General features: G+C 41.0%; 5 protein-coding genes across 15 annotated transcripts in view; all 5 read right to left on the bottom strand.

Moving 5' to 3' along the window:
* neff1 (neuronal intermediate filament family member 1) overlaps positions 1-5,832 on the bottom strand; it is a 5,925-nt gene extending 93 nt beyond the window's left edge. Inside the window, exons 1-4 of the mRNA XM_020093863.2 lie at positions 4,981-5,832; positions 2,996-3,313; positions 2,612-2,736; positions 1-1,923 (exon numbers count right to left, since the gene is read on the bottom strand). The exon at positions 1-1,923 is cut by the window's left edge and continues 93 nt beyond it. Of these exons, the coding sequence (XP_019949422.2) occupies positions 1,560-1,923; positions 2,612-2,736; positions 2,996-3,313; positions 4,981-5,733 (1,560 nt within the window). The 5' untranslated portion in view covers positions 5,734-5,832 and the 3' untranslated portion in view covers positions 1-1,559. The remainder of the gene's footprint in view (positions 1,924-2,611; positions 2,737-2,995; positions 3,314-4,980) is intronic.
* Positions 5,833-15,123: 9,291 nt separating this feature from the next.
* Positions 15,124-33,976, bottom strand: mxd1 (MAX dimerization protein 1). The gene is made up of 6 exons (XM_020093866.2): positions 32,953-33,976; positions 32,196-32,295; positions 24,022-24,051; positions 19,296-19,410; positions 18,994-19,153; positions 15,124-18,139 (listed from the first exon to the last, which is right to left on the bottom strand). Exons 1-6 carry the CDS (start codon positions 33,017-33,019, stop codon positions 17,943-17,945), a joined length of 669 nt encoding a protein of 222 aa, XP_019949425.1. The 5' UTR covers positions 33,020-33,976; the 3' UTR covers positions 15,124-17,942.
* Positions 33,977-34,575: 599 nt separating this feature from the next.
* snrnp27 (small nuclear ribonucleoprotein 27 (U4/U6.U5)) lies at positions 34,576-38,607 on the bottom strand. The gene is made up of 6 exons (XM_020093987.2): positions 38,379-38,607; positions 36,562-36,694; positions 36,126-36,223; positions 35,918-35,997; positions 35,239-35,303; positions 34,576-34,882 (listed from the first exon to the last, which is right to left on the bottom strand). The coding sequence occupies exons 1-6, from the start codon at positions 38,413-38,415 to the stop codon at positions 34,828-34,830; spliced, it is 468 nt and encodes a 155-aa protein (XP_019949546.1). The 5' UTR covers positions 38,416-38,607; the 3' UTR covers positions 34,576-34,827.
* Positions 38,608-39,970: 1,363 nt separating this feature from the next.
* On the bottom strand, positions 39,971-57,929 carry add2 (adducin 2 (beta)). Of its 11 annotated transcripts, none has more exons than XM_069524251.1 (16): positions 57,790-57,929; positions 51,411-51,608; positions 50,746-50,887; positions 49,746-49,963; positions 49,328-49,408; positions 48,378-48,527; positions 47,927-48,070; positions 47,599-47,697; positions 47,003-47,179; positions 45,394-45,642; positions 43,886-44,002; positions 43,707-43,793; positions 43,489-43,615; positions 41,739-41,822; positions 40,770-40,803; positions 39,971-40,603 (listed from the first exon to the last, which is right to left on the bottom strand). In XM_069524251.1, coding segments are annotated over exons 2-16 (1,857 nt in total). In that variant the 5' UTR covers positions 51,558-51,608; positions 57,790-57,929; the 3' UTR covers positions 39,971-40,602. The 11 variants fall into 11 exon arrangements, with proteins under 11 accessions (XP_069380352.1, XP_069380353.1, XP_069380354.1 ...); XM_069524252.1 differs by lacking the exon at positions 57,790-57,929 and adding an exon at positions 53,530-53,672 and having other exon boundaries at positions 49,746-49,897; XM_069524253.1 differs by lacking the exon at positions 41,739-41,822.
* Positions 57,930-58,879: 950 nt separating this feature from the next.
* Positions 58,880-66,566, bottom strand: figla (folliculogenesis specific bHLH transcription factor). The gene is made up of 6 exons (XM_020093986.2): positions 66,237-66,566; positions 64,525-64,671; positions 64,324-64,413; positions 62,003-62,155; positions 60,776-60,840; positions 58,880-59,021 (listed from the first exon to the last, which is right to left on the bottom strand). Exons 1-5 carry the CDS (start codon positions 66,435-66,437, stop codon positions 60,823-60,825), a joined length of 609 nt encoding a protein of 202 aa, XP_019949545.1. The 5' UTR covers positions 66,438-66,566; the 3' UTR covers positions 58,880-59,021; positions 60,776-60,822.
* Between the last annotated feature and the right edge of the window lie 4,484 nt (positions 66,567-71,050).

Below are 71,050 nucleotides of genomic sequence, written 5' to 3'. Positions count from 1 at the left end.
GTGTCAGCACTCATCAGAAACAAGTGAGATGCAAGTGAAAACATGTTTTTATTTTATCTTTCAGTCATGGTTAAGGCAAGTTTTTTAATTTTTCTAAATTGAACACACAACAAGCAAAAATCTATCCCATCCAGAAAAAGTTCAAGCTTCAAGAGTCAGGCCATGCATTTATGCCTGTTGGTTGATTCATTTGTCAAAAAAGAAGGGCAGGGCAGTTCAGGGGGAAGTGGGGGAAGAATATTAGGGTGAAAATAGCCCTTATATGCGACTCTACCATATAACCATGTACCCAGCAGCATCTGGCCCACCTGCCACTTGCAGTCTGTGCTGAGGACTGTCAGTGTCACCTTCAGCTGCCTGACACCAACAGCCACGCTCATTTTCACTTTGCTTCCTATTTCCAACTTAAATACCAACATGTTTGAGTGAGGAGAAATAAAAAATAGTTGTTTTTCTCTGAAAATTAAGGGAACGAATATAAGCAATTGGGCTTAATTATCAATTTTGCACTCTGACAGGTGATGTGGCTGATAAATCATTGACAAATGAATCAATCAAAAGGGGGATAAATCATATTCCCAAAAATATATATATATATATTCAGCAGCAATTTAAACTCTATACTTTTCATTCTCATAGATGCACTTTCTCGTGGAGAAGCTGCAGCTCTCCTCCTCCAACACACTTACTGTATATACAGTTTTACTGAGCTCCGGGTTGCCATTATTGCAGGGCTGTGATGCTGCAGTAAATTAAAGACAATGGAAGAAAGGGCTTGAATGGTTCAATGGTACATTTCATCTTGTCGTGGTGGGATGAGGTGTGGAATTAAGTGGGGATTGATGGAGTGGAAGGAAAGAGGGGAGTGAGAAGCAATCACCTGCTGTGTAGCATGTGGGGGTTGAGCTGCAGTTTAAATAGAAGCGTTTTCATTCCCTCAGACTGCAAAATTCAGGAATGAGCTGGTAGAGTTCACCTACAGTTGCTCCCCAACTTTTATACGTAAAAATCAAATAGCACCGTAAAAGTTGGACTGGCTGTTTCACATGCTCCGAGTTTCTGTGCATTTATCTTTAATGTCTGTGTGCTGTGACAACATTGTTACACTCTAGGTATTGATTGCTCTTACTGTGAATATTCTTCATTAATGGCACATTTACTGTTGCTCACGTGAGAAAAAATTTAATCATTCCTTATTTCAAACTAATGAGACTTTGATGTATGATCGCCTCCTGTGCATCTCTCTGTGACGTAAAATGGTGGTGACCTGTGAGGATGATTTCAACTCTTCTGCCCATCTCACACATCTGTTTCCTTCTACAGCTCCTTCTCTGTCTAATAACAGCTGAACTAATCACTTCTGAGTTACAGAGAAAACAGACAACGACACAGAAGGTGTGAGTGTGTGTGCGTGTGTGTGTGTGTGTGTGTGTGTGTGTGTGTGTGTGTGTGTGTGTGTGTGTGTAAGCGATGATGTGAACAGTAACCAGATCCATATAAGTGATTGGTGGGATGTGGGATGTCTCATTGAAGATGATGAAGATGGTGAAACAAGCAGTTTAGCTCTTGCTGTTCTTTCCGTTGGAGCTCTTCTTCTCCTTCTCCTTCTCCTCCTTCCCCTTTGGCTTCTCCTCCTCTTCTTCCTCCTCCTCCTCTTCCCCTTCCTCACCTTCCTCCTGGTCATCACCCTCCTCTCCCTCTTCTCCCTCATCCTCACCCTCTTCCTCTCCATCATCTCCCTCCTCCTCCTCCTTCTCCTCTTCCGCCTCTTCTTCCTCCTCCTCCTCAGGCTTGGCACCGAACCTCCTGTAGGCTCCCAGGGTGTAGGTTCTGGCAGACATGTAGGAGAAGCCAGGGTAGCCCGACTGGACCATGGCACCACCGACGGAGCTGAGGCGGCATTCTTCACCTTCCAGCAACTTCCTGTATGGACAGAGAGAGAGAGAGAAGGGGATGAAGGGAGAGAGAGCAGGAGGAGAAAAGAGATGACGACCTTCTAGTCTGGTTTTGTTACAATTATTCTCTGAGTGTATCTCTCCTGAGGGATCTAATGTCACTGGAGTATCAGTGGCAGCACCTCTGTGGTCTGATTGTGTTTATTTGCCCTGAACATCATCACTGTTGCTGAGTGAGACTGTGGTAAGGTTTCACGCTGTGTCTGTAGTCTTCTGAGTGTTCTCTTTAAAATGCTTGAAATAAAAGTTGGGGTTAAAGTGCGGCTCATTTTAATGTAGAATTAATTTTTCAAGACATACATGAATAAAATTGAATCAAATATAAATACTAATTTTACCTGTAATTTATCTTTCAAAAACGATAGAAAGGTTGATTACTTGTGGGGAATTTTGCCTATTTTGTAAGCGTATCACTGAATTTCATAAATATGAACAAAACAAAAACATACAAAAATAATACTAAATCTTATTTCATTGTTCCTTTCTAGACACCCATTAGGACACCTCACATCTATATCATAAATAAACACATCTTTAAATACATCATATCAATAATAAGCAAAGGATTATGAGTTGCACAGCTTAACACATGCACCTAAAGTCAGGTTCATTCAGTCCATACTGTTCACTGTTGTATTGATTGTACTGTGGCCAACCTGTAGGCAGCGATCTCAATGTCCAGCGCCATCTTGACGTTCAGCAGATCCTGGTACTCTCGCAGGTGACGGGACATTTCTCCTTTGGTGCTGCGCAGAGCGTTCTCCAGCTGCTGAATGGTGTCCTACACACACACACACACATGCACAGAGAGGGAGAGAGAGAGAGAGAGAGAGAGAGAATCACACTGTGAAATAGCATTGTTTTGTCATATAGACTGAAAATGACAAACATTTTAGAAAATATTTCAATTATTGTGCTGAAGTAAGTTTAGTATAAAAGTGATTTAGGCCGTCCTATAGTTCATATCTCAGGCTGTGTGGCCTGATTAGGTCTCTCTTTTTAGAATTAAGAAAATAAATGACGCCTTGTTATTCTCATACCTGCATCTCTCCAATTTCATTGTTATGGCGATCATCCATCTCCGCAATCTGCCTCTCCAGGGCTTCATTGTGGCCCCTGAGGGCCTCAATCTCCAGGGTGCGGGCCTGCACCTGCCTGCGGTACTCGCTCAGCTCCTCCTTTGAGTGCTTGATGGCGTCCTGGTTGCGGGCGGCCGCCTCGGTCACGGTGGTAAACTTGGACTGGTACCACTCCTCTGCCTGGACCTGGTTCCTGGCAGACAGGTTCTCGTACTGAGCCCGGATGTCCTTCAGGGCGGCAGCCAGGTCTGGCTTACTCATGTCCATCTCCACTGACACCTGGGCGTATAGGAGGACAGAGGACAGTTTTTACGTTTATATCAGATATCATCATATCAGTGGAAAATAAACATGATTTGGGGGTTGTCTTTTGTATTTAGTTTGAATCATTTGTCATGACATTACCCCAGATGAAAAAGGTTTTATTTCATCATTAAACAATCCAACTTGATGCTGATGTGCAGGATTGATCAGAGAAGAAGACAATTTGATGACCAGTGTCATATGAATTATTGTTCACAAACACACCTTTCTTGTTGCACTGGAAAAATGCACAATATGTGTAAATATGTCTATCTTCTGAACAGTATTTAGGGCTACTGTAACACATTGGTTTACATAAATTAACTAACCAGTATTTCAACAACAGTACAGATACTACTTGCCTACAGTTTCTCTGAAGCACTACATACTTCTGGTGACATACAGTATACATATACATATATACAAGGTGAGAGGGGTGTTGATAAGCTGAGGTGCAGTCTAGCGAGGTGGACTGCCGCAGCACTGATTCATCGACTGCTGAGTCAGGCCTCTCTCTGCTGGAGAGAGCTGTGGTGTAATAGCTTAGATGGCAACTCTATTCTCTGCAGCGGGGGAACCCTGGAGAAATCTACACAGCAACCATCACTCAAATGCATGAACTCCTGCACATTCAGTGAATTGACTTCTACACAGAGTTGCAGCATCCCCCACCTTCACAGTCATGGTTTTTGTTTGCTCCATCTGTAAATCAACTCCAGGAGCTTTAATATTTGAACACAAGCCAGTGTTGTTGATGGTTTTGTTAATGAAACCAACTCCATGTGCAATTGTGGCAAAAAAAAGTTTTTGGGTCAAACTTTGACCATATTTGCTCTTTTGACTACTGTTTACCTTGAAGTGCACATTAAAACAAACTGCTGGGTGTGTGGTGCCTCTCAGATTATGTCCCGCTAGCTGCCCCCCTGGGGACAACCACACCCTTTGATTATGCGCTATGTATCTGCATCCCCCCTCCCTCCCTGCTCTGCCCCCTCCCCCCCTCACCAAACCCTCTGCGTTTATAATGACTTTGCTACAGTGTGTGGACGCTCTTCTGTGCCGTGATGCATACACCCCCCACACAGTTTTACCACATATTCAGTGCAGAAAAAAGGGGCTGAGACAAACTCCATGTTAAAGTTTGCAGGGGGGAGGAGGGAGGGACAGCGCGTGGAGCTGAAACGGAACTGCAGTGCCATCACTTATAATTAGTGCGCAGTGGAGGACGCAGCGTGGGCTGCAGAGCAACTCTGTCATTACATTATCACTGGATTCCTGCAGCACCTATGCAGTCTACATAAACTGCCATTTATGCACCTGTATTATTATTATCGCCAGTTTATGAGGTCTCTTCAAAGCAATCAGGCATTTGATCATTCTCTTTGCAATCTATTGGACTCATTAGGAAACATAGGGAAAACCTCCAGTCACTGTCAGTCCACCAGCCTCAGTCCCTGCAGCAACATGTGTTGTGCTGGTTTATTGAGAATCATGTCTGGATATATGAGGATTAAAGACCATGTGAGTAGTCTAGTGTAAGTGTGAAAACTACAGGTGAATGATAAATCTGACATGTGGACCATGATCAACCACCTGTCAGACTGCGGAGCTCCAGGCCGTGTGGACCCGGGTTGGGGGTGTACCTGTGTGGCCTGCAGAGACGTCTGCAGCTCCTGCAGCTCCTCCTCGTGAACTTTCCTGAGGAAGGCGATCTCGTCCAGCAGCGACTCCACTTTCTTCTCCAGCTCCAGACGCACCAGCGTGGCGTCGTCCACGTCCTTCCGGTAGCCCTTCAGGGCGCCCTCCGCCTCCTCGCGCAGCCGGCTCTCCTCCTCCAGCTTCTCCCGCACGCGCTCCAGCGTCTCGTTCATCTGCACGCAGTCCAGGTGCATCTGGCTCTTCTCGTGCGTCAGCTCCTCCACGCGCGCCCGCAGCTCGCGGATCTCCTGCTCGTACAGCTCGTGCAGGCGAGACGGCTCATTGTGGCGCTGTCGCAGCAGCGTCACCTCTGCCTCCAGAACCTTGTTCTGCTGCTCCAGGTTGTGCACCTTCTCGATGAAGGACACGAAGCGGTCGTTGAGTCCCTGCAGCTGCTCCTTCTCGTTGGTGCGGATGATTTTCAGCTCGTTGGTGACAGCAGTGGACTGTGTCAGGTCCATTCCGGAGTCCGGCATGGAGGAGAAGACGCGGCCGGACGCCGCCGACCTGCGGTAGGTGGCGGAGGACATCACGGGGGGGGATCCATAGGTGCGGTGGCTGCTGCGGTAACCAGCGGAATGCAGACGGGACGGGCTGCTGCTGCTGCCGCCTCCGAGACCAACGCGACCGGAGCGGGGGGCATCTCCGAAGATCTTCCGATAGGAGCTGCTGCTGTAGATGTCACTGGAGTAACTCATGTTTCCTTTAGCTCGGTGGTGTCCTGTACGGGAGAGTGTGTGTGGAGTTCTGAAGTGCGTGAGGGTGAGAGAAAGTGAGATGCGAGTGATGTCTGAGCAGGACAGGTGCTTTTATAGCAAAGGAGCCGGCGCATCATCTGACGCAGAGACAACAGAAGATGAGGGGAAACCTGCAATCTTTAGCAGAAAGCCTCCACCCTCTGGGGAGACACGGACTCACTCACGCAGCCCCTCTGCTCAGGCTGGGGGGTCACGCGTCAACACAACAACTCTATAACACGATTTTCTTTATTGAAGCCTCTATGGCCCATTAAACTATTTTAATTTTTTGTTTTCTGTTCATGATCAAAGGCACGCAAATAATATCAAATCCTAATAAGTTATCTCATTCTGCCAGTGCATGTATGATCCACCTGGACTGTCTCAGGTTACTGTCAGTCCACTCTGCCCCTGCAGCTTTTCTTTGCTGTCCCAGCAGAAAGGCGGATGGGATCGATGAGTGGAGCTGTGCGCTATAGTGTTTTGGTGCTGCAGTCTGCATCCAGCCGCCCTCATCCCCTCGACCTCCGCAGTATCAGAACACGGGATGAGTCTCGTTCAAGTTGCGTTATTCCTCCTCTCACTTCACCACAAACATCAGCGCTGCAGCAGTATGGTGTAAACTGTGAGGCGGCGAAGTGTGACCTCCTGTGGGTCATCATCAAAAAAACGTGTGTAACATAGGAGACTTCTATGCAGCTATGAAGGCTGCTGTTGTTACAATGAAGTATCACACGTGTGTTTATGCTTTTAACTCTGTAAATAAGTTTTATCACAACCACCGGTAGTCATCTCACTCGTGTAAAGCTATATCTGGGCTCGGGTGTGGAGGTATGGAGCTGATAGGGTGCAGAGAAAAACAAGTGTCTGGCCCGCGTGAGGAGCAGAGCTGCGCAGAGGTGTCGCTGGCCTTGGTGCTGATCCAGGCTGGAGCGGCACCACGCCCCTGCGAAGGAGAGAGCCCCACCCACAGGACTGCAGCCTCACCACCACCACCACACGACACAACACGAGCCGCCTCTGGTTCCTCCCGTCAGGAAAATAAATGAGCATCAGAGCCCATGCCAAGCCATCTTAAATCAACTTGGACCAGTTCCACCCATCACCACCTGTTATGGTCGCCTTCAGTCAACACATAGTGTCTAGAATTCTCGTTTTTAAGCATTTAATTTTAGAACATTCCTGTCTGCAGGTCAGTTTCTGGATTTCACTTGTCTCACTTTGTATGATGAGTCACTTTAAGGCCTCTCTCTCTCTCTCTCTCTCTCTCTCTTTATATATATATATATTGGTATTTCATTCACTTTCCATACATTTACATTTCGAAAAAAATATCTGAAAACTGGAGTAACACAATTTCTCCATATTTAGTTGCAGGGCAAAATATAAAAGCAATGTAGATATTACTGTAAAATTTATATTTTAGTTTTACTATTGCATGATAGATAGATAGATAGATAGATAGATAGATAGATAGATAGATAGATAGATAGATAGATAGATAGATAGATAGATAGATAGATAGATAGATAGATAGATAGATAGATAGATAGATAGATATACTTACACATGTTAACCAGTGGAGGGCGGTAAACCCTCAGTGACACTTTGCATGTGCTGCAGACCTGAACAGATGCTTTGCACATGCCAGCTTCACACTGATGAATAACAGGCACACAATGAGATTACACATGAGTTAATTATGAGAAAAACATCAGTGAATATACACACTCATGCAGACAGGATGATTGGGGAAAAAGACTCCTGACACTTGGGTGTGTTTCGCTCAGAGTGAGTGTGTGAGTGTGTGAGGAGAGGGAGAGGGAGAGACTCAAACACTCTAGATGACAAAAGGGCCCATAGAGGAGGGTGGATGCCTGTGACTCAGCAGGAAACGACAGGTAGCCAGAAATGTGTCTCGCTCAGCCTCCACATCCCCCTTCATAGTAACAAGAAAAATTCAGTAACAAGACAGACAGCACCTTTATCTCATCTATTCTACTGAAAACATCATATCCTACAGTAAAGTCATACGTGTCATCACCAGATGCCCTTTCACTCAGTTGAGGAAGTATCCCATCAGCTGCAATACAAAACTATTGATTTTGAAATATATTGCAATATCACTACCTGACTTCCATTTTAGTGCACTGGTGCAATGGGCAGTGTTTTTGTCTGAATAAACAGATACACTGTTCATTCTGATGCAACAGTATAACGACTGTAAACAAAGAAGACTGCACTTGACAGTCTTGAGCTGTCCCTGCTTCGCCTTCATATTTGGATTTCACAGGAAATATGCGGTGGTATTTTGCAACAAATAATAGATAGAGGGCGCTGTTCTCCTATAAAAGAGGAGGCTTTCAGGGTTTGTGGAAATGGCAAATGGTGGAACAAGTGAAAGGTTGATGGAAAAATGTCCTCTAACATATACATCATGTTGGGTATGGAAAAGGTTAAGCATATGGACTGATGCCAAATAATAGATACTTATAACAGTAGACATTTTGACAGGCCATGATGGGAAATACTTTGCTAATGCTGGCTGTGTGCCTTTTCATTTCAGTATATATGCAAGGCTTTTTAACATTTGTGTTCACTCTCATGGCTTACTGCAGGTATTGGAACCATGAACCCATTAATGTTATTAGTTACACGGTTCTCTGTGTCTGCCATGAAAAACAGACGTAGTCAGGTTTCTGAGCAGTGTCACTCTAAGTGGTTGCATGAGCTGTATGTGACTGAGAGCTTAGTGGGAAATCAATATGTGAAGTTGATTTTGTGCTCTCAGCTGCACAAATTGCAATAGTAATGAGTGGACAATGATCATTGTCCTAAAAAGGAAACTTCAACCTCAATCTCATGCTGCATATTAGCTGTTAGCATGCAACAAGCAAGTCAGAGGCCTAATTTGAACATGGCGGTGGTATAGTTTTGTGATTTGTGGAGGCCTACTTCAGAAAAGCTGAGAATTTTTTTTAATTGTTAGTATTTTTAGACTTTTTTAAAGACTACTGACAGGACGGGGACACTCCTGGGGTCAATCAGATTTCAGCCAGGCCAGTAAAGGAGATACAGTTGAGCTGTTTAGACCTGACAGTTTGAGCGAAAAGACAAACAGTATCCCTCAGTCTACATGCTGTAATACAATGACACAAGGTCACGGCTGAGAGAGCAGCAGAATATTATCCAGGTAGGACGGCAGCATTAACATGAAGACACTTCTCTCACCAGCCTGCTACTTTAACCTTTCTCTCCCTGACGTCCCAACCACTGCTGCTGCCTGCGCAGCCACACTATCCTCACTGTGGTTTCACCTTATAGACTCATAAATACTGTAAACACTGCCCCTTGTATCCCAGCCGGTCGACTGCACCAACACAAGCACCTCTGTTCCTAAAGTTTGACCGAATACAAACAGGATTTATTACATTCAGCGCTGAAATGGAAAGATTGTGTGCAAAACACTATTGCGGAGTGATTGCTGATGGTATCAAGACTGAATGACTGAACCACACTGTGTGTACTCTCATGTCTAAACACTGAGTGGTATTATTTGCTCATATAACAGCATCTAAAATTTCCTTGGAGGACGCAGCCTCTCTAGCCGCCCTTCTGCTTTGAAACTCATATTCCTTTGGTGCTTTGATTTGCCAGGTGTTATTCACCAGCGCTAAGCTAGGCCTTCTGTGAAGAGCTTTACTACGTGTCACGTACAGGCCACTCAGCTCCCTCGCCTTTGTTCTATCTTCGATGCACTCATCTTGTCTGATGCGCGCTCTTCACTCCGGTCCCCCCGGGATCCCTCTTTCCCATACACAGACCATCTCCTCCATCTGTTTGCACACGCCTCTTGCAAAACAAAAATACACACTTGCTCGGTTCTCTTTCCATTGATCTAAGCTGTCATCTGTGATGGAGGAGGATCATGTATGGCTGTTGCCATTCAGCCACTTCCAGCTCTGAGATGATCAGACATGGTGTGTGTGTGTGTGTGTGTGTGTGTGTGTGTGTGTGCTCTTGTACTTATACCTTTGTGGGGAATATTTTAGGCCCGACAGAGTGAGGGCATTTTCGGAAAGTAAGGACACGTTGGCCAGTTCCCACTTTTTTAAAGGGCTGTTTGAGGGTTAAGACTTGGTTTTGGGGTTAGGGTAAGGGAATGCATTAAGTCAATGAGTGTCCTCCCTAAGATAGAAGTATAAAGGCTACTGTAGGATTGTTTTATTCAGGTGCTGAAATCCAGAGATGCTCAGGTGGAAACTTGCGATAGATAGACGACATGATCAGGGATGTTACTATCAAGACTGGAGGAGACCAGAAACACAACATGAAACAACGGAGAGAATGGCTCGCACCCCAACAATGGTGTGATCTTCTTCTGATGTCAAGGGGGTCATACTGCAGCCTGAGGAGCATAACACAGCATAACAGACTTCCTAGCATGGATCTTAATACTGTACACAGGACCACCGTTTTCAGATGATAATTATGTTCCAATTTGTTCCCTCCTTTGACTCTTTACCTAGTTTATCTCACTTCTGTTGTACTACGTCTTTTTAGTCTTATTTATACTTTCATTTTTTTCAGATTCTACATTAACAGTGCATTCTGGATGTTTTTTAAATTTGCACATTTTTAAACATACATACATAAAATATTTTCTGCACTTGTCATTCGCATCTCACAGTCAGATCACAGAAATTTGCATTTAGCCACCATCTGCTTTTCTCTACACATAGGATGTCTAGTGTTGTGCACAACATAATGTGATTTCATTTGATTTGAGATGGACACATTTTTGATAGGGACAAAAAAACTGGTGATCCTCATTAGGACAACACATCAGTCAGATATAAGATATGAAGAAATGTATGAAATATGTTGTGCTTACTTTTGGTGTCAATAAATCAGTGAAGGTTTTTTCTTTTGTCTGTAAAATGTAAAGTGAGATTTTACAAGAAACATCCGGTTCATATTCTCAATAACTTTACAACTAATATATGTTATTATGTCCAATGACTCAGTTCCATTGAGTGTTATAGTTATATTCATACCAATGAGCCACCATGAAAGATATCAAAACCTTTATCAAACAAAAAACTTTTAAGTATATTGAGCTAAGAAGCTCAGGTGACCATGAGGTAAATAATGAACAATAATAAGTATTTTTCAAAGTATTTCTACGAAAAGAGTGCATTCAGTCATTATTGTATATATTCATTACCATCCCATTTCAGACTACACTTCATGATAGTCATACAACCGTCATGACTGAGTCATGGAGGTGGAGTCATGACTGGTCATATGGTAGCTATGAAGTGATTGAATGGTGGGTTCCCTGATGACTGTGTGGCTTAAATCCATTGTTTGCAAGTGTGTGTCTGTTTGTGGGTGTGTATGTGCACGGCTGGTCAGGGAAGTCCTGGGCGGCGAAGGTCAAAGTAAGCTGGGTGTGTGCAGGGCCTGGATAAGCTGCTGGATTTGACTAATCTGAAATGTGAGGATGTGGAGAGGTGGGTCAGTAGGCCTGTGACCCTGACACACACACACACACACTAACATACTTATTTGCACAACTCTGTCAATAACACACACAGCAGCAGCAGGTAGGTTGTGTCAATACACTCAGCTGGAGCATGTTATGCTTGGCTCAGGATACACTGCATTGCAAAGTCGGTCTCCAGTTTCATGTGCAGATTAAATGTAAGGTGTGTCTTTTTATGCACACTGTCATGCAAAGTGCTTTACAATAGGACTTGAATGAAAGATTATCTTACACCAACACAATAGATAGATAGATAGACAGACGGACAGACGGACCGACAGACGGATAGACAGATGGACGGACAGACAGACAGACAGACAGACAGACAGACAGACAGACAGATAGATAGATAGATAGACAGACAGACAGTTAGATAGATAGATAGATAGATACACTGTCCTGGCCACTTCATTGTGCTGAAGCTCCCTCAAGCCTTTCCTTGACAGCAATGACCCCGCTGCACCTCCCCCACCACACACTGTAGTCATTCTCATGACCTCAACAGCATTAGCACCAGGACACACAGCCGTCAACAAAGATTAACATCTTCACCATGATCATTCGGCGATATCACTCAACTGCTACAAGGTCTATCTTTGTACTGATTTGTGTCTTAATGGGATATTGAGAGTGAAAATAAATGTGTGTTTCATTATATTACCCTTATCTCATATGCTAACTTAATGTCAGTTAATGTATGTTTACTATGTCAATATGTACTAAGTTAACGTGAGCAATGTTATTGTGTTCTAAGTTAAGTTAGGGGGGTCGTGGCTCAGCGGTAGAGAAGGTCGTCCAATAACCGGAAGGTTGGCGGTTCGCTCCCGCTGTTTGAGAAAAATTGATGAACTGACAGCCAGTGGGGTGGCAGCTCATCTCCTCGCCATGACCAGGGTGCCCTTGAGCAAGGCACCACCCCCCTCAAGGCCCCCCTCCCCCCAACATCTGCTCCCTGGGTGCTGACAACGGCAGCCCACTGCTCCAGTATATGTGTGTACATGGCATCTGTCTATGTGTGTTTCTATGCATGTGCGTGTTTCGACAGGTGCCAACTGGATGGGTTAAATGCAGAGAACAATTTCATGTATGCATGTAAAAAGTGTAAAACATGACAATAAAAGTAAATCTTAATCTTAACAGGTGGATTTCCCCAAAACATCATTGAACAACAAATTGATGCAGAGACTATCATTTCAAACACTCTCTGTCCATGGTTACCAGATGTTCATGAAGTTAATACATCTAACATGGCACTGAAATGCTGGTTTGTGATTAGAAATGTAGAAATTCAATTATATTATACAAAAATAACACAATTCACCCAAGTGTCTCGTTTGCATCAATTCCAGAGCCAATTAAAACCGGTGCTGCCTGCAGAGCCATTTGATACAGGACAGGAGTGAATGTTGATTGTGTCCATTCCCATTGCAGACAAAAGCAGGATGTTAGCAGGTGTTAATTGGTTTTTGAACAGTGGAAAAGTGGCTTTACATGGCCTGCTACACAAATGTAGGCTATTATCAGCAAATACTGCCCTCTGTGAATTTTCCTAATAGAAATAATTGATTCCAAAGACCTCACTGGTTAAAACACAACAAAAGTTGTAATTGTTTAACCCCATTTAGTTAAACACCTGTAATATCATAAAGTTGCTATAAGCCAGGCAGGAGGCAGTAATATTGTCCAGTAACTTTTTCATTTTTTATGTTACCAATAATCATTCTATGATATCAAAGTGGAAAACTCAGTTTGGGTTGCCCTGGCTGATATACTGTATTTTTTTTTTTTAAACCTATGTTTATTGCACATTTTGTTAGTTTACAAACAGTGAACAACATAGAACAAGAAGGCACATACAAGAAACAACAATAATAATAGCAATAATAATAATGATGAAAATGTAATTAATAATAAATAAATAACTAAAAAATGCCCTGGCTGATATTTGATTGGTCAGTCCTTTGATTTACTTGCAGACTTCAGGATGGACCAGTCGATTATAAATGTCAGGTCTGCTGCATTTGGTGCAAATGGTGGAGAAGACCTCCCCTACACCCTGAATGAACTATAGGTACATGTGAGCATTTCTATGTTTCACCTCCAGGAGCTCAGGGTCCAAGCAAGGCAACCATATAATATATGAATCGAAACCATTCTACAGCTGACAAGGAGTTGCAGAGCTCTCCATGGCAGAAGCAAACAATTTTTTTCTTGCACCCTTCCCCCTCAACAGTCAGACAGCTCCAGAAGGGATGTGGGATGCTTTTCAAGGTGCCCATCCCCCTTATTTGTCTCTTTCTCTGGCTTTGTGTGTGTTGGTTATTGAGCTGTAATCAGATGGCTGTGATCATAAAATCCTGGGATTTGGCCAGCAGACTAAACTGGATGGTTGGCGAGAATCAGACCCTCATAGAGGCTTTCTTTCATCTGCGCCACAAAGCTCCTCATTACTGTCTATTTAACCTCCACTTAAACACCAAGATTATTCATTGTATGAGAAACCAGTTGGCTGGCTTCCTTTGTAAAAGCCTTCATTTGCTCTCCGAGTATAATTACAGCACAGGCGAGTTTGTCCTGAAAGACAAATAAAGACAATGACAAGAAGGTAGGTAGGTAAACAAGGGTTTCAAATGTTTTATTCCTTTAATATCACTGGCAAATATAAATTGCTGCTCCACAGTTGGTTTTCAAAGGGTTTTTCTCCCCCACATTTAAAGTGAGTGTCCAAATTCTCCAATTCTTAAAAAGTAAGTGCACAAAACGTCCACTGTTAAGTAATTGTTCAACAAACAGACACTTGGCCTTTCCGGGGAGAAAGGTGGCAGGCGACGACAACGATGTTCATGGAGCTATGACGATGTGTTGTCTTGTGTGTTTGTGCGTGTAGTTGTGTAATGCATGAGAGCACCACGCCTGAGACCATCACAATGAAAAGGAATGACCTTTGTGATACACGTCGATATATCATATACACTCATACATATCGTGTACCTCTGTTGGGTCGTACATTTGTGTCTGTTTTAAGGCATTATCAGCCACTTTGTATGTAGGGACAAAAAATTAGCAAAAACCAAAAATACACATGAGCGTGATTTTCCCCTGATGCTGAAACCTGTAGCTTAAACAACTGGTCTGACTGTAGTCTTGTTCTTTGAGAGAGATTCAACACCTGCTTCTTAAAAGGCAGATGCTGGGAGCACCAGGGCTTCTGTACAGGGCATCACGCATGCACACACGCACACAAACAACCACACACACACACACACACATACACACACACACACATTCACCTGTACCATGGAGGCCAACACAGCATGTGGAGGAGGGAGTCATGCTCACAGGAAATGCTCACACACACATTCGCACGTGTAGATTGGCGGAAGACAGGCAACATGCCATGGATGGAAAAAGAGAAAACATGAGATGACCAAAGACAGAGATTAATGCTCAGGTTAATACATGAAGTCTTTGTCAAGGGGACTTTTTTTGCATTTTACTAGTAAACAAATGAACAGAAAAACCAGAAAAGAAACATAGGCTTAAATGTTTCAAACCACCCACCCACTACCACCCCGCAATATTTCTCTCTGAAGACAGTGACGAAATAAACACACATATGCACAATCACACACACTGTATACACATACACACACTGACAGATGGCGTATCGGCAAACACATCTGCCCACTCACACCTACTATATCGATACATTTCCCCTCATTGCGCGGCTACACGTTTCCGATTCAAAAGAAAAAGCAGCATTCCACACTCAAAAAGACAATCATATATATGTATTTTTCTAATTTTCTTTTTTAATTTTTTTGGGTGTACCATCGTCATGCTTTAACTGAGGTTGACAAGTGGCAGGTGCAGGAGCAGAGGAGGTTCCTTTGGCACCGTGCTGCAGGGGTTGAGGACGTCTACAAAGAGAAAATTTGCAATCCTCTTCCCGCCTGCGATGATTCTGAACCAACCAAGGGACTAAAACCTCTCAGGGAGAGAAGCCATTTTGTTTGAGGCTCCTAGGTGTGGAAATGGATGAAACGGCCAGAGGAGTTGTCACCGCCCTCAGCCTGACCACTAGCTCCTTTGCTTTACTTTTTTTAATTCACAATTTTAGAAATTATACATTTTTTTTTGTCCTATTATCCCTCTGTTAAAAGGGCAAGATGGCTTTGAAAACAGCTAAAGATTTGAATCAACACATTTCATTTTTCAAAGAGCACTGTGCCGAAATCTGAACAGACACAAAAGCCTTGAGGCACAAGAGACATCTCTAAATATTCTATAGATTGACTAGGCTGTGCAAAAAAACTACACAAAGGAAACTCTCAGTAAACCTCACAAGAAGAACATAGGCTATGACTAAATATATTTATATATATTAATCTATATATTTAGTTTATCTAATAAATACATTTGTTGATAGACATAGAGATCTTTCTGTAAACTATTTACATTAAAATGTGTACTTTTTTTGCAGAAACAATAAATAGCTATCAAGGCAAGGCGGAGGAAATAAAATCTGTAGTTTTTACATTTTGGTGCTCGTCCGACGTGAACAATAAGAAAGAGGTAAACTCTCTCAGGCAACATCCATATTACTACGTTTATGTTTAAAACGATTTCTGTCAACACAAGTGTGTTCACACACACGCCTGAGAACGCATATAACATGAACACTAGGCAAGCGCATGACGGTGTAAACAGGAAGGCATGTGTGTCCCGCTGGATGCAGTAATTGCCGCAGTTCGCTTAAATAACGGCTGGTTTCCTCGCATGTAAACAGTTGTACCATTGTAAAATGCAGACTTTAACTGCACAACAGCTGTTAGCAAAGACTACAGGGTCAGCAACACTTGTAATTGATTATACATGTTGCGTTCTACACTGTTAATGCTGGTTGCATTCTTATGGAAGGGGTTCATGTGAAAGGAGCCTAACGAGTCAGTGAGCAGCTACCTCTTGACTGAAAGAACCAATCAACAACTGGTTGTGAGTGTCTACGTGATGATTTCCATTTTTTTCTGTTTCTGCCCTTCCAGACTAAAACGCTGTGCTGGAGTTTTCAAACTAAAACTGGGCCACCAGTTCTTCTTTAAACACCAGAGTAGTGTGGATGCCAAGTGTATTTGTAGCAAAGTTGGTGCATTTTCAAACAAAAACGTAGTAGTGCAGATGTGGCCTCAGCATGTTCCCATTGAAGAGTCATAGCCGGTTTCGTTGGGTGACTTGCACTGTCTCAAACCTAACTCCACCCATCATAAGAAATTGGCAAGAAGATTCGCTAATGAAAAATAATACTCTCAGTCTCCCCTGCCTGTCCTTTCTACATAGTGGAATGTGCTCCAGTCTCTCGACTGCTCTCAGTAGGTGGGTTCTTCCCTTCTTTAGGTGAACAGGGCAGTGAAGAAGAAGAACTGTTCATACATATACCAGAACTTGCCAAAAACATCCCAGCATTCCACCTGGTGGTGGCTGGTGTTTTTTTTTAGTTTCCTAAATCTGTCAGTGACCCCTGTCATCGAAAGGCTCAAACGTGACAAACACACACGATAAAAGGATGCTGTAAAAACGCCACCATCATCAGAGAGAGGCAGAGAACATTGAAACCCACCCCCTAATCCCTCCCACATACCCCAGCCCTTCACAATCTCATGCTGCACACGTTTTTTTTGTTTGTTTTTGTGTTACTTTCCCTTCTGAAATACAGGCATGGACATAAAATTACAGGATAGTTACCCAAATGCCAGCAAAAACCTGGGTACAAAGGGATGTATTGCTGTCGGCCCCGACAATTTAATTTAGTGTCCACTAGGTCTGCTGCACCACACAGCAAGGGCAGACAACTGACATGTTTCAAACACTCACTTATGATAACAGCTGCAGTGGGGGCCTTTAAGTTTTTAAGAGACAGTGTTTGAAAAAGATGACACAGTTTTACAAAAAACTATTTTAAGTGCAAATCACCATGCACAGATGGTGGACTGGTGAGCAGGGTGTTGATAAAAAGCCCCATCTCATGTCAGTGTCACACCTTTGGGGGGACTCTCAATGGACAACTAGGAGCAATGGAGGGGTGCATTTTTGTGTATGTGTGTGTTCAAGTATGCACGTGTGTGTGTGTGTGTGTGTGTGTGTGTGTGTGTGTGTTTGTGAAGTTAGGGTGAAATCTCATTAAGTTCTTCCTATGGCTCTTGGGACATAGAAAAAGAGGCAGTGGGATATTGTGTGGTAACATTCTCTGGCTGAAAGTTGTGGTTCTGACAAATGGGGGGGGGGGCGGATGGGGGTGGAGTGTCTTTAAAATCCCACTCATTTGATTGGTGCAGAGCAGAGTGAGTGACCCTAAAGACTGACCGCTGATGATGGACTAGATATAGGCGGGTGTCTCAGGGAGGAGTTGCAGACTGAATGGAAGCCTCCATGGGGACAGGAAGTCTGCAGAGGCCTGAGTGGAGGAGAAGCCTCAGACGTGGGTCAGTCCTGGTGGAGAGGGAGGCAGGGAGGAAAGAAAGGAAGGAGGGGTGAGGTCTGAGCAGGATAAGGAAGTAGTGAGAGCATGTTGGGACAGGATTGGCTAAGGGAAGGAGGTGGGTGCTGGATCAGTGACCAGTGCTGTTTATAGACTGCAGCCCAGCTGCTTGGCCATCTCCTGAGTGTCCTGCAGGAGTAGCAGGCTGGCGCTGGAGTAGCCTTCATCACTACAGCTGCTGCGCAGGCTGCCTCGCTCGTCTCCCGAGTCACTCACGCTGCTGGTGCTCCACTCCAGGTCACCCAGCAGGTAGTCTGTCCCCTCCACATCCACGTCCAGGTCCTCTGTTGAGGTACAAGTGTGCAACAACAATGTGGTCAGAATGAGAGGAGACAACGCTGTTTTTGTTTTCACCCCTGTCTGTTGGTTGGTTTGTTTGTTTGTAAGCAAGATTATGTAAAACTACTTGACAGATCACGAAACTTGGTGGAAGGATGAAATATGGATCAGAGAAGAAGCCATTAAAGTTTGGTGTGGATGCAGATCAGGGGGCACGCTGTTGGGCCTTGGAGGAGGTATACACTCCACTTCTAGTTTTACACTTGCTGAAGTAAATGCTTCTTAATGTTACTTAATGTCAAGATAACTTTGAAGAATAATTACACGTTGCTGTATCTTGTGCTGCCACTATCTAAAATCTCATTTTAAAATTCTTCAAATCTTTTGACTATTATTTTCTTGATTGATCATTTATGTAATAAAAATATTTGAAAATTGCCCCTACAGTGTAAGATAACGTCTCCATTATATTTTATTTCCTCACATTGGACAAGCTGCAACTAGGTGATGTATTTGCTTAAGGATAATCAATTATTAAATAATACTATTATCTGATTGAACTAGCAATTAAGTAACTAATCATTTATACCGCAGTTAACTACAAGATAAAGGGCTCCAGGCAAACTCCTTAGAGTTTCTCACCACACTAGAATATCACGCACAATCTGTGAGTAATTACATCAATAAAAACCTTTCATATATTACCAATCCACTACAAAAACACAAATGACCACAGTAACATGTTATTCTTTACAAGCTGTGGAGTAGAAAAGTTTTGGTTTATGAATACGCCTGCTCCGTCAACTATTTTATGGAGAGACATGAGTATATTAAGTCTGTGTGTCTGTGTTAGGCTCACCTTGGTCAGTGTCTGACTTGTCGGAGGACACAGTGGAGCCGGTGCTGTCCATCCGGGTCCTCTCCACCCCCAGCTGTTCCAGGCGCCTCCTCAGGTGTCTCTGCTCCCGCTGTAGCTGCTCTACAGTGTGCTGAGCTTTCCTGTCGCTCTCCTCCAACCTCTGCAGGGAGCGAGGCGGGAAATAAAACACTTTAGGAGAAGCTGTCATTTCAGACACCCCAACACACCATACCAATGCATTTAACACATTGCCCTGATTATGAGTTGAGTACACACACACGCGCACACAAGCATACAGGCACCTTGATGTGATCTTTGGCCTTCATCAGCAGGCTGAGGGTAGTGTGCCTGTTAGCATCTGGTCCCAAGGGAACAAGGGACTTCAGTCGCTCTAGACACAGCCGTAGATTTGCCCGTCTGGAAAGGGAGGAGGGAAAGGAGAGAAACATATGTAGTAATTTCCTTGTCAAAGATACATCTGAAAACAAGCATGTGTGAAAGTTTATTCTTTAAAATTGTAAGTTCAATTAAAAACGCATGCACACACACACACACACATTAAGATATGTGCAGATATGCATTTCCAGGCGTGTTAGTATGAACAGGGATTAAAACTGAAATGGAAATGCTCGAGAGGACAGAGATTGTTTTCGTTGTTTTCAAATGGAAACATACCAGTATGGATGCAGTCTTAGTATCAGATTTCGCAAAACATTACCCAGAGTTCCCCTTTAGCGCAACTTAGGGATCAAGAGGTATACAAAAATATAGAACTGTCACCAAACAATGAAAAACTGAGACAGAGATATTTGTATTTTGTGTGTACAAGTGTTTCTTTATACTGAAGTTAATCATCAATATGTAAGGTTATTTATCTGCGACTGTAGTTTTTTTCCCAGGATGCTGGCATTGTAACACTATTACATCATGTTGCTACATAGGATGTTTCGAGCAGCAATGTACAAATCTCCCCTTCACAGGAAGAAACTCAGAGACGTGGTGAAAGATCATCTGTGACATAAGTCCACATCTGAACTGGACGTTACTCTCACACACACGCATGCACGCATACGCACACACACACACACACACATTAAGATATGTGCAGATATGCGTTTCCAGGCATGTTAGTATGAACTTATTTGAATTTCTCAGCTCTACTCCATTTCCTCCTGTATCACTCTCAGTCTGCAGCCTTGGCAGCTGGTAAGTTGGTCTGGTGGGTGTTTCTGACCACTTGACCCCGCTGTTACACAACACACACCTCCAGCCTCGGCAGAGTGTATACGTGTCTGTATGCCTGTGTGTGCGTGGCTGAGCGAGTGGGCGTGTGTACGTCAGCCTCTTCCTGAGAGTAAATGTAAAAATGTTATATCGGCAGCCGAGGGCTGCCTGGATGAGCTGTTCATTTAGTATCTGCTGCTGTTACAGGTAATCCTGATATGAGCGTCACTGCCAGAGAGAGTTTATTCAAAATTGGACACACCAAGAGAGGAGACTGATTTGAATGTGGCCACAGGACACACACAAATATATTCTTAGCCCATGGCCTTTTAAAAAACACAATGCAGTGTTCAGCAGCTGAAACCAAATACCTGTTTCTCAGCTGACTCAGTGCAAAGGGCACACCGACTGTTGTTACATAACTTGGAAATACTCTGGCTTGTGTTGTTCTGACATAATAAAGGATCAACAGGGCTAGATAATGTTTGTTCAACAACATTGAAGAGCAGCGGACTCATGAAACAGATCGGGTCACATGGCGTCTGAGTGAGAGGAATTGCTGCGGGTCTGGCAGAAACACACTGCTATTTCAGGTTATTCTAGTTCACTGTGACTTCAGTGCAGTATGTCAATGGGTGAATATGTATGTGAAGCTGCAGGTTTGTGTGCTTATCAGCCTAAGGCCATGGCCTATATTTCTCTGATCTAATTTCACACTTGTGTCCTGTTTAAGTGCGTCAGACTGGTCTCAGTGCACCTGTTTGCTCTAAAATAATGAAGGTGCAAATGTGACTTTGTTTTGCAGAAAACAGTAGCAGCTGAGTCTTTTACGCACATTCTCCAGAGGATGTGTATGTGTGGACGCAAATGTCCAAGTGAAAGCCTCACAACTTTTTGAAGACTTTCTCTGCCTGGCCCCCTCACCTTGAGCGAGCGGGGGGGTTTATGATGTTGCTAACACACGATAGATACAAAAATGAAAAAAACAAATCTAAAAAAAAATATCTCTGCATGAAAACGCGGAGCCATTGATGTAAAAGACTGATGAAGAGCCGACGCCGTTGTAGATGAGCTGTTAACAAAATCACGTGAACCCCGCAGTGGAAATAATTATTTACATCTTGCCTCTGCCTGCTGCCCCACCCCTCACCTGAACCCGGCGGAGGATTTGATGCTTTTGTGAACGCGTTTGAGCAGAGAATCTCTTGTGCATGTGTCAAAGGGAAAACAGCTCAAGAAGATGCACACAAAGATGTGAACTTAAAGGAGGACAGCATTTATGAGTGTTTAATAATAAGGGTTAATGTCATTGTCTATTGCTAGGTGACTCTACCGATTTCTGCTGAATTTATGTCCTGACTAAACACTCTAGGCACCCTCATCCTCCTCCTGAATTTTCCAGAGACTTTCCTGTTGTTGTGAATACCTCTGAGCAGAGAATCCCCTGCTGCATTCTTCATATGTGAAAGGAAAACTCCAGTCCAGACATTTTCTGGTGTTCACATCTGAAAACAGCTACAAAGAGTCATAATGTTTTTATGCTTTTATAACGTCTGGAAATTTAGGTTCAGAAATTGTGTCTGAAAAGGGCTCGACTCAAAACAACAACCAGGCCAGCAAGATACCTGTTGTATCTGACCAGCAGGAACTCAGCCAGATGTCCTCGCTCTTGTTCTTTGACACTCAGCAGTAACTGCCCATGAGTAGTTTGGAGGAACTTAAGTAGGTAGAAAAGGTTGTGGTAGTGGCTGGAGTCGTTCTTTGTGTGCACAAATATGTACCACACATACCAGAGTCTTGGTTTTATAACATGACCTCTACAATAAATGACAAAATAAGGTAGGATGGAGGTGCTGTGTCCTGCACTCCTCTGGCTTGGTCTGAAATGAGGTAAATGTGCGAGTCTAACTTTTTGCATAAGTGATTTGTCTTACAGTAACCCGTCACCTCCTAAAAACTAGAAGGTCAGCATGATGCACTTTGACCTAACAGCAGTAAATCACCCTGTCACCAGCACTCTCAACCTCAAACCTCTGGCAATAACTACTGATGACTAGGAACTTTTGTGTATATAAAAAAGAAAAGAGGCATGATAGTGGCAGGTCATGTTATGTGGACATTAAGATTCACACACGCACACCCACACTGTGGTTTTTTGATCAGCCAGAGCGGATTGGAGTTTTACAAAACAGGATAAAAATATGGAGGGGTGGGGTGTTGCAGACCTCTGGCTTGGCTCGCACTGGATCACAATGAGTCATTTCATATCTGCCTGTGATGGGTTTCTATCATCAAGTGAGAAACTGGCTAAAGGCAATGAATATTCTCAAGTATAATACATCAAGCATTGGGCATAATTTACAACTCATGCACGCACAAGCTTGCAAAGGGCTAAATCCCTGGCAAAGGCCCAGTGCCATATATTATTCACCACTAAGCTGACCACTAAGCTGCTGCCCTGGATCAACTAGCAGTGGCAGGATGGAGCAGAGAGCGATACAGGCTCACACAAAATAAGGTTTCAAAATTCAAATGTCGGCCTGTGGAAATGCTGAGAAACAGCAGCAGCATTTCATTGCAAACAAATGATTTCTGACTGACAAATTCACTGTCTGAGTAGAGCATATGTTTAACCATCTATGTAAAATGTTGTATACACAGCCCAGTTGTAAGATATTCAAACATGATCAGCTGTTTTTAGTTGCTAGAGGACACACTGAGCCACCTGATATAACCACAATACCATTAGACTCATCAGTCTTAGTAGAGGGTGAGAAATCAGTGGTTTTGCTAGTGTAGAACCCTCTACTTTACTGAGTATTTTGTTCCATTTTATGATATTCATACATTGCACACTCGGAAGCCGTCACTTTGATAAGATTTCTGGGTCATTTAGATATCGTCTGACACATGTAAACATCTTATCCCATTTACTCTTACTTTACTGGTTTTTCTACATCTGCAAAGGCACATGATAGTTATAAAACAGATCACTGCATGAAACTTATTTTCACTGTTAATTCATGATTCAGCACTCTCACAAAAATGTGATTCAGGTCTTTGTAAAGACTTTCTTTGGACTAACTCTTACTGCATACTTTTATCTACAGAAATCATTCAATTAGAATGTCTTTGTGCTGTTAGACCTGAATGTTTTTTCACAAATTAAAAAAGCGTGTATTGTTAAGAATGTTAAGCTTCAGTGTGCGCATCACTCTGAGCTTCAGCTGTTCCTCTTTACACCGAAATCTCACCCTCTAACCCATAAATTGTACATCAAATTAGAAATGTGTGTTCCTTCAGACAATGTGACGATCAAAGCACAGTGATTTACAGAATTTGAAACAAAAGAGTGACGCAAGAGTATCATTTCTTCATCCACTTATGGCGGTGATTAATTTGTACACTATTTGCACACAGTCTGATTGTATCTCATTGATTTCCCTTTTCAATAACACATTTTAACCAGAGCTTTCATTTAACTATTTAAATATAAGCATTTGCATTAAAGCTTTTTTTGTTAACTTTTTTCTTTTAATCATTTTACTAATCCTGAATATGAAAAACAAAAATGTATATAAGTTTTTTTCCCACAATGAACTTTTTTCTTTTGATTCTGGTGATGTACTTACAATTGATACTGAACAATCTGTTATGATGAGATACTTTTCCACTGACAATCCATGATTTAGACACTTCCATGGCAACAGTGGGGGAGGGCTTTTGTGGTGTGTTACGAACTGAGGAACAGCACCAACACACAATTACACACACAAACACACAAACGAAGACATTTTAACATACCTGTTCTTTTCCATTTCGTTGTGTGTAGACCTGTGGAGATAAATCAAAACATAGATGAGAAAATTATGGCACACATAATTACATGGTGACTGAGGAGGGTAAGATTTCCCCCCTCTCTCTGTGTGTGTGTGTGTGATCATGCAGTCCAAGGCCTTACTGCAGGGGAGTGAGAGAGCAAGAAAAAAGGCTGTGTGGGAGTTCATGAGCATTCAGAACAGTTGCTGATGCCCGAGGCTTGTTCTACAGAGGAAACTTTTTTTAAGGACCACACTACCAGATGCGTGATGAGGAGACCATGAGTAAACACTCACAGTAACCAGAAACAATAGACAGGAGCCGAAGTGCTTAGGACTATGCCCCTTTATGGTGATCTTAAATGTAACACTGAGTAGGGGTTGGGGAAGACACAGTGCTGAAGGTAAACACACACAGACACACACACAGAGAGAGAGAGAGATAGGATGAAGAGATGGGGTCAAGTGTAGTATTTGGAAGGAATGCGCTGGTCTGACCTGTGTGAAAAAGGGCGGTGGTAGGTGGGTGGCGTGGTGGTGGTGGTGGAAGGGGTTTGTGTGTGTGGGTGTGTGTGGGTGTGTGTGGGTGTGTGTGGGTGTGTGTGGGTGTGTGTGGGTGTGTGTGAGGTGTGTGTGAGGTGGATGTGTGGGTGTGTGGGTGGGTGGTTGGTTGGTTGGGGGGGAGACGAGCAGAGGGGCAGAAAGCAGAGAGGATCTCCTCTGCATTCCTGAGATCTGAAAATCCTAAAATAGACTATGCACTTTCAGCTCTGCAAGACCCTAGGCTGTCACCACGCCATGGCCAAGATCCTCACAGGACTCTCTCACTCACACAAAGACACACACACACACACACACACACACATGTACTTGTGTCTTTGTTATCACTGAACATAAAATATTCCGTCGCCTATTGCTCATCCGAACTAAACGTCTAACCCTAACTCTAAGATTAGGAATAGTGTTCTAATCTAAACCCCAAGACCAGGTCTTAACCCTCAAACAAACCCTTGAAGATGTGAGGACTGGACAGTATGACCTCCCTCGAGGTAGAAGAACACACACAGATGTACAACTTCATTCACATTCATGATCGGGGACTAACTTTCCAGACTAAGCTCCACTATCCACAGTCAACCTATGACAGCAACCTCTGTGTGTGTGTGTGTGTGTGTGTGTGTGTGTGTGTGTGTGTGTGTGTGTGTGTGTGTGTGTGTGTGTGTGTGTGTGTGTGTGTGTGTGTGTGTGTTTGTGTGTGTGTGTGTGTGTGTCGGGCACTGTGGGGGTATCATCTTGTTGCAGCTTGTCTCTTTGGCTGCGCTCTATCTCATTTGGCTCACTGCAGCCAGTGTACATTCCAGTGCAGGCCAGACGGCCGCTGGTGACATAACAGCACTAGAAGGGAAATGATCCAACTTATTCAGGCTAGATTTCAGGCTATAGGACACCTCCCACCTCCTACCCTCCACCTCTTCTGACACCCCTCTTCTACCCAACACGCCCACAATGCACCAATATATACTGATATTTACTATTAATGAATAGTGATAAGATTATTCATTGTAAGTAAAGTGGAATAATGTATGGGTTTCTCTAGTCCCATATCAGTGCATTACATTAGAATCCTGGTCTATCAATTAGACAGGAGGATAATTACATTACACTAATTCACCATATTATTATAATATCACATTTGCTAGGGGTTTTTTCTCCACAGTTGCCAAGTGTTTGCTCATTGTGGGAACTGTTGGGTTTTTCTATAATATTGATCTCACCTTACTATGTAAAGTGCCATTAAGTAATGCATGTTGTAATTTGGCATTATACAAATACATTTTAATTTAATTAATTAAAGCTCTATCTAATAATCTTCCACAGAAAAAGGAAATAAAGACATTTAACATACACAGGTCAACATAACTTAAATTTCAACATCTGTTTTCCACTATGATTAATTTAATTCTTTATGAAAAACAAATTCTAGCTTAAAAAGTCTATATTAATGAAATATAGGCCTAGAGTAATATGTTCTATAACTTACAGTTCTCTCTGGTGGACTATTTAATAGTGAAACTGTTTCTAAATTACCTCAAATATGGTTTGAACTTACTGGACCAAAATTTTGTATTTCTCTTTAGCCAACAATATATTCTAATACCAAGATATTAGCACTGAGCTACAATCAATCTTAGTTATTCAGCCTGACTGATCAGCCTGCCGGTATGTTGGCCAGATTATATGTGCAGTGCGGGTCTAAGCCATTTTGTTAGGAGGTGAAACTGAAAGACAGAAATGTTGCTAAGAATTCACAGTAAAACTGTGTACACAGTCTGCATACATAACAACAGAAAGTACAGGAGAACAAAGTTGAACTGCGTACTTGTTCTAAAAGTTCCAATGATTCTACAATTCACTCATTTCTGTTCTTAATTAAGCTGATCAGACACAGACATGAACATTAAAATGTCAGACACAATTTTCCAAGTTTATCTTTCTCATATGAAGAAAGCAGCAGGAGATTGTCCGGGTAAAATGCGTTCACAGCAACAGTAAAATATCTGTAACATTCAGGAGAGAGGTGGTGTCTGAGTAGATAAGGCAGGAGGCAATATTATTCTTTGGAAATCACGTGGTTTTGTTTACAGCACATCAGCACACTTATCGTCAAATGGTCTTGAATCTCGTTGGCTTTCCATGTTGACATCTTCTTGCTTGTATGGCATCTTTTTCAAATTTGTATTCAGTTTTGCGTGTGACACGTTAGAAATTTCATCAACACAACCACTTTTCCGCTGTGAATTTTCTGGACATTTTCCTGCTGTATCCTCACATGGGCTCACTCTGACATTTTTCTTTGGGGTTGGCAGGAAAAGTTCAGGAAAATGTCAGGTGCAACTGACATTTGCGTTCTCAAATTCAGGCCCTCCAGAAAATTGTAGAAACATTTCTTAAGTGAAGGTTTTAAAGCCCATATGTTTAAAGACTAAACTAAAGTTTACATGCATGCACTGCAACTCAAAACTTACCTAGACATCATCAGGAGGAGGCAAATGTCTGAATTAGTTGGGTTGGACATTAACCACACAGCAGCTCTCTCGAACACCGTGTAATGTCCGACTGAGCCCATGTGTGACACGGTCATTGTGCAGAGAATTCACAGTGAGAGAGTAGGCGTGGTGATGATGTTTCTATCACGAAACCAAAAGATTACAGATATTACAATTCAAAATATTACTATTTGTGCCTTGATTTGCATTCTGCTCGCTCTACTCAGACGCCACCCATCATCTAGACCAAACTAAGCATATGCATTATGCTTTCTGTTGTGTGCTACATGTGTGAAAGGGCAACTGCAGACAATGTCAAGACCTGACTCTCCCGACTCTGCCCAGATTTCACTCATAAAAATGGCTGAAGATTTTCCAGTGCACCTTTCTACAGGCTTGGTATCCAGCTCAGATTCTACACTCAAATGATTCCACTATTAACCTGTTCTTCCCACTTTGGAAGCCTTGCTTTAGCTTTACCAAGACCACCACACTAGCCTGATGGAAAGATGCCACTTGCCTGGGGTTGAGGGGTGTGTGTGTGTGTGTGTGTGTGTGTGTGTGTGTGTGTGTGTGTGTGTGTGTGTGTGTGTGTGTGTGTGTGTGTGTGTGTGTGTGTGTGTGTGAGTCTCTATGTATGTAATGGAGGAGCTGGTGCTCTCCACTGACTGCCAAAAGCAGGACAGATACATAGGGGGGAGGAGGTGAGGAGAGAGCAAAAGCAAGGAGAGTGAGAGATGAGGGGGAGGGGGGAGTCACTACAACTGATTCATTACACATACACACCAGCAGAAGCATGGTGACTACCCTCCCCCACAACTCACACATCCATAGCACGAGGAAACAGCATAAACTGGAGGGGCTTGTATATACTGGGTCGAATGACCTCAGATATCCAGAAGGCTATCTGCCCTACATTTCAGTTTTCAACAGCAACAACCAAAAAAACTGTTGTTTATTTGCTCTTCGGGGGGGGGCTAACTCTCCCACACTATGAAAACCCCTGATCTAGACCCAACATCATCTAAGACAACATCAAATCATCAAGACTCAACCTTAAGCACTGTTAAGTAATGGCTGATAAAATCTTCACAGCTGATGGGGGGAGTTAACCTAACCTTGTAGTTAAACAACAATAAATGATTTATTAAACATTGTCAAGCTTAACGGTTTTCAAGCTGCAAACAAGGACGAACCTGCAGCAGCTCGACTTGAAATAGAAAGCGAGGCCCACATTTTTTTCCAACGAGCATGTTTAAAAATGTAGCGCCAACTAAGCATGTGAAGCTGGAGGTAGGTATGTTCCTCCAGCACTGGTGCGCCACTCGGTGTATGTTGAGGATGGGAGAACATTACAAATGTGTCACACTATAGTCAAGCCACCAGCCTCTTTCCTGACCAAACCAAATATTGAAAGCCGTTTTCATCCACAACACAGCGAGAGGTTCTCTGCACAGACACATTCACAACAGCAACAAATCCTCTGCATTATTTAGGCAAGAGGTGGCGCAGCCGGGTGCAGCAGACACAGGCAGGAAGTGACGTATTAACTCCGCTGCGGGGATCACGTGATTTTGTTTACAGCACCCTGACACCGTCGTCAGCTCTTATCAACACAAACTCCCTTCATATCTTCATCGATGTCCTATATGTGTGTGACACGTCTTTTTCACAGAGAGATATTTGTTTTCTTTTTGTCTTTCATTTTTGCATCTGTCGCGTGTTAGAAGTATCATCAACCCCTCCAATAATTTGCTGTAAATCCAGAGGATCCCCTGCTGTGTCGTCACATCAGATTCTGCTGGATTTCTACTGACATTATACTAGGAGGGCGGAGAAAGTCTGTAGAAACTGCGGAGCGTCTCACTTGGGAAATCTGTGCTGCACCTCCTTCAGAGAAAATACAGAGGAACTTCGTAGTCCAGTGCATGTCTGAAAGCAGCTTTAGTAACACTACCTTCCCCTAAAGGTGCTGAATTTCCTAAATTTATATGTAAATATTAAGGCTGCAAATATTTTTTTGTATTCAGTCTGTAAAATGTCAGGTAAATTTTGCAAAAAGTGTCCATTAGAATGTCTGAGCTGGTATCTTTAAATGTCTTTTTTTGACAAACAGTCCAAATTACAAGAAAATGAACAATGATGTAGCACAGAAACAGAAGTCATTTTAGTTGAGAAAACTGAAAATGGCTATTTTCTGTCATTTTTGCTTGAAAATGACTTGAACAATTAGTCGATTTTTGGAAACTTTAGCCAGTTTTTTTTAGCAAAAGCAACAGACTTTATTCACTGTGCTCTGAAAAACTATGCTGGCCAAAGATTAACTGAAGAAAATAATTATGCAAATGTAGATAACTGTAAAACGCAGTTTGCAAGTGATTGTATAAAATAGAAATGTCTGTGGAAAACAGTCTTGTAACTTTAGACCTGAGGACAATATGGGTGGATGTACATTGGGTTATGTGGGGTGACACGCCTATACATAAAACTATTTATATGCCCATTTCCATACACCTCGTGCTGAATACATTAGACACTGAACTTGGCATTGAGCCATTTTCAGGTCAGGGAATGAAGCAGACAAACTAGTTTGTACGTGTACTTGTTTTAAATGTTCATAGCTGTTCTCAAGAGCCAACACTCGAAAACAAGCCTGCCATGATAAGAGAGTTGGTGGACGTGATAGTAGTTCAAATGGGGATAATCGATCAGGTGATGGCAGGTAGCTGTAAAGATTTGTTTTGTCTGATAAAATCCAGGAGAAGGCACAAGACACAAGGCCGGAGACACTGAGTGTAGACAGCACAAAAAAGGGCTGTGGTTGAATTTTGTGGTACAAAGATGTTGCACATAAACTGCCTGTGTATAGCTGTCCTGTAACTGGTGTGTACTGCATATATGCTGGGTTAGCTAAGGTAGAAAGGCTATATATAAACCTGTTTCTACACATGTTCCTTGCAGGCACATTTCCACACATGAGATTGCCAGAGGAAGGTATTCACTCCACTGGAAGGTGGATGATGACAGCCTGAATGGGTTACTGTGCATTATCTGACTAGCTACCACTCTACTACTCGTGTTATTCTGGTGCACTGAGGCATTTCTTGCTGCTGCTGCCACCGAATATGACATTTACACTATGATATTAATTATCTGACTCCATCTACCAGCACAGGGCAGCGTTTCTGGCCATCACCCATTTTACGGCACTTTTGGATGCAGCAATATGCTGGTGCTGTATCTACTGAAGAAGCAGTCTTCTTTTAAGAAGTCTCCTAATGGCAACTTTTCATCCTCAGACATGCATAAGAATATAGTTTCACCAGCACAGCCTTTGATTACAGAGCTGCCTTCACAGCACACTTTCTTAGGAACACCATACAGATACTATATTTGCTCTCTTAACAGACATAATTCTAGGTTTCATGGATTCCATAACATGTTTGGAAACTTTCGTAAAAGATTCTGTTCCATCTTGAAATAATTGAATCGCATAAATGATCAGATCAGACTATGTTTTTCCAGTTTTTCTGTTATTGTCTCCATTCTGAGGAAAACTCAGACTGTTGGGTGTGAAATCTCAAGAGATCAGTGGTTTCAGAAAAAACAGATGGCACCAATAATAATGGCAATGTACACTGTGTCCGTGCAGCAGTGTCCACTGAGGTGACTTGAGCTGCCGAGAGCTGCCACTTGAAATGTTTTCTGCAGTCACCTTGACTAACCCAGTCTGCCTGACACCAGACTGATGTTTGGTGCTGTCAGTCACACTAGAGAAGACAACAGCGAGTCTAAACGTGACCTTATATCAACAAACTCACACGTAGACATGCAGCCATGGCTCTTAAAGCAAAATCCTTTTTTTCTGTAGCATTATGAATAAGGTGAGGAGAGGTGGCAAACCATACCTTTTTTTGTAAAAACCAAGGCTTCCAACATCACATTGTTTCGTACAAAACTGGTGTGCATATTTCACTGTGCAGTCTGTGACACGACCAGTTATAGACTGTCCTTCAAATACTTAAAGTGGGTTATGCATACAGTGCATACAGTATGTACAGGATGTTGACTCAAGACGGGTCAGGGTTTTTGATTTCCTAAGGATATGTACCTCTTAAAGCTGATGGTCATGAGCCTATAGCTACAGCTGATGTGCATTTCCTCTAAAAGAAATGTTTGAGATTGGAACAGTTTGAGTATTTTTATGTCCAAACAAAGCCTTTATCCCCTGATTATCAGCTCTGCAGGTGAACCAGGGATATTTTGTGTTTTCATAACCCCAAAGTTAAACACAACAGAGAACTGTGAGGATATATTCAATATGAGTTTGAATAGAGTAAAGATCAAGTTGAAATATTTTTGTCAGTGCATCCTTTTCATTTTATTGTTTTTTAAATTAATTTTTGAGTTTGGAGAATTAAATTGAGAAAATTCTAAAAAAAAGTAGCGTGAAAGACTTACTACTTAACCACTGGTTGAAGTGAAAGCAAAGTACCCTCATATATGATAAGATGTGTTGCAAATAATTACTCATTTATTAATTCTATGTTGTTTGATCAACTAAAACTAAAGTTTAACATGCTAGTTGAGATGTGCCCATTTATAAAGTCGTAGATTCAGAAAAAAAACATATCGTCAACTAGAACATGTCATTTTTTTTAAATGTTGTTTCTCCCTACAGGCTGAATTACTGAAGAGGCCCAGAGTTAGCATCCAAACCACTCAGCCAATGATTTATGTGAAATTGACCTTAATGACAAAAAAGGATTTAACATATATGCAGCTTGATACACATTTCTCATGTGTGAAATTTTGAACCAATTGAATCAAATTTAAAGCATTCAACAACTCAAGGGTTTGACCATGATCGCATCTGAGAGGGTGTCCATTCCAAAAAGTGGTCAAATTATACAGAGAATAAAGGAAACAAAAATGTGCTTTTACTATTAAAAATTCATAATTCTCAGATGAAACTCAAACATCAATCTGGGAACATTGGATTAACCTGCTGCGTGAGGGGGCACACCTAACGTGGGGTATGATGGGCGGCTTGTTGATGAGCTGAGAAAAAAGTGTGTCGTTTTTTGGCCATGAGGAGGTGAACAGCTTTTACCTGCTACTTGTATTTTTCTTGCTTTTGCTTTTTCTTTTCAGGCTGTCCCTCTCTCGACTGCTGATGAAGGGTGGCATGGAGGCATAGCCATGTTCCGCTTCTGCAAGAAATAAACAACATAGTGGTCACATGTCCTGATATCTGGTAATGCACAATATAGTGTTACAGCAGAACAGTGAAAAGTAGCCAAACCAGGAATAGAAAGACGATAAAATGAGCCACATTTGATAGTGATCCTTTAGGCATTTAATGGCAGTGTGGAGCTGACATGCAATGAATGGTTTTCATGCAGTATATTTATCCTGTATTTTCTCCCCTCAGCCTGCACAATGATGTCATCTTGAACTGGAATAAACCCTACTAGTGGACCACAACAGAAGGAAAGGAGGGGCTTCCATAAAAACAATGTCTCCCTGCACATTTCACTGCATTTGCCACATATGCATTCATTTTTTCACTATTAGAAATGAAAATGTGTGAAAAGTGTGTGTGTTTGCACATATGCATATAATATGAATATTGATTAGCACCTATTTTGGGTAGACGATGGATTCTGATGTATCGTGCGAAATCCTGTAACATTAATGTTTTAAATGTGCAGCCTGATTATTAAAATGAAAAATAAAGGGTTTTTAAGCAGGCTTCACGATGACAGGTGCATAAATAGAGTGTGATATTAAGGAGATGGGGGGTCGCTGCAGGGTTTTTTTTTTTCACATACGAAACAGATCGTGGTAAACAACACAAAATACTTTACCTCGTTCCCTGCGTTCGAGGTACTCGGCTGCTTCGATCAACATCTGCACCATTCCGATAGCCGCCATTTTCAACAATAACACCGATAATAATGTAACAGTCCGATGAGGGGTTCCGTGGCTGCACACAACCTGCTCCCCCGCTAGCTCTGACGCTCAGGTGGCCGCTCGCTGCTCCTCCACTGATCGCTTCCCAAAGGCGAGAGGTGACGGTGAGAGTCCGCTCCTGCAGCGGGTCAGACGAGCTGATTCAAAGTGTAACGCACCGGTGAGGTTGGAGGGACAAACAGGTTTTCGTCCTCAAACCGGTGAATGGGATGGTGTTAGCTGGTGCTAGTTCAGGCTGGTGCTAACACTTGTACAGTTGTGACAGCTTCAGAAAAACAGAGTTAGCTTAATATTGTTTAGCTAGTTCTTCAAAAAACGCGGCTAGGTGAAAAACAACCAAACGATGGTTGTTTAATAGTTTAAAAAAAATAAAAACAAGCCGAGAACCATAGAGTATGTGTTCTGTTTTAGGGATAAACTAAGTTGGCTAATGTTTGCGCTCGTGACTGTTTATCAGAGTAAGGGTGAAGACGCCTTCCTGTCTCGGTTCGAAAGTGAAGAAGCTCGAGGGTCGCTGTCTTGTTGACTTGCCTGAGGTGAGCTGTCAGAGAAAAACAAGCTGGCTGTCATTAAAGTTCCACCGACGCTGTCATCCACCCTGCTCGGCTCCTGGCTGCGTGTCGAGGCTGCTTTTGAGTTTATATGCTGGTTTACCGCAGTTCACGCGCGACACGTCTCGCTGGAAACGCAGAGAGCGACTGACATCAGCGACAGAAACAGCGGCTGTTCATCAAAGTGCGTCCAAAACACAGGCTTGTTGATCTGGAGAGCTACCGTCCTCCACCACAAAGCTCCTGTGTGCCGCGCTGCCATTGGATGCTGGGTTTGACAACCTGAGCTACTATTGGTTGCGCTAGACGTCAGTCATCGGGAGGGGGTACGCGCCGACTGCTACTGTGGCTTCTTCTCAGCCATTTTGGTTCCAATTCACATCCGGGAACACCGCTACAGCGGAGCCGCAATGGCGACAGTTTCTGAGTTACACACTGCCGCGTCGTGATTGGCTGCTTTCTAATAATCTTGCTACTCATTGGCCGCAGCGCCCACGAGCTGGAGAAACAACGCCCGCTGCCGACACAGCGCACACCCCTCTGCCATGCTGCTTCACGGTGGATGGCGACGATTGGCTCCCGTAGTGTTGTTTGTCTTATCGCTTCATCGCGGATTGGTCAGATTCACATGTTCGTTTTTTATTGGTCCCGTTTTTGTCCTTTTGCACAGCGTCTCCCCGCGCATGCTCACTGCCCACAGGTTCCAGAAACATGACGGCAGCGGAAAGCTGCAGGGAACAAATATTTTGAATTGACACGAATGTCCTGTTTAACCCTGGACATCAACGAACATGGGACGGAAATAAAATCATTTAGGTTGCACTACAGTACAAAGCGGATTAGAAACCGGCTAATAACCGGCACAATTACACAAAACAACAAAGATGATTAACTCATTCAACACAACTCACACACCCAACTGACACTTGAGTATGGAATTACACACACACATTTAATAGTCAGACCTGCAACACCTTAAAATGCTTTTATTTCAAATAGAACAAACACTTCAACAAAATAAAGCTCCGTACATTGTGTCTTCTTGCTACTCAGCTCAGCACTATTATTTACATATGTGTTTACTGGTGAAAAGGCTTGTAGAGAATTGTTGCGCCACGCAAAGTGAGAAATAATAGGTTACAGCACAAATCTCAGCCACTGTGAGGGGAGGACAGAGGTACGCTTCGTCTTGGTTGTCGCACTGAGCTGCTGATGCTTTCAGGCGATGAAGTCCAGTGGTCTGTTGAATCCACCTTTTCTGTTCATATACTGCCTAAAAAAAATATGCAAAGAAAACATTACATCACTGTTGCCCTCGCAACACTTGCAGATTACATCATCGAGCACCAATGGGAGAGCCGGAATCTCTGCATGGGAACACCTGCTGAGGTGATTGGCTACAGTAATGGTGGATGATGCGGAGAGTGCTCGCTGTGAGGGGCTGAAAAGTTGTATTGTAGTTTTAATCAGCAACCTGACGACAACCAGGCTGCACACAATAACTTAAAAATATCACAATATAATAAAACAAAGGCTTATGAAATCTGTCCAAATCTGTGTATGGGCAGTAAAATAAAACAGCTACAAACAGATCTGTACAGTTAAAACTGTTTGTTGTTGTTTACGTACCTGTATTTTCTCTTCATGGACACATTGATAGCATATGCATTCACTGATCCATCTGTTTTCTTCCCCTGTTTAAAAAAAACAGTGCTGCGTCTCACATTTAAAACAAAATGCACATTACAGCTATAAAATGACATTTATAAGATGTTGTCTCTGCTCGACTTCTATGCACCCTTTATTTATAAAACTCATTTGTTAGGAAGGTTTAAAAGCTGTTAGAGCCTTTCAAAATTTAAAACATACAAAAGGGAACACAACACTACAAAGTACAGCTGAACTGGATAAACAAAATACAATGCAACGAATGTTAATCTGTAGCTGCAGTTCATTTTTACAATTTAAAATTGCTTTTCTTGTTAATTGATCATTCTTATATATTTCAATAGAATATTTACAGTCATCAAGCGCAGAAACCAAACACTTATCAGTTATCAAAAAGTCCTTCACCAAATGACATGACAAAATCAAGCAGAGGCTACCAGTTTATCAACTTTAGCTGATGTTCACGATGTGTTTGTGGAAACTCATATCATAGTGGATGAATTGTACATTAAACAGACTCACAGAAACATACATATTTGTATCTCTATTCAGTTCAGCTTAAGAATGCAATGAACTTGATCTGAAATAAACACTGCACCTCCTTGTGGCTGCATAACACAGGACACCTCTGTATTCTCACCTTAGTTGTATCGAAGGAACCAAATCCCATCTGTTTCATCATCTCAATTTCCTCCTCTGTTTTCCCCTGCATGTCCTCCTCTGTTTAAAAAACACAAAGCATGGCATTTTTTGCTGAAACATAAATGTCGAAGTTGAAAACGTGCAGAAAGCCACATTTCAGGCCTAGTTTCTGTGAAAATGGTATGTCAGAAGAATATTGATTATACCTGAAATCTGAATGGACTTTGCTGCCTTTTCCTTGGCATCTTTATCTTTTTGTCTTGTCGGAGAGAGGGAGGAGGAGCGATTACGTCGACCCGGAGACCTGCAGAGGGAACGCACAGATGGCTGCAGGACGAGTTATCACAACTACTGAGGGCAGACGCCTCTGCAACTGAAGTGATTCATGTTGTTCATGGTTTGATTGAATCTATTCAGGTTGCAGATAAACGTACTTGTCTACAAATGGTAAAAAGAACCTTAAGTGTGTAATACGCAATTTGAAAGAGGGAATACCTTAATATTTGTAGGTGGAAAACACTCACTGGTAAATATGTGTTTTTTAATGACATTTGTAAACAACCAATTACAATTATTTAGGCCATAAACCTAAAAAGAAAAGTACACAAAAATAAAACCTGTTTGGAACCTGGAAAAACTCACCTTGAACGCCTCCTGTGAGGAGACCGCGAACGGCTTCTGCGCCTCTCTCTGTCCCGATCTCGGGAACGAGATCGCTCCCTCTCCCTTCGCCTTCGCTCGCGGTCCCGGGACGTTGAGCGGGAACGTCTTCTCTCTGCAGCAAAGTGAAGATAAGATCACTATTTAAATGATACCACAACTAATACTGTCGTGATTTTAGCTGTAATCAGGACATATTGCTATCCACAAACTGCAATGGTAATTTTAATGCATAAATGATTTTAAAGTATTTTCTTTGGAAGTTTTGAATTAATCATATAACTTAACAGCAAATTATACTGGCAGCATATGATTCCTATGTTAATGCTGTGTGAAGAGTTTTCTTTTAACAGCCATATAATTCAAATGACTATCACAAGGCAATACGATTACAGCTAGATGGCTTAGTGAATCTGGAGAAAAGATAATTTTGTGAAACTACCAATACATTGTTAGGAAATAATTCTTATTGATGATACACATAGATAGGCCTCATACACGACTGGTATTAACATATGGTTTTTGTGATGCGAACACAAGTGGACAGCTCTGAGGGCATGCGTTCACACCTGGCATTAAAATGTGGCCACACATTCATAGGATCAGATCTCACCTCCCTGCTCTATACAATCAAATGGTTCTGTTCACCAAGACCAAGTTATGTTGTTTTTACCCAATCTGAGCAGTCTGATGTCACTCTGTGTGTGTGTGTGTGTGTCTTTGTGTCAGCACCAGCGAGAGAAAGAGGGGTAGAGAGACGAGTCAGGTGAGTCTGAATAAATCTAGTGCAGCCGTTCACATTGCTAAAAGAATGTGTACGTTAAGCTGTCCACTTGAGATCGGAATACAAAAGCCACATGTTAATGACAGGTGTGTCCGGGACCCATAGTGAGGTATAATCAAGATTTCTTTCTTCTTTCTTTCTTTACGTTTATCTTGAAACTTGGTCCAAAAAGCATTCAAGAATATTTTGTAATGAATATTTAAAAAAATATAAAATACTGATACATTGAACCCAAAATCGGTCGGATCTCCTCAAACCAAGGACTTAGAGTTTTGGATGCCAGAATAAACCTGAGGCACAATGATAATAATTGGTAGATTAGTAGTACAATTTATACATCAATGTGTGATGTTATCCCATATGCTGGCCTTAAAAGAGTCTTGGAATAACATTGTCAGGGGTTAAAGAGCTATTCAAACTTAATCAACTTTAATCCATGAGTTCCTAAACTAAACAAATACTTTGAAATGGATAGCAAGCAGTATTGTTTACACGTGTTGGCTAACAACGCTAACATGGAGACACACTGGCCTGTGTCTATTAATTTCCTTTATAAGACAGGGTGTACTATATTGTCAAAGTAATTATATATATATATATAGGCGGTTTCCGCTGGTTCAGCAGCCAATTTCCCCATCATCCTCAGCTGTACTGTTTGAGCTGTATAAAGCCTATTAATCTATCACCTCCTGATGCCATTCACACTCACACACCTCAAACACAGAGTAGCTACCGTTAAACAAATCAAATCTATAATATCACGCCGCTTTTAAATTCATGTCGCCAGTGTGTGACGTCAGCTGTAGAGACTTGTGATTGTAACTAACGTCTTTGGATACTACACATTAGTCACGTTTGTTGTGTAAAGACTCTGTTACAGAAATGATATAAGTAAATTAACACATTCTCACATTTAGCATTAGCTTTGTTCCTGTGGTACAAACGTACAGCTCGTCGTGCGTCGGTGTAACGTTAGCCTGATTAGCTGCCTGATTAGCTACCTGTAGTTTCTTACCTCGTCTCGGTGGACTTCGGCTCCTGCTCCTGCCCATTTTACAAACAGCTCAAATGGGACTCTTTCTATAGAGGAAGCACCGCAGACAGCCCGTTTTGTTAGAAATATTTCCACTGCGTGTCGTCTGGATTTCCTCAATGCTAATGGCTACCACTCAGCGATGTAGTCTTTTGTGTTTGTTAGACGAGTTTCCGGTGAATTATCTACGTTACAGCGCCCCTAACGAACTGGAGGCGATACTTCAACTGTACAGCATCACCAGCCATGGGTCTTGTTTTTATATACAGTCTATGGTCTGGTGTGTTCAGTTTACATGCATTATTCTTTTATACGCCATTAGCACCTGCTCATGTTGTACACGCCATCATTTATTCTCTGCAAGTACTGTTCTTCAATAAATACATACTAGTACTATGTCCTGTGTGTAAACATTCATTTGTGGCACTGTGAGGCCTTTAAGGCAGCTTTAATTTAATTATTATAGCACAAACAAAAGTGAAGGAAAAAAAAGACAATCAAGCAAAGAAAGATGAGAATAAACTACACGTCCAGTTGGTTTCAAATCAAACTTCATCTTTAATGACTGATAAATGGTAACCTTGCAACACTCACCTATACATTCTAATATAAAATAAATTAAAACCATGGGCAAACATCACACATCAGCATTTTGATAACAGCTACTGGTTGAGACGAAAATAATTACTGTTTCGAAGTAATTTGCACACATACGTTGAAAAGAAATCAAGGAAAAAAAGTGGAATGTTCAGTACCTTCAGTATCTTCTATAACTGGGTTTCAAACTGCATTGACAAGCAACAAATTATTTATGCTTTATTTTTTGGTAATAGTGGCATTTATAGCGGCTTGTGTTTTGTTGCGAGCCAGTTTATTTACCCCTGCGTTCTTTTGTCATGTTCATCCCTGCTGTAACAAAGTCGATAGGCTGAGCATTTTACACAGACCAGCATTCAGAAGAGCACAATCAGTAGCTATCAGTATATTTCTACATGTACTGCACCGGTGCTCACATCTACCTGCAACATCTATCTGATAACTAGAACCAAAGTATGACTAGAAGATGATGGACAAATGCATCATACTAGAATGTCAATATACATGTGTCAAGTGCCTATACATGGATAAGGGGTGCATAATTCATAACTGAACTTCCACCATGTCTTCAAAAGGTGTGGAGAAGAAAAGAAAGAAATTCTTAGCTGTAAGTGAACAGGACCACCGTCTGATCCCAGTGTGAAAAACAACAAACATGTCTGAATTCACATACAATGAAGTCAAGTCATGGTTTGGTAGCACAGCAGGTGAAAATAAGAGTAATACACAGACTCTTGTAGTTTTATCTTTCTGAGGACCATTTTGAGCATAGGCCTTATGTGAAGTTAGGAGATTTTGGCCAGTCCTCACTTTTTCAATGGGCTGTTTGTGGGTAAAGACTTGTTTTTTAGGGTTAGAATTAGGTTTAGGTTAGGATTAGGGTTAGGTATTTAGTTGTGATGGATAAGGTTAGGGTAAGGGGTAAGGGAATGCATTATGCTGATGAGTGTCCTCACTAAGATAGAAGTACAAAAATGTTGTGTGTGTGTGTGTGTGTGTGTGTGTGTGTGTGTGTGTGTGTGTGTGTGTGTGTGTGTGTGTGTGTGTGTGTGTGTGTGTGTGTGTGTGTCAAGTAATAGTGTGTCAAAATGTTGCCTTGTATCCAACCCTTGGTCAAATAGTCTTGTGAAAATAAGAGTTCCTAACCTGTTTAAGATGAATAACCACATCGATCAAATTAGTAACAGTTTACAGAAAAGCATGTGAGCGTGAGTTTAGTACACTGTGTCTGTGACTGACATCTTAACTCTGTGAACAGATCTGATGTGGTTGACTCCATCTGCTACTCCTATGTCATACGCTAAGAAACATTTCACAGTAGTATTTCACCAAGGTCTGGTGTGTGTGGACGCCTCAGGTCTCTGCTTTCTCCTTCTGCTTCTTGCTCTTTTTCAGGAACGACGGTGGCTTGAACTTCTTTTTCTTCTTGGAAGGGGACTTGGAGGGAGAACCATCTGGGGTGCCACCTTGTGGTTTGGCCGGGGGAGCGGCAGGGGTGGAGGAGGTGTCATTGGTCGAGAGGGCCTTCATGCTTTTCTCCAGCTCTTCTGTCGTCTGCTTCTCCTCCTCGCCTCCGTTCTGTATGGCTGGAGATTCGGTCTTCACCTCCTCTGCTCAAAGTATTGTAGAGAGAAAGAAAAGAAAAGCATTTGTCAGATATCAGAGAGAAGGCTTCGAGAGGGGTGGCGCTGCGAAGCCACATGATACACATGTTGCTGCAGATGAACATGCTTGCATAAGGAGAAGTGGGTTGTCATATGGTTTCTCTGTACTTACTAGTGAGACAAGACCAAAGCACCAGAAGTGTGCCCTAAGAATCAGTGTGGAGTAACACAGAAAAGGACAGACAGACACAGAGGGAGAGAGTACAACAGATACAGTAGGTACACAGACAGATGGATTTACTTATAGAGAAAATGTAGAAAGATGTAGAAAATGTAAATCAAACAGTTACAGCCACAGAGGTGTAACTTATAACATAAAAAATGGCTGGATTCCATTTGCATGAGTCTGTTTTTCTATTCAGGGGCCCCATCCTTCGGAGGTTGCATGTAAAGACCAATTGCATCACAGCAGCGCGACTAGACTGTCCCATTTTGAAGGCTCCTTCAAATGCGTCTTTTCATCCATGAGAAATGAAAGCTCCAACAGGGGATCATTCACGATAAAGGTGGAACTTGCACGTCTCATTTCGGTTCAGCGGTCAAGGTCTACATTGCTTTCATGGGCCTCCTAGACCTTGTCCTCCGAAGGATGCAGCACACTGGACACAGCTCAGGTGTTGGTCTACACCTGTGCTATGTTAAATGTCTATCATGAGAAAAAAATGTCACACATACCAACTAATCCTGACACTCCATGTTACTCCAGATGATATCTGACATAAATGATCACTGGCACCATCTGAGGTGAGTCACAATGATATCGTTTACATTTTAAAGTCATAACTAAATGTGTTATTTTCACTCTGTTGCTTATTAAGTAAAATGTTGTAAAGAAAAAAATAAAGCAGCCCATCTTTATCTAAAAGGCAATTTTGTGTGACTATACAAAAAGCAACGACTTTATTGCCCAGTTGTCTCTGACTGAACTGAGAGAACTGAACAGTATCAACTGATGAAGAGGAGTATCATGGATGTCAGTGAGTGTGTGAAGCATGAGAGGCAGAAACTCAGGCTGCTGGTCAGATAGCCAGAAAGCGAGGCGAGCAGGGCAGACGGTTATTAGAGCTCTGCCGAGCCTCACCTGAGAGAGGAGGGGGGCTGAGCGGAGGGCCCTTTGTGGGGGAGGCAGCAGGGGAAGACTCCTTGTCATTTGCCACCTCCTCCTCTACTTGCACAAATACACACACAGACACACATGTGAGGGACAGTGAAGGGTCAGCTGTGAAAAGTTAAATTTGTGAGGCAAAAGAGAAGTGAAGACTTTTTACACACAGGAGTCAGAAATGAAACAGAGTTTGCTAAAGGAGCTCTGTGTAGGGCTTTTCCTTTTTTAAATTTTTCTACAGATTTGACTTGTTAAAGGTACAGTGTGTAGAATTTAGTGATATCTAGTGTTGAAGTTGCATGTTGCAGCTGAACAACCCTAACCTCACCCTCTCCTTCCAAACATGTAAAAGAACCTGTGGTAGCTTCAGTTGTCATAAAAACTCAAAAGGTTTTAGTTTGTTCAGTCTGGACTAATGTAAAAAACATGGCAGCCTCCGTAGAGAGGACCCCTCAATGTAAATATAAAGTATTTAAATATAAATGGCCTTTTCTGGGGTAAAGAAAACTACAATTCATACATCTTAGATGAAACGAACTAGTGAAAACATCATGAGAATTATTCTACATTAAATTTCTGCCAATAGATCCCTTTCACCTAAATCTTACACACTGGACCTTTAAATCATAAGGATGATCAAAAACCTCTTTGGTTCTCTGTGCTGCTTTATGACACAAACTGAGAGGGGTAAAAGATGGAACAAATTAGATTTCACATTCTACAGTAACAGATAATAATACAAATTGGGGATATTTTTATTTGGAGTTATTTGTTTTTGGAGGAGTTACACAAAGCACCTTTAAGGTGTATAGAAGACAGCACACAATGCTTTACTGGTGAAATTGAGGGAAGGCATATTGAAATAGCTTTATGTCTTTGCTATATAATCAAAAGAATGTGGACACTCCTGTGAGCTTTGAGATTGACAAAAGACAATGACAGATTCTCCAATGAGTTTATAATCTGAAGGAATACAAGAACGTTGGTTAATTATTAAAATAAGTTTCAAACAGAAATATTACACTTAATGGTTTTCACTTAAAGCCTGTGCACACCTACAGTCCACCTATACAGAGGTTGTCTGTCTGGAGCTCTAATCTAAAGTGGGCATGATTTGACGGACTGCTCCACTCTCCTATAATTTCATAGCTTCGTTTGGAAGGGATGACCTGTCATCATTTTAATCAGTACAAAAGCATTCAATCATTTCTCACCATAGTTCCACAATTTCTCAGCCTGACCAGATCTAATCCGCCAGAGTCATAAAAACTAAAAGCGAATGAGTGCTCAGCGACTTTCAATTACTAAAAATATAGAAAAGCATTTTATTTTTCCAGTTTTTTAAAATAATTTGTTGGACTGTTGTTTGTCTTTATTTGATTTTTAAACTACATGCATTTAAAACACTCAACGTTAACTTGCTAACAAACTGGGTTCTACATTGAGCACCACTCTATTCAAAACAGTCCTCATGAGGAAAAAGATGTTTAACTATAACATACTGTATAATATTCAAGTGTCCACATGCTATATGACTATATGACTTTAAACCAAATCTATTTACTCTTCTGACACTACAGTTAGAAATAATAATCTAGTTCAAAACATAAGAGTTAGCATATCTACAGTCTATACCAAGGAAATTATTGTACTGTTTATGCCGATTGATTAGCACAGAGTGAGTTAGTCATTTCAGCAGCAGCAAGTTGAGTTGAATTGACTTTACCATCAGTCCCTCCGTCCTGTTTCCTCTGCACTTCCTTGCGGTACTCGTCCAGCTCCTGGTCCGTCAGCTGGTTGAAGGGGTTGGGAGGTTCTGGCTCTGGTGGAACTTTGGGTGGGCTGACGGGAGACTAACACACAAGCAGTGACACAAAAGCTTTTAACGTTGCAGTTCAAGAGCAGGAAAACAGATGAGGCGAGCAGAGAGAATTTGCAGTTTACCGGAGGACTGTCCTCTGTTATGACGCTGGCAAGGACTTGAGATTGTGGCCCTGCTGTCTTCATGTCCTGACGGTTCTGCTGTCGGATCTGAGGAGGCAACATTTCATGCAAACATTGTGGATTCATATGAAAGAATGCACTAAGGAAAGATCAGATTTGTGCGAGCAGGGGACAGTTACCTTGTTTCGTGTCTCAATCACCTCCTGAGGGTTGGTGAACAGAGGCACAAACAGGTTTGGGTTCTCTGTCTTGATGGACGTGCTGCCAGCTTGTGTCACCTCTTCTGCCTTCAACCACTGAGGGAGAGATGATCAACAGTAAAACAAGATCTCATAATCCATTCAAAATATGAATTAGCCTATGAGCTTATGATATGTAGAGGATCACAACTGTTGCAAAGGTAAACAACACTTCTGTGCTTAAAGTTTATGTGAAGCAGACTGAACCTATGGTTTATATTTGGCCACCAGATGGCAGGCTCTTCACTGCAGTGGTCTTTTTGACACAGTGTTTTCCCTGCAATGCAGAGATGAGAGAGAGGGGCCAGTGGGAGGGACAGAGGAGGAGAGACAACAGAGAGGGAGAGCCAAACTCCTCCCACTGATGTTAGCCAATCAGACTCACATTGTCTTTCTCGCTGGAGGACTAATCACTCTTTCCAAATGCATTGAAATAAAACAAATGCACCTTCATCTTCATCAACCTCCATTTGAATAGGTTTAGCTTCGATACAGAAATACTCTCGGTAAAATCACCATGTGTCTTCCTCCTCTGAGTAGCAGTCAACAGACCTCAGCAAGCTTCCACCACTTTCTCGCTTCTCTCCTCGCAGCTTATATTCATCTCATTTCTGGCTCTGACCCAACCCCCTCCAGCTTTTTTTAAATTACATCTACATAAAGTCCACTTATCTCTCATGAGTAAGCTGCTCTCAGACTTGCAATGACCTCCCCACATTATTCAGAATTTATCCTGAGAAGCTGTATGTAAATTTTCCTGCCAGCCACCTAGTAAAATTTCCGCAAAATGTGCAAGTGAGCCCATGAGAATACAGCAGGAAAATGTCAAAGGGAATAAGTGGTGAGGGTTCCTACATGTGACAGACAGAAAGCCGAAAAAACAAAAGAATACAAATATCTCAGGATAAACGGTATCATACATGTAGAGGGCATGTCAACATGCAAAGACAATGAGATTTGAGAGGTTTTGGTGATCAAGACCGATACCAGTGTGCATGTGCTGCAAACTAAAACTTGATCATGTTCTGCCTCCTGCATGCTCTACCTAGGCTCCACCCCTTGCCTGAATGTTCCTGTTGCTGTGAACGTGTCTGACTCAGACAATCTCCTGCTGCGTTCTGCATTGTGGATGTTTTTAAATGTACTTTATAAATAAACGGATTTGATATGTGAAGGGCAAACTCCAGACAATGTCCAGTCCCACATTTTCCGAGGTTCATGTCTAAAAAGGGCCTTAGAGTGGGAAACACTGCAACAACTCTTTGGTCACAATGGCCACAATGAACCAAAGTCTACACAATATTGCAGATGTTGCAATGAACACTTATTTTTTGGATTCCATTTGGGAAAATCACAATTACTTTTACATATGTGGTTTGCAACTTAATTTTAGACAGTTCTTAAACTCCTATAGTGTGGCCTATGTAATAAATCTCCAGGAGCCTCACAGTGGCGCGCTGGTGTCCAGGACTAGTTTGCTCTTGGTTGACTTTTTGGTAGGTGTTGGGGGTGTTGAGCCATCGGGTCCTCTCCTGCTGCTGGCGCTGTGCAAAAGGGTTCTGCCTCAGAGCTGGGTGGACTCCATCGTCATCAAACTGGTGATAGGCTGTGACGGTCGCAGGCACCTCCACCTCCCTCCGCATCCGTGATCGCTCCAGCAGGACGGGGAAACGGTACGCGTAGCCGGTACGGTAGCCCTAAAGACAGACAGAGGTGTTGAGACACAGTAGAAAACATCATCCATCTCTCTCTCTCTCTCTCTCTCTCTCTGATGGACAGAACATAGCTACTTTACTGGATCACAGTGGTATGCTGTGCTGACAGGCATAACCAGCATCAACACAGCATTACAGCAATTTATTCTATTTTTCCTCAACAAGCTGTGTATTACACTATATATATGTGATATCTGCAACTGCTAAAGAAGCAATATTGTCTTGCTGAGGTCAGCTTCCACTAGCTTCTGTGTTCAGTGCATTGTAGAACAAATTTCTATGGTTTGCCCTTTCATTTCACAGAACAACTGCATCAAGATACATTTGCTGTTGAGTCACTGCTGATGCAATCTGAACATAAGATGATGCCACTCCTTCACATAAAAGCTTTCCATCTGCAACCACAAGAAGGCTTGTATGCTTTTATTGTGCAAAGCTACAGGAAATGACTGTAATCACATGATATACAGTAGGAGTGATGGTAAATTCCTTTCATAAGTATGTTAAGAGAAAAAAACATTTGAAAAAAAGAAATATGCTGTCAAAAAAAGTTCTCAATCTCACACCTTCATTGGTAGACAAAAATAAGTGCAACATTAATTTGAAAAGCAAAATGTCAGTTGTACACTGAATCAAAGCAGAGATTGAATTTGAAACTTGTGAAATATGCTATGCATGTGTTCCTTTGTTATTGGTGGAGAGACATGAAAGGAACAGAAGTTATACGTTAATCAGAATCCAGAGCTCATCTTACATTTAACATCATACAAATACAGGTTAATCTCGATTATAGAGCTGCATTTTTATTTCATCATTCTCCCTGGAAGTGCATTTTATAATTATTTCTTACTTGGGTCTATCTGGTAATTAAGCGCATACATTCTTTTAAACAATGACAATAGGAACCTGTATTACTTTAACTGTTTCTGTTGAAAATTATAAAATGAGTGACCCCTTACTAATGACTAAAAAAGGATGTTAAGAAGAAAGTGCTGTAGCCTCACACTGATTCTAAATGCTTTTGTGCACAGCTAGTTCTGTAAGACTTCATTAAGCTGTAAAGAAAATGAGTAAATTCCACTATGGACATTAATAGGTTAAAGCTAATGTTTGAGATGGTCTGAAGTATGAAGAATAAGAGAGGAATTACCAAATGAGGCATGATTAGATAACATCATGACATCTTGATCGAACACACGCGTGTATCCTGTGTTCTGTGTGTATTGTAGGGTAAGTAACCATGCAATCTTTTTAATTCTAGCAAATCTTGACAAAAATCCTTTATGCTCTAGCCTCAATCACCACTGTGAACATGCGTCTCTTCGGTGTAACTGTTTCCTACCAGGTTATCCATAGTTCTCATGAGGGCCTCAAACTCATGCTCCCCAACACGGCTCTTGTGCAGGGGCCCAAAGGTGGAGCCAGCCCAGCCCACGGTGCCGGTCGGGTTGGGTTTATGGATGGTCCGATCCAGCAAAATCAGGTTCTGTTCACCACCTGCGCAACACAACGCTGACACCTGGAATACAAAAAACTGATTTAGAACAAGTTGCATCTTTTCATCTTTTTTTACTCAATCATGATGAGTGTACAGTCACATCCCTGCCTGTCTACAGGCCACTGTTGGTCCTGTAAAATGACTGCAGTGTCTGTTTGGCAGACAACACCCCTGTAGTGGATAATACTGCAGTGCAGAGCTGCTGGCTGTCTATAGTGAGAAGGACAACTGCCCAGGTGTAACGCTGGAGCATCTATATTGTGTACACATGCCAGCTCATTCTCCTACTCACACATACACACACCTACACAAATGCAGTGGCAGCACTTTGTCTCCTGTATGATAGCGTGTGTGCATGTGTGTGTGTGCGTGTGTGTGTGTGTGTGTGCGTGTGCGTGTGCGTGTGCGTGTGCGTGTGCGTGTGTTTGTGTGTGTTAGACCTGGATCTGGCAGGCAGCCTGGATGTGGTAGATGGTGTAGAAAGCCTCCTCCATGGACTCCCCAAGAGCCACTATGCCGTGATTCCTCAGCACCAGAACCTGGGACACACAAAACATAAATGTTATTATGAGAATAGCTGGTGAGCAGCATAACGGGCCTCAATAATTAATCCAGTGTGAGGAAACATCACCTTATGTCTTGTATCTAGACCTCTGAGTACTTTAAGCTCAAACATCCCTTGTGGGAAGCACAGGGGCAGTAACTGTTGAATGAGGTGATGATGTACAAGTATCATATTACTGGTTCTGTTTCCTGTGCACTGCTCACTTTACAGGTGGGTCCCAAGCTCTTCTGCAGCTCCACTCTGTCCTCCTCCTCGTCCATGACTCCATTGTAATCATAGTAGGCCACGTCACCAACGAGCAGAGACTCATGGGACAGTGGCAGGAGGCCGCACTTCATAGATGAAACCTGAAGATAATTATTTGTCAGTTGTGGCAGCAAAGATCATGAAAGAGAGTCAAACATTCTGAATGTTGAGGGTACAATCTATTTTACAAGCAAACCCACACTGAACAAATGTTATCAGACTCAAGCAGCACAAGATGATAGTGGAATTGTTAAAGCTTTTACACTGTAACAATGATTTTCTATGTTTAGGGTGTGTGTGACCAGTCTGCCATTGCTTCCTGCAGCACTGTCTTCTCTAAACAAAACAGGACAGAGCTGTGAACTAGTGCCAGCCTCTCTCTCCTGGTTTCAGCTCCGACTGACTCACCGCTGCCGTGGCCGGCGTGTGGATGTGAAGAAGACAGCGAACATCTGGCCGCGCTGAGTAGATGGCCGAGTGCAGACTGAACTTCTCTGGGTCCACACCCAGGTTGGTGCTGCCCCTCTCCACCACCTCGCCCAGGATATTCACCTTTACCTGTGAAAGCACGCGACAACTTCACCAAAATCTCCATGTTTGGGAAACAAAGTCATTTAAAGTTCTATAACATGCTTAAGCAAGAGAAATTTTAAAACTACACATACCCAGTTTTGGGCTGCATGAATGCTGTACAATATTTCTTGGATTTCATTTAACTGGTTTTAAATTAAAACTACTTGTTGATGAGCAAACTGATGAGGCAGTGACTAGATAAACTATGGATGAAACTTTTTTTAATTGACAATTTAATTATATGAAATTGTAGGATGATCTTCAGGACAATGGTTCCCTCGCTTGTCTTTCATAAGGAATATTCTCTCCTAACAGCACGACAATGAAACCAGCTAAACTAAGAAAATACATATTCTTGTAACAGAAAAAAAAAATTACAGTTAAACAGCTAAAAATGTGTATAGTGTTGATTTGATACTTTGATACTCTGTCAAGTAAATTATCAAGAGAAATGGCAAATATTCTGTTTTTTAAAGTGATGATTTCCTGATTTTGTCTTTGATTGTAAAGTAGGTATAGATTTAAACTCAATGAACCATTTAACTTAAAAAAAATAGATTACCAATAATGAAAAACATAATAAAAAAATATTATTACATTTACTTTATTTTTATAGCAAATTCTGAAAATTGTAAATATGACTAGACATTTGCAGTATTTCTTATTAATAATATAATGAAACACGATTATACTATATGTGCATTATATCGATAAATTTGAAGGGCTGAGTTCAGTTTTATGTTTTGTGTGCGACCTTAATCCTAATGATGGTAAATCTGACTCACCAGACTGGATCCAGTCACCTCACTGTAGGCCAAGCCATCTGGAAGCACCAGGAAGTGTTCCTGTTCTTTACTGACACGGAGCTGCCAGGGGGGGGAAACAACACAGGTAAAGACAGAAGATGGCGACACTGCAGACCATCATGCTACTGTGGGAAATCCATTCAGATATTTTTCCATTTGCACAGCAAAAAAGATTTCTATCATCTGCTCACAGATATCAGGCATCTTCCTAAGCATGTTAGTGCTGCACTTTTCTTCTGCAACTACTCTTTATATATTCTGAGTGACATCATTCTGATCATGTCATATACAAAATAATGGGTTTGACTGAAGTCAGTTTCTGTCTGTTTAGTAAATATGTGTTGAGAAAAAACAACATAATGTTTGAATTTTGATGTAAAAAGAAAGTGAAACTAACAGTGAGACAGTTGTGGCTGATCTGGGCCCAGCCATAGAGGTCGAACAGGCGATGGGTGCTGGCCAGCTTGCAGCGCATCAACCTCTCCCCCTTCACCATGCTGCCGGGCTCCCACCCATGCAGGTCATTGATGGCTGTCACCATCATCATGTCTGTGTGGTGAGAGACAGATAGAAAACCAGACAGAGACAGAGATAGAGCGGAGTGAGGGTGATGGTCTGCAGACAACAAATGTAGGTAGGAGAGTGGTTGATTGATTTTTTTTTAAATGTGACCATTTCAACATACATGAATAATGTAAATCTATTCTGCCATTGTTTTTCTTGCTGCTTTGATTTTACATGTTTTACAATCACTGTTTAATTATATTTATTTTTAAAAGTGCCGCTGAACTGGTTTCATTCTTAAATTTAAACTTGCCCCTGTGAACTGCCTGCCCAGGGTGATTCACTACTTCTCCTAAAAACGTTTCTAATCTAAATCTGTGTCGGGCAAGAGTGAAACATCACTGACCAACCAAACAAATTCAGTGACTGTGAGGATGGAAGCTATTGTTTTATTGTCAGTAGATATAAAATCAATAAACCCAGACTGACAGCGGATTAAAAAACTATGGATCCAGTGTTACCAATTAAATATTAAATATTAATGGTACAAATATCTGCAAGCACCAAACACACAATAAATCTGTCAATTAAACTGTTCACAAGTTGATTAAGTCGAATCTGGGAACACATCTGGGTTGCTGTGAAGTTATCAAGGAAAACACCCACTGGGCGAACATATGGCCATTCAGGCAAACAATCATTGTTACAACACAACACTTATAGACACGCTGGAGAAAATATTGGAAAACCAGGGCTAATAATGGCATTTTTAAACTACTGACAGTATAAGAATGGAAAACTCCATCTTTCTCACATCGACGTCTTGATGAGAGTTCTGGATTGGAGCTGAAGACTACAATGATAGATTGAGTATAATCAAAGGTTTCACATACTGGAGGGAGAGACTGGCAGAGCAGCTGGAGAGCCATGTGAGGCCATGAAATCAGCGAGCTGTCTCAGTGCCCACAGGTTGGATGAGCTGCCACCCTTCTTCATCTGTTCCTGGATCAGGACATCCAACTCCTCCCTGAACGACTACACCCACAAACACACAGACATTAATGTGTTATACATATAACACAAATAATTTCAATTTGATAATAACATTCAATCAAAGCTTCTCTACGTATATTTGGAAAAGCCTTGATAGTCTCGTTTTCTAAGAACAAAAACTCACATCTTAAGAATAATTTGAAAGATGCTTTAAGCATGAAAATTCACAGGGCTTTGAACACATGCACTGATTCATAAACACTCCTACACTACAGAGGTGAGTAAACATATTTAATGAGCCAGCCTCTCTCCATAGGACCTTTCCCTTTATGGTCTCCACAGCTTTAGAGTCATATGGCCTCACTTACATACAGAAAGACACACAGTCATGCACTCAGAATGGAGACCAGCACTGACTGCAGCGCAGGCTTGTCAAATAGAATTTGAGAACAGATTTACTCTGATGGAAGATAATCACATCTATAGAGGAGGAAGAGGAAGAGGAGGAGACAGAGACAGAGACAGATAAGTATTAAAGAAATGGACAGTAAATTAGCGATCTCACCGGACTCTGCAGGAGGCTGGAGATGCGTTTCTTATGCTGGGGTCCTGAACCTGGTGTGGAATGCTGAGGAGACAGGAGACTGTCTGGGACCCCATCGCTGGGGCTGCGCTGCACCGGGGTGCCCTTGGGGGTGGGGGACTTACTCATCTTCTACTGTTATGCAGAGGGTGTGTTACAACGAGGTGCGAGCAGGGAGGACTGCAAAGAAAGTGTGAAAAATTATAAACTTAAACAGCACTTAAAAGTCCAGTGTTTAAGATTTAGGTGAAAGAGAACTATTGGCAGAAATTTAATGTAGAATAATTGTCATGATGTTTTAACTAGTTCGTTTCATCTAAATTGTATGAATTGTAGTTTTCTTAAAAGGCCCTTTATGTTCAAATACTTTATATTTACATCGAGGGGGTCCTCTCTACGGAGGCCGCTATGTTTTTTACATTAGTCTAGACTGAACAAGCTAAACACCTTTTGAGTTTTTATGACAACTGAAGCTACCACAGGTTCTTTTTCATGTGTTCAGCTGCAATATGCAATTTAAACACTAGATATTACAAAATTCTACACACTGTACCTTTAATTAGAGCAGTGTTTACAAACAAAACAAAATGACAAACAAAATGGTGAAATAAACTACAGCTGACATTAAGAAAAAAAGCTCTTTTCACTTTCTTTCCAGGAGTTAGATGAGAAGATCAATACCACTCTCACATCTGTCCATTAAATATGAAGCTACAGCCAGGAAGTGGTTTGCTTAGCTCAGCAGAAAGACTAGAAACAAGGAGAAACATTGTGTCCAGAGGTAACAAAATCCACGAGCAGAACCTTTAAAGTGCACTGTTTCCCTTTGTCATTTGTGTAATTTGTACAAAAACTTCCACTTCTTAACTGTCCAATGGTTGATTGGCTGATTTTGTTTTCCGTTTTTGGACAGAACTGCTGGCAGTACCTTCATATGTGTCATACATAGATTTCAGGCATAGTTTCTAAAGACGCACATCATGACCACTCCACGAAAGATAAGCCAAATCATCTTGATCTCCCCCTGGTGACTGGTGACTCATGAACCCTGCCTCCTCCATGTTAGTAGAGGAGTTTGACCCCTGTACCATACATAGGTCAAACTCTTTAAATCTATGTGATTTTAGGTATTTGTACTGATGTATGTCCAATTGTTGAATTGAATTAGGGTTAGGACAAATTAATACTGAGTCATAAAGTGCTGATATGTTTGCAACCAGTCCCTTTTTATAGCTCTTTGAATAAAGCAAGAAAGAATCTGAGCTGTTCCAGCATCAGACCAGCACAGATCATCGAACATCCAGATTTTTCAAACCTGACCTCAATAATCTGGAGTTTTTTAAGAAACAAGGCACGGCTATAGGTTTGCTTGCAAAACTTCTCTTCTCTACTTTTCATGACACGCTTCACAGCAGCATGTGACAACAGTGGCTCCAGAACCCCAGATAACCTCTATAGAACAAGTATGGCAGGCAGGTGAACTGAAGCCAGCATTCAGATTATAATACAGTGTATGCAGTAAATATCATTAAGTACTTGACAAGATACTAATGAGAGTCAATGTCAAGTGTAAAACAGAGTAAAATCAGCTTGAGAATAGTCTGGAAATCAACTCAAAGGCAGTATAAGACATAAATTACACAATCTGATTTATTAGAATAACATAACAAGTTGTGGCAACAGAGGTGGCTGTAACATAAGGCAGGATATTCAGACAGAATAAGTATAAAGGTGCTCAAGTTCAACAACAAAACAATCAAATCTACCCATGATACATATTTCAAAAAACAAATCTATGACATTAAGTTTGAAGAAGTTGTAAGTGCATGTGCAAGTGAGAATATTTTCCTGGATGAGGGAGTCATCATCCCAGAGGAAGTTTAAAACTCCAAGAAGATCAAATATCAAATAACAATTGTCAGTTCAATAAATATACTCACTTATGTAAAACTAAATCCCAAGCCAAGCCTTTTGCATCATGCATTAACATAAAACTGAGTTTCCTATTGGCTAGTACACAAATAAACAGTATATTAGACAGCACAATATTCCTCGATTCCCTTGCTTTTTCAAATGGCAGCATTGAAATGAAAAACCATACCCTCACATAAAAGATGCTGGATTCCTCAGGGCACTGGCCGCAGGAAAAGCAAAGCTACAGACGATGCAGCATTAGCAGTAAAAGCTCACTTGCACACAGCAGCACCAGAACCACTAACAGGAAGTTAGCTGGTGATACGACTCTGTAATTGGAGATAGCGTAAAGAGTTACCGTAAGGATCTTCAGAGGAGAGCAGGCCACTCCCCAAATGAAACAGCGTGCGCACACAAACACACACACACACACACACACGATGCTGCAGGGAGCAGATTAGGCACCAAACACACCACACCCTCCCTCCTGTGCCACATCTGATTAACTGACCCTATAACTTACTTACTCATAGTTGTATCACTGTTAACATATCGAATGTGGATCCCTGATCACATGCAATCGTCAAATCTTAGGATTTTTTAAAGATGCTCACCCAATGACACAGGATCCATGAGCTATTAACTAAACAATGAATGAAACGTCAGCCTTCCTTGGACTCAGAAGCACTGACACATTAAATTAGTTATCCATAAACATCAGTGTTGCCCTAAAGGATTAACTGAGCTCTGCAAACATACGCTCTCATACAGTATAAGCATTAAGTTGTTAGCAAGACGAACAGCTCTCTGACAGCCCTGTACAGCTAACTACTGAATCTGCATTACTTACTTTTACAATGGATGATGTTTCTTTAAATTTTTTGAGCTAATAACATGCATTCCTTTGTAATTGTTGTAGGATGTATTTAAACACATCACTTATTTTAAGCAGCCATGAGTCTCTTTCTCCCTCTCACAATGGAGGGGGGTTCACATTATGAGACTCTCTCTCTCTGGGGGTGGAGGGAGCCCAGCTGCTGACAGGCAGCCGACAGAAAGCTACCTCTCCAGGGAGGCTCCTAATGACTGAGGGGAGACATGGAGATCTGGCTCCTGGCGCTCCATTGCTGCTCCCTCTAATCCTTGGTCACACTGTGATGGCTGAGCGTGCTCATTCACTGACATTCTTACCACTTCCTTACTTCTGAAATCAACAGTACAATCTACTTCAATAGTTTAGTACTTTAAAAAACTTTATATAAAGCTATCTGTAGTCATTCACCTGGACACATGAAGAATTGAAGGAAATGTATTACTGCCATGGTTGAATGGTGAATATATACGATAAGCTTCACTGTGAACTAAGCCACCAGCTTTCAAAACACTTATCGATGCACAGAACCTCGAATTTTATGATTCAACGTAATGCATAAAATTGCATATATATTGCATATATACATATATATTATACATACTTTTGCTCATTATCAATACCATATAATCCAAACTGACAAAGTGAATTGAATAGCAATCACAGCTTCAAGTCTTCCAGGCAAAGTCTCTACATTCATACACCTCGATGTGAGCAGTTTATCAGAACGTCAAGCACTGTCAGACTGGAGTGAATCTGACTGGCATCTTTCTCTCATGGTCCTTTCAATGTCTGGCAAACTAACCAGCCAGTCATTTGCCTTTTTGTCAAAGTGGCCTCAGTCTCGCCACTTTACCATAAATGACTGATTAATAGACTGCTCATTATTGGTCAAGTTTAGATTGATGGACAAAGAAAAAAGCAATAACATCCGTTTAAAATTAAACCTTCAACACAATTAACTGTGGCAAAAGTGAAGTGCGTCAGATTTTTTGCTGAAGCAACTGCACGTTTGTATTGATTGCTGTAAATCTACCCACTTGCACTGGTTTTAAGAGGACTGTGTCAGACACCCGGCAGCAGCGAGGCAGATACTGTTGTAATTACCCAAGTAACTCTGGATTGATTTTCTTTGGCTTCGCTTTCATGAGGTTTCAGTCATAATGGCTGGTCAGCAGATCCTGACCAGTTATGGGACTAGTTCTTTTTACCTTGTCTCACAGTCAAAATATTCAAAATAAGATTAAGCAAATGTTTGTGGGTAAAACCAATGTCCACATTTTATACAATATGCAAGTTATATACTTTTCCAGATCTTTAACTGCATCCTTTGATTGTATGAGCGGAAATTAGCATGTTTTTCATTTGTTTAATTAATGTAACTCATTGTGTTTCATTTAATTTTATGGTATAAAAAAACCTCTTTAAACCTTTAGTAGCTGTCATATATAGTTAGCATGAAGATGAATGAATCAGTTCACAATAATCAGTTATTCAGCCATTATTACTTCTGAATCAGTATAACTAAAAAACTCAACATCATTTGCTCTAATACACAGCTCTCCGCCTAATATACCTGACCAGCGACAACTGTTTGTTCTTTTTGTGTCTGGCAACTGCTGTACATCTGCACGACACAAAACTAATCTTTTTACTGAACTAAAATGATCATGGCCTCTTTATATACCATGACATACAAGGCAACATTGCTGTATTCAATCCTCATATAAATGCAAACATTAACTGTAAAAAATGATTGATACAGTGCGCTATGGAAAGGAAGCACACATAAATGAACAGGCATTAATGTATGTCAAATGAAGTGTAATAAACTGCAGCAGCACGTTTGCTGGAAGCTCAGAATACCACACTGAATGAATATAGAAAAAGAAGCATAAAATGGAGAAGTGATGAGTCACTTGTAGTCAAGGGATTTTTAAAGTCAATGTCATTTCATAATCTACAGTATAAGATTGGATTATTATCCTTAATGTGACAGAAACTGCCAAAATTAGTGAACAAAAACTAACAAACATTCGACAGCGTAAGCTAATTGAATGGTCAGTGCTAGAAAATCCTGTCATTTTCTTGAACAAGCTCTATACTGCTTTGTATTTAATTAGTTTGCAAAACTAAATATTTCTGGTATGGGATAATAAATAACTTATCTTTTCTAAGACACAGAGTAACATATAAGTTTAATGGAACCAACTACGTCATGGTATTAGGAATGCCCCCTTCGTTGAAACCTTTAAATCAAGATTGAAAACTTTTTCATTAATATTAAATAAGTGCCTCTAGCTAAACTATATTACAAAACTAGCCATACCATCATTGCATTATATTTTTATACACATTCTATCTATTTTATTTGTGTTATTTCACTCCTTCAGCATATATTGTTTTTAGCAATATAATTATTTATATAGCTTTATCCTCCTGTATTTTACATAGTGCTGCCCATCTTTTATTCTGCTCTGATTAATCTCATTATGCTTGAAAATAGTTTTCAACTGTGTGCTTTCTGCTTTTCAATTAATTTCCACTCATTTTGTCTCAGTTGTTTGTATTGTCCTTGTACAGCACCTTGACTCTATCTCTGTGCATAAATTAATAAATAAATAAAACCGCCTTGGCTTCTATTGAGAGACTTTACCATCAACAACTTGTTCATTACTGTGGCTGAGATCATTCTGGGTTCAATGTCAGCCATTGTGTTCTGAGAGATTAAAAATAAATAAATAAAACATCTCCACCCGCCTCTCCTGTGTCACGTGGAGGATGGGGAGAAGCGCTCTATAGATCAGATACAGTCATGAGTGCAGCACACAACGCAGCATTTACAGGCTCATATTTCAACTTGATGGCACAATATCGTTTTATGGGTTTGCTTTCAGCATCCTCCGTTCCCTCATCGAACAGACGCCCGCTCTAAGCATGGCTGCCTAGCAACACTCACATGCGCTGCAGCATCAGCACCACGATCCGCTAATGGCCACCCGCAGAATGCAGAGGCCAGCGGGGACGGCGCTGCACGACGCGCATTCACAACCGCCACGTTTCCCAATCAATCTAAACGTCTGATAATATCATGCATATCACAAACTGTCTTTACCGAGCGAATAACAAGAAACAGACATCAGTGGCACGATAATGGGCGAGATCAGTCCGTGCACGGAGGGAGCACCATGGAGCCACTGCCACAACACGAGCAGCCTCTGAGGACGCGAGCTGCACAGATGAGCTCCTGCAAGAACCAGGCCTCCATCTGCACAACACCGCGACATGCTCCAGGGTTTATGGACTGAACCCCTTGCACGGGCTAAATGTGCAATCTTATTCTTACACTCACATGCATGTATTTTTTTTTTGTTGGGGGGGGGGGGGGGGCACCGTGGGACCGACAACAACACGGTCAATAGCAGTAAGCAAAGCATCGTGCCATCGTCAGGGAAAAGCGCAGACACAGTTTATCTCATGCACACGTCAGGAAGGACCCCGCACTACGCCCAGGCATCTAACCTTGGTTACCTTGTTCGACACGACCGGACAGAGACGAGCAGACACGGTACTCACCTCAGTGCATCCTCGGGAGCGCGTCCTGTGTGTGGGTGCGGCACACCCACAGCCCGGAGCCGTCCTCAGCTCCAGCAGATGTGGTTAATCACCAGTGTGACAGATTTGGGCTTCGGCTCCTTTGTCAGACGATTTCAGGGCCTCAGCTGATTCCAACGGAGCCTGCTGCTGTTCATCATCGCTCTCTGCGGCTGGACCAGCCCACTGCCACGCCTGTCCCCAGCCTGACACCCCGAGGGTTCCCACTCACACAGCCACAGTGGGCACCAGTGTTAGCGATGCTGGTGTGTTGCTGTGGAGGGTTTCTATGTGCTGTGCCCTCAAACGTTGTTGAGTTGGGTAAAGGCCCAACAAAGAGCAAAACTATCTCAGTCAAAGAGGCGCCACCGTCTGTTGTAATAAAAAAGAGCCGAACACAGGAGCAGGGATGTGCACAGACATTTTGAGGGGTTGCTTTAACCTGACAAAAAGGGCAACCCCCCCCCCCAAGTGCAAGTAACACATTAGTGCAGATAGGATGCAGATTCCTGTCAACCGAAGCAGTGATATGATTTTGCATCTTGAGCTTAACACTGTCATCTATCCGATGATATCATTTAAAGCAAACATTATAAAATAAGATTTTGCTCATTCAGACTCCCATTCACGATGAAAACCTCAAAGACAGTCACAATAGGAAATCACTTTGCCTTACTTCTGAAAAATGTGATATGACGGGATGATGTAATAATTTTGTCAAACTTCATTTATTTGACTCCTCATAGTCATGCAGCCAAAAATAATTTTAAAAAAGTTCCTCCAGAGGTGCAGCTCGTTCAAAGAGGGCAGTTGCCTAAGTGACTTTAGCCCCATGCTGTGCACGTTCATCCTATGGAGGACGGTGCCTTGGAATAAGATATTTCAATGAGATACATGGTTACAAAGCCATTTTATTAAAGTTGAAGATATTGATATTCACCAAACATAAACTTGGTACAATGCAAATGTATCATATTTTAAACATACTAAGCATAAAACATAAAACACTTCTAAATAGAAATGAGAAAAAAAATGAAGCCGTTTTGTAAATGTTTCTAAAGGCTTCCACATATACAGTTTGTAAAATTAAAATAAAAACATATTTATACATATATACATATTCTCAAACAAAATTTAAAGTTCAAAAGTTAACATAAATAAAACAAATAAAAAAATTTCTTCTGGAAAAATCCTTTCTTCAAAGCAAAAGGCCCCTAAATAAACAAGATTATAGTTAATTCATCTCTCACTTCTTTCAACACAAATACTACATCCATAAAAAATATTGTATCTGAAGAGGAATGACGCATTTGAGGGCAAATATCTGAATCCCACTCATTGCATAGCGCTATCATTCACTATTTTGTTTCCCAATTATGATTTTGAAAACTATGCTCTATATAATGAAAAATTGTATTGCTACTTCTTATTAAATGAATTGAACTAAAAAGAATGATTGATGTGTGAACTTCATTAACTCACTGGGACTTGCAAGGAGGTTCACATTAGGATTTGTCTGCAGGTGATAACCTCTACAGGCTCCTCTCAGAAACTGAGTGAGTATCTAAAAGTTAAATGATGCTACGAAGCAGAAGATACTATGAGAATGTCACAAAATGATTCCAACTATGCAAACATGACATTAAAATTTTGAAACTAAGAACTAAACTAGGTTGCATACTGACTTTTGAACATGGCACAATTACGGTTTCAATTCTGTTTTTAGTTCATAAAAAAAACATTTGTCTCTGCAGATTTTATCAACTTATTTCACTTCAAGCCAACAAAACATGTAATTTCCCTGAGTGTGCACAAAGTGCATTAAACTGTGGCATGTGCACTACTGTACCTCCATATGATGACCTGATACTGGTGTGTTGCTATGACCTCAGTGTTGTAGTTCAGGTTGTATGTGCAACAGTGTACACAACTGATCACACCTGACAGTTATACTGGGTGACACAGACTTGAAAAATTCATCCAGAAGAGGGCGCTGTAACTATGCATTTCAATTCTTTTCCATGGTGCTCCAGTGTTATTCAGTCATAAAGCATTTAGTATGCAAAGAGTTTGGTGAGCTCAACAAATTACAAGCCATAGCTAATGTGAACTTCAGCAGAATACTGATCAAATAGTATCTGTCAGTGTAGTGATGTTAGCAGGGATAAACCAGAATTTAACACTTAACTAGCTAAATACAATTCAATCATGAATCGGTTAATTAACATATAAACATGTATTCTAGTTTGAAATTTGAATGAAATATCTCCAGTGAATGGACACAAAACTAAAGATATATATATATACAGATATTCTAATTTACAGAGGGACAGGGATTACTCATAACAATAATAATCTAACGTAGTTTTCTAAAAGTCATGACTATGAGGGTGAGCCAAGATGCACAATACCAGGACCTTGTAACTGAAGCAGCTGAATGGAATTCAGTCTTTGTAATTATTGACACATGCAACTCTCCTGTTGTTCACTGTCAAATAAACTTCTATTAGTTGCTTAGTGTCCTGTTTTGTGCCAATTTTCACTTAAATTGCAGTCCACAAGGGAGCAACATAATACTACTCTTGGTCTAATGGTTACATTTATATCCAGTACAATTATTACAACTAAATTAATTTACTTACAAACACTTCATTATAACAATTAAAAGCAAATAAAAATAACAGTATTGATATTGCAACCCTGATGATCACAGTGTCTGTACTGAAAAGTAGAAGTGGAGTTTTGTGCTTGAAAAAAAAAGTGCCAATTGGAATTTTGTTTATGTGGATCTTACAGATATTTATTTTAAGAGTTTCTTTCCCCGTATTTAATTTACAGTCTGTGTAGTAACATAATCAATTACAGCCTGCAGTGTTACGCTTCTAAAAAACAACTTCTGGTGTGCTTAGATTTAATCTTAGCATGTATTTCTGAAAAACAAGCAGATATTCATGAATATATAAATCACCTGGCATGTTTCCAGTATTAGTTCAAGCCATCTGCTCTACACATCACTCAGCAGTGTTGAGACATCTGTTGAATGACAAAAGAAAATTATGTGCCATCAAAAGAAAAACACATTCCAGTTTAAAGGTTTTGAGAAATGTATATATTTTTTCTAAGCTTCAGCTTTTTGTTTCAGGCAGATTACCTCATTTGAAAAATATGCACACTCAGATGACGAAGTACTGATAATGATGGAGATGCAACACAGAATACAATCAAATGCTTTGTGTTGATTGCCTGCTGCATCTGTAGCATCATCCTGCAAGATAATTTGAGCAATTATACATGCAACTGATTTCCCATTGTTTGAAGGGTGTGACTTTTAGATCTGCAGATGAAGGCTACTGGTCTTGTCTTCAAAAGGTTGATAGTCATTGTCCCCAAAAATATGACAGGGACAATCAGTGATCTACAACTGATATATTTCACATCCACTTAGACAATTAACATAAAAGTGGATTTTCCAAAATAACTTAAAATTCAATAAAATGACATCATCCATTCATAGTGATTTGAACGGTTAGCAAAAATTTATCTGACATTTCCTCGAAAATGTCATATTTAAATGTTCTATGGATTAGATAAAGGTTGAAGACAGAGGCGGACGTAACCATTAGGCAATTGCCTTGGGCCCGAACTAACAAGTTACACAAGTAACTAGTGTCTCTGCAACCCCCTTATACAATGGACTATTCCATGAGCGCGTCCAAGTGATTCAGGGTGTAAACAGAGACTGACGAGAAGTGTTGAGCCAGTTCACACCTAAAAAGATCTAGTTCAGTTCATACATATGAAAATGAACTAGTTCACGTAAGTTTTTTCCGTTTTTATTGGGATTATTTAGATGATGATCATGTGTTTAGTTATTAATCGATGGTGTCGGATAATGAACCTGTGTCGCTCCGGTCACTTAAACACTGAGTCCTTTGTGTGTCGCCTCTCATGCTATACTGAGCGCACACATTATGTGGATGACTCATTTTTCATGATGTTTAAATGCAGCCTCATAAACTCTGGAATAAAACAGACACTGAGTTACTTCATGTACTGATCAGGTCCTGATAACTACTGATGAGTGTTTATTAGTTATAGTGAGAGCAGCTCAGAGTGGAGGAGGAAACAGAAACTCCAGCTCCATACAAACCAAGTACAAAATGAGGCATAATGTTGGGAAAGTTAAATTAGTTACCGAAGTCTGGTCAGGTGCTACTTGGATGATGAACTGGTATGCAGGCATTGCACAATGTTGCAACACCAGTCTGGTCATGTCTCCGTCCTCTGTTACTGGTTCTGGAGGCAGAGTGAATCCATCTTCCATGCACTCATCTGACATGTTCAAAAGCTGTCAGGGAGGCGCATCTCAGTAAAAATGTATATCTGAACTTATTTGTCTCAAGTCAAGGTGCACACCCCCTTCAGGATGTGAATAAAGGGAATCAAAGAGGTTACAATACCATTACAATACAATGCTTACACAATTTGACAGAATAATGAAACTCCAATTCATATTCCAAACATTCAATTTCATTAGAAATGTGGCTTAAATAAGGTAAATCATCATCTGTTTAAATTAAAGTTTCAGGACATAGAAAACAGATTGCACATTTTTGAACAGCTCCTTCCCGAAATGTCAAGGCTGGGTATCTCATCTAAACCTGCTTATCCAAGAATTCTAAATGAAAATATCAATCCCTCCAAAATTCTGCTCAAGCATTTGTCTATAAAAGATCTTCTCTGTGCCATGATATTTTAGGAACAGTTAGGAATCATTTATGTACAGGTGTCAAGGTCACAAAAGACCAGGTGCCAGTGTAACCAGAGCAGTAAAATGAAGAGCTCACTGTTTAAATTGGGCTTAAGAAATTACTGCTACTTGTCTGTCTGTGATGTATGACAGGATAATTTAGGAACATACAGTTTAGCCAATCAGATTGCAAAGACAGCTACTCCGCCATTACAAGCAAGACACTCCACTTCAACCAGGAATGTGGTTTTAATATGAAATAAAAGCCTCTGCGTTGACAGATAAAAGAGAAAGTAAAGATAAAAAAGAAAGTCATTTAATCTTTTGTATTTATCAGCTTCGGTTTTCAGATCTTGTCTTGGGACATTTGACAACCAAAATGTAATCATTTTATGTTTAGTCCAAGCAAATATTTCTGCCAAATTCCCTCATGTGGTTCCTGAGGTATTGCGTTCTTGATGCCTGAAGCATTTGTGAGGTTACAGTGACCTTTGACCACCAAAATCGAATCAGTTCATATTTGAGGCCAAGTGAACCTTAGCCTGAAACCAATTTTACTGTGTAATTTTTTTTACTTTTCTCTATCTTTTATTATTTCTGACATTGTGCTGCTGCAACACCTAAATTGCACAGCTCATATGATGAAACTGAAAGTTTTCAGTCTTCCTGAAAATCTTTAATATGCAGTTTATGGTGACTGTGTTTCACATACAAAAACATAATTCACATATCCAAAGAATTACTCTGATATGCTGCCCAGCTCAAGCAGAAGCTATAAATTTACAAGTTTTTGTATCACTTTTAGAATTATTTAGCTTGACTGTAAAGCACTCCATAGTCTGTCACGAGTCTCAGTTGTTCCATAGAATAAAAACTTATGGGATAGTTTTAGTTTGGCGCCATTAGAAAATTCTGCCCAAGGATCTGAGAGCAGCTGATAGTGTTCATATCTTTAAATGTAAAACTAAATCCCACCTCTTAAGCCTGATGCTTTTATAGACTGCTTAATGGAGTATTTGTTATTAATTATGTTACTGGACTAATACTCATTTGTTTGTCTTACTTGTTTTATTTTATTAAAATTGTATGATTTTTATTTCTTTCTGATTTTTAAAGCTGCTACTAGAAAATATTGCTTGAAGTTCTAGTTTTCAAATTCAGTTCAAGGTTGTTTTATTCACATCAGATGATCTACAGTCTTACTGAGGATCAGACCTCTATTGTGGATCATATCTGTCAGACACCATCACTACATTTAAGATTAGACTTAAAATATCCCTCTTAGATAAAGTGGCTCTCTCTCTCCCTCCTTCTCTCTATCTATTCCTCTCTCTCTTTCTCCCTCCGAGAAGTTTCTTTCTTCCCTCCCTCCCTCCTAGAGGTTTCTTCCAGTCTTCCAGTTTTTCTAGACAGTCGTGAAAGACCTTGCTCATTGTGGTAACTGATGGGTTTTGCTATATTTTTTAAGATCTCGACCTTCTCTATACAGTGCCTTGTCAGGGCACTGAATTTGAATTAAAATTGAATTATCTGAGTCTTTTAATAATCAGAATGTTTATGGAATTTAGCCCTAAAGAATCAGTGCTTCATGAGAGGTTTCTCTCCAAAGCCTGAGATACTGATATTCAATGATGACAACTCTATCTGTGCAGTATGAATGAGCATTTAGTTGAACAATTGTCTGACTTGCTTCCACAGTTCTGGTTTACATGAACTAAACTGTATAACTAGCTGTCATAACTGCACAGAAGAAAAGACGCACTCACATCATCCATTCTCCATAGGTCATTGCTCAAACCTTCAGTCTGACCATAAGTGATTGCATTCTTTAGGAAATCAGTGCCACTGCCATCATGCTGAAAATCAGAAAATAACACTAATCATTTCAAAATACGTGGCAGTGCAGGCCTTGAAAAAAAAAAACTGAGGACAGTTATCTTTAGAGTCTTGATGACAACAGTACTTACACTGTCAGTGTCTTGCAAAACTCCAACAAGCAATCGAATGTATTCAGTTGCAGCTTTGAGTGTGTCCACTTTACTGGGTTTCCGGTCTGGTCGCATTAGTGGCACCATACGCTTCAAGCGGGAGAACATAGTGTTCAAGTTCCGGATCTGCAAAGAAGAGAGGCATCAATAGTGAAGCAGATTTGTTCATTGTGAGATTATTTCTAATGTTCTCGAACCATGAGTATCATTGCATTTCCACAGGGCTTGAAGTCACATCTCTCAAGATTTGATTATTCACTGAGAACAACCTCAGCAGTATTTGGTCAAATCCAGCACATAATGCTTGAGGAATGAAAAAAGTAAAACCAGAAAATCAGATTAAGAGATATAGACACCTACAAGTGCATCATATGAGAACACAAGAGTTATCCATTGATCTATTTTCCAAGTTTAACTTACTTTGTAAAAATCTAGTGTGCTTTTTACTGCTTTATGCCAAACTGCATTTAAAATGTTGTTTAAGAGACTTACTGACAAACACAGGAAATTAAACACAAGATAAGTTCTGTGTCTTTACCTCATATGACAGAAGAATGTATGATATTCAGTCATCTGGAGACCATGGTGATTAAAATATGAAAATAAAGAAATAAATCACAACTTAACCAAAAGTCTGTGTTAAAATCAAATCTAAAAAGATTGCCCACATCACCTCTGTTCTTAAATCTGTACACTGGCTGGCAGTAAGACACAGGATTCATATTAGGTATTAAGTTTTACATACTGTACATAACACACATGATAAATTACAATACAACCCTGCAAGACCTCTCAGATCAGTGGGGAGGTGTCTGCTAGTGGTACCAAGGGTGAAATCCAAACAGGTCAAACCATCACTGTATTTTATTCCATTTTATTTCATTATTTTGCACACCTCTATTTACTTATTTTGTATTATTTTCCCCTTCAACTTATTTTTATCACATTCTTTAAAACTCTCATTATACTTGAAAATTGTCTTAAGCTGTGCTTTTTGATTTTAAGTTCTTTCAATTTTGTCTCAGTGTTGTTTTTAATGTGCCTGCACAGCACCTGGAATCTACTTGAAATGCGCCTCATAAATAAAACTGCCTTGCTTGCCTTATTAAAATGTTTAATTTTACATTGGCGATTTAATTTTATACAATAGTCCTCACAAGATAAAAACATTTGCACAATTGTCTAATAACTGGGTGATAGATCACATGGTCTTAACCCTTTCACCATTGATACATAGGGAGTCATCTGCAGCTTCAGATGATCACATCATGAGTTGTGACATTAGGATTGTACAGTAGTTACCATAGACTGTATATAAAGGTAGTTACCAATACTGCAGGACCTGTGAATGGACGGAAGATGGTTTTATAGAGATTAGATAATAACCAAGATATACTGGGACAGTATGGGGGGGGGGGGGGGGGGGGGGGGGCAAGGCTGCAGTGAATCCCTCAGTATGTGTGTAAGTCGCTGGAGTTTGTTTCGTGTGTGCACAAGGTAAATAATAACTGTGTCCTGTGAGGTCTTTGGAAACTTAATAGCAGGCACGGTTTGTTAGCTAAATGGGCTACAGCTAAGCTAGCTGCACTGTCTGACAGAGCGGGACCTGGAGTCTGTCTGTCAAACACGTCGCTAAACTGTCATTAAACACCGACTCTCTGTGCTCGCACTTTCCTCCACTGTAAACTCACTCTCAGCCGCTCCTTGGCGTTGACCAGCTCCCTCTTTTTCACCGTTTCGTTGAAGTCCTCAGCGACGAAGTACAGGCCGTCTTTAGCTCGTCTGAACTTCTCTATGTTGCTGTACACAGGCAGCGCGGACTCGCCCGTCAGACGCTTCAATATGTCGCCCATTAGTTCCTCCGCTGGCACCTTCATTTTGAGCAGGAACATGTATGAACCCTGAGGATGAACCCTGAGGATGAACCCTGAGTTTGGACCGTGAGGAGGTGCTGCCTCTCACAGACAGTCTCTGTCTCTGTCTCACCGCTCACACGTAAACAGCAGAGGCATGAGGCTGAGCACACCTGAGACAGGTGCTTCATCAGGAGCCCGCTACCTGCCCGCAGTGAGCTGATGCTAACATGAGCTACATTTGACTAGCCTTAATTCACTTAACACAGATCTGCTTCTTCATTTGGACTAGTTGTTTTTAAATTGTGACTAGTAAGAATTTGATTTAATATGTCTACGACTTCATTGTGACTAGTAAGAATTTGTGTTTAATATGTCTACGACTTCATTGTGACTAGTCAGCATTTGTATTTTATATATCTATGACTTCATTGTGACTAGTAAGAATTTGTGTTTAATATGTCTACGTCATTGTGACTAGTCAGCATTTGTATTTTATATATCTATGACTTCATTGTGACTAGTAAGAATTTGATTTAACATGTCTATGACTTTGTTGTGACTAGTAAGAATCTGATTTAATATGTCTAGGACTTCATTTTGACTTGTAATAATTTGTGTTTAATATATCTATGACTTCATTGTGACTAGTAAGAATCTGATTGAACATATCTACAGTTTTGACTTGACAGAATAAAGATATTTGAAATTTGGTCCTGACAAATAAGATCCAAAAAGCTTTTTCCAATGTATACAGGGTTTCTCATTATCTACAATTCATATTGTGGATATCTATAACTGAATAATGCATATCTAATTCCAGTTCAAACTACCTACAATGTCATTTTGACTAGTTCAAATCTAATTCAAGATATCTAAAAAGAACAATAAATCAAATATACCTTGAACTTGAATAATTACCCGTTCGGATTTCTGAAAATGGAATTAGATATATCCTTAATTCAGTTGTAGTTATCCGCAATAAGAACTGCAGGTATCTGTAACTGAATTTTAATGTATATACATGTATTTATATTTAACTGATATATTTATATATTTATATTAAATAGGGTTTTAACTTGTAAGATTCAAACCACTTTTGCTATTTATGTCAATGTGTTTTCTCGTTATAGATATCCACAGTTCATGTGGTAGACCTCTGCAACTGAATTTTAGATTTCTAAAATTCCAGTTTCTCTATTCCAGTTTGAGATATCTGTTATGTCATTCGGACTAGTTCAAAATCAATGTAAGATATCTGAAAAGAACAATGTAGATGTCTTGAATTGACGGGAGTTATTTAAAATTTTGTACTTGATTTAAGACTAGTCAGAAATTGTATACTGGAATTAGAGATGTTTGAAGATACAATTGTAAATAACTATAATGAAAAACTCCATGCACATGAATGGCAAAAGTTGTCTGAATCTTACTTGTCAAAACCTAATTACTTTAACTTGTATTCTGTCAAGTTAATATATAAATACAGATATCTTGAATAAGTGCTTTAAATAGGCAAAATGATATGTGTGTGCAGACATCATTAATAGATATCCAGTCTTGCTATTAAATGTTAAAATCACTTATATGAGTTCAGACTTTTAACCAAAAACAATATTCCCACTCAGCTCTTCACAATGTTTTCTTCAAGTTGTATGGAAATTAAATACTCTCCTCTGAAAGCTAGTTTATGAAAATGAAAGAAAGTTAGATGGAACAACATTTCATCACCCTCAACATTTCATTAAATAAGGAAAGTTCAAGGACATAAGAAAGAAAAGGAATAAAGAAATAATAATGAAAAGTTGTGGGGTGTAGAAGGAATATTTAACTTTGATTTTATTCAATATCTAGGCCTATTTGAGTACAGAACTATTGGCAGTTCTTGGGTTTTCTACACAAAGACTGAAAGATGCTTTTGTGAAACTCTATCTCTGAATTCTTTCGGTTCAGTTCAAGGGCCATGATGTAGCCCACAGTCATTAGTATTTGCACACTTTTCTCTTTTGTGCTCTTTAAAACTGTCCTTGTTGTTTCATTGCTTTCATATTCTTAGGAGTTTAACTTTTTCTCACAATAGATGGAGGGAGATGACACAAGTTGACTGCTATGAATACAGACATTTATTTGAACAAAAACAGAATATAACCCTCCAACCCTCCAAGGAGTCCATCGCCTTTGTCAGAGCTGGAGAGCAGCCAAACCCCACCAAGAGGTCATCATCTGCAGGTATCCTGACCTCGGCACGGGACTGGCAGCCACATTGCAGCCACTATCCTGCGACCAGACATTGTCCTTGTGTCTGAGTCAACCAAACAAGCTGTGCTGCTGGAGCTGACAGTCCCATGGGAAGATCTGTTGGAAGAAACCTTTGAAAGCAAGCTCTCCAAATACGCGGGACTGGTCAGCAACTGTCAGCAGGCTGGATGGAAAGCAAGGTGTCTCCCAGTAGAAGCTGTGTGCAGGGGTTTTGGAGCCTGTTTGCTAGTAAGAGCTTTCAGCAGTTTGGGCATTGAAGGAGAGACCAGCTAGCAGGTAGACCCCTATCATTTCTCGGTCCCCTGGCAGCCAATATTAAAACAACAGCTAAAAATCTAGGCGTCACATTCGATCCCCATCTAAACTTCAAAACACGTTAATCAAATCATTAAATCTTGCTACTTCCATCTACAACACATTTTGAAAATCAAATTGGTTCTATCCCTCACTGATATAGAAAAGATAATACATGCCTGGATGATTGCAACGCCCTGTATGCATGCCTTAGCCAAAACCTGGTAACTCGTTTGCAGCTTGTTCAGAACACTGCTGCTCGTATTTTAACAAAAACTGACCATAGGGCTCATATCACGCCAATTCTTTCATCCCTTCATTGGTTACCAGTTAAATTCAGGGTTGATTTTAAGATTCTTCTAACAACTTTTAATGCCCAACATGGGCTGGCCCCAACCTACATTTCGCAGCTCTTGACTCCTTATAATCCTGGTCGTAACCTGAGATTGGCTAGCGTGTCCCTGTTAGCTATCCCTAAGTCAAGGCTGGCCACTCAAGGTGACCGGATGTTTTCTGTCAGGGCCCTGAGGCTCTGGAACTCCCTGCTGGATGAGATTAGGCTCGCAAACTCAATACCGATCTTTAAATCACTACTCAAAACTTATTTTTAAAGGAAAGCATTTCTAACATGCGACCTGTAATTACTTTCACTACAATAATGAGACTTCACGTATGATGTTCTTGAGGTCCCTCTCCCCTCCCATGACCCCACCACCCCATCTTTCTCTCTCTATTCTACTCCTTCATTCCCACCCACCTCCTCTTTCCCCATTTTTCTGCGCTCACCTCAACCGGTCGAGGCAGATGGACGTCCACATGAGTCTGGTTCTGCCAGAGGTTTCTCCCAGTTAAAGAGGGAGTTTTTCCTCTCCACAGTTGCCAAAGGGCTTGCTCATTGTGGGAACTGTTGGGTTTAATATGACAGCTTCTGACTCTGCTACCTATGAGAGTATAGGTATAAAAACAAATAAATAGAATAAAAAAGGCACAGAGGTAATGACGTCTGATCTACTGAGCGGGCCACATGACTTTAATAGCACTGCCATTTAAGCCAGTAGCCATTCAGATTTACCTTTAGCCTCTCTCAACATTATTGTGAGTAATAGGCTGAAACACTTGATGACACCAACGTACAATTGATGTTACTATTTTCATTACAACAGCCACTCTTACAAAGCTCAAATGTGATGGTTAAACTCAAAAAATTTAACTGAATTGAATACCTTTTTATTATAATTATTATTCTTCTAGACGTGGATTTTTTTTTTTTTTTCTTGTGAAGCACTTTTTAATTTTGTTTAGATAAGTGCTATACAAATTATTATTATTATTATTATGATGATGATGATGATGTTAAAATACCCAAAACACCTGATGATTCCAGGAACATCAGTGAAGATGTGTCCAGAGGCATCAGAAGATGTATTTTCACAGCGGTCAGAAATGTAAAACATGAATAAATGATAAGATAATGGGTACCGATACAATTTATTTATATATTATATATTATATATATATACTTATATTATACTTATATTATTATAAGTTTAAATGAACACTTGCATTCATTGAATTCAATAATTTATTTCCCAAATGTCACCAGGGAGGCTCCGTAACTTACACATTCACCCATTATAGATTTTTCTACCAGCTGTCCTTCCTGCCTTTAGCAACTGTAACTGCGTCTTTTAGTCTGGATAATGTTTGTACTCCTTCATATTCTTCAAATATACATATTTTGCTCCTCGTTGTGACATATACCAACCACTTGTCCATGTCTTTGATTGGTCATATGCATTGAACACCACCCCTTTCATGTGCACGCACTCAGATCTTGAACAGGCAGAACTGGGTTCACTTATCGAGTCACTTATCGAGTTGATAAGTGACTCGATAAGTTCTCTCTGAGAGAAGACATTGCAATTTACAGCTAGTTTGCCATTTATCAATAACCTGGCCTTGGGTATTGCTAGGAGAGAAGGACGAATGTGTGGATGAGAAGGGCTCTGTTCTCGTGAAAGCAGATGTAATGTGTGAGGATGGTCAAAAATTAATTCACTGTAATGTGGATAATAGCAAGATGTGTGCTAATGACAGGT

Source organism: Paralichthys olivaceus, chromosome 4, assembly GCF_024713975.1.
Source record: "Paralichthys olivaceus isolate ysfri-2021 chromosome 4, ASM2471397v2, whole genome shotgun sequence".
Taxonomy (NCBI): Eukaryota; Metazoa; Chordata; class Actinopteri; order Pleuronectiformes; family Paralichthyidae; genus Paralichthys; species Paralichthys olivaceus.
The sequence above is the reverse complement of the archived record's forward strand: the minus strand, read 5'-3'. Positions and strand labels throughout refer to the sequence as shown.

Bases quoted from the DNA above. Each gene is read 5' to 3' on its own strand.
- mxd1 (XM_020093866.2), bottom strand. From the start codon at position 33,019: ATGGCGGCTATCGGAATGGTGCAGATGTTGATCGAAGCAGCCGAGTAC. The intron at 32,296-32,952 runs GTAAAGTATTTT...TATTTCTTGCAG, and splicing joins CCTCGAACGCAGGGAACGAG to AAGCGGAACATGGCTATGCC. The intron at 24,052-32,195 runs GTAAAAGCTGTT...TTATCTCCACAG, and splicing joins AAGAAAAATACAAGTAGCAG to GTCTACACACAACGAAATGG.
- figla (XM_020093986.2), bottom strand. From the start codon at position 66,437: ATGTTCCTGCTCAAAATGAAGGTGCCAGCGGAGGAACTAATGGGCGAC. The intron at 64,672-66,236 runs GTGAGTTTACAG...TCTTCTTTGCAG, and splicing joins ACGCCAAGGAGCGGCTGAGA to ATCCGGAACTTGAACACTAT. The intron at 64,414-64,524 runs GTAAGTACTGTT...TCTGATTTTCAG, and splicing joins TTTTGCAAGACACTGACAGT to CATGATGGCAGTGGCACTGA.
- add2 (XM_020093983.2), bottom strand. From the start codon at position 51,557: ATGAGTAAGTCCCCCACCCCCAAGGGCACCCCGGTGCAGCGCAGCCCC. The intron at 41,823-43,488 runs GTAAAGTCAATT...TTGTGCAAGTAG, and splicing joins ACAGGACGGAGGGACTGATG to AGGAGGAGGTGGCAAATGAC. The intron at 40,604-41,738 runs GTGAGGCTCGGC...TACTTTGAGCAG, and splicing joins CAGCCCCCCTCCTCTCTCAG to AGGAGGTGAAGACCGAATCT.
- snrnp27 (XM_020093987.2), bottom strand. From the start codon at position 38,415: ATGGGCAGGAGCAGGAGCCGAAGTCCACCGAGACGAG. The intron at 36,695-38,378 runs GTAAGAAACTAC...ACTTTGCTGCAG, and splicing joins CCGAAGTCCACCGAGACGAG to AGAGAAGACGTTCCCGCTCA. The intron at 35,998-36,125 runs GTATAATCAATA...TTTTTTAAACAG, and splicing joins AAAGTCCATTCAGATTTCAG to AGGAGGACATGCAGGGGAAA.